Raw genomic sequence first — 72,089 nt, 5'->3', positions numbered from 1 at the left:
AACGTTTGCTCATGACTGTTAATACGATAACCTAAAATAATAAGTTTTTAAAAAATAATGTTTAAAAAAAGGTTATTTTTTAAATAAAATTTCCATTATTGGTTTAAAAGTTTTATCTTATTTATTCTATGAATATAAATGCTATGATAATGCTGATTATATTAGTGGTAAAACTTTTTTTCCTTGTTTAACCTTGAGACATGCCTATATCTGGGGCAATTATAAAATATTTCATAATTTTATATTGTTTTCTATAGAGTCAACATATAGAGCGCCATTTAAAAACTGTCTTGTCACATTTTATTTATTTGTTAATAATTTACATGTTTTTCGGTAAATATATTTTCGCTTTTCGTTTCAACAATGTTTACAATGGGAAATAGTCAGAATAATATTTTAAAAAATTTATTATGATTTTACCAGTAGCGACCAATGACATCATTTTTAATTTTGATAACAAATATCCGAAATGTCTGAATTTATATTATAAATAAATTCCGATTTATTGGCCAAACACGATAGTTGCGGTCAGAAACAAACGTTCTTCACGGTCGCTCAGTTCTTAAAGATGCTTTAACCGCTTCCATGCTTATCAAAATGGTAAAATGGTGGGGTAAAAAAAATTCCTAGAAAAACTTTTCGTAGAATAACACCGCGAACTCAAGTTTTTCGAGCTTTTGTATTGTTTTGAGGTTATCAGAGAATTTATTTTTATGCGCGATTATTATGGGAAATGAATTATTCATTATTTATTATATCATAATTGTATAATCTGGTAAACAGTCGTTTTAAATAATGAGTTTCAGGCGTATCACCTTCAGTAAATATAATAATATATCCATTTTTATTAAATGGTAAAGTTTGTCATATAACCCTATTTTGTAAGCATTAATCTTATATTTCCATTTTTGAATTTGTACTCTCAAAGAAGCCATTACCAGATCAAGAATAAATTGGTGAGTCAATACATTATTATCTCTATCAAGACAGTCGAGATATAGAGCGCTAAGATCTCTTTCCAATCCCGGTGCTTCCATGCCAACCATAAACTGATCGTAAACAAGATATCAAAGAGCTGCCAATTGTAATCTTATCTGCAAATTCAGTGATGGTTCCAATTGTTCTCCGCAGTCTAAACAAAAAGTTGTTGACAACTGTTTTAAATGATTTAAGACACATTATTGACTTAATATCCTTAAAAGATAATCTGTTTTAAATGATTTAAGACATATTATTGACATAATATCCTTAAAAGATAAGGTTTCCATCATATCAGGATAACAAAAACGGTCATCAAACTCAATACTCTTATTGAAAAAATGTTAAAAATATATTTATTATGACATTCAGTCCAAAAACTGGCTTCCCATTGAGAAAAATATCCATAAATCGAACTTTCGCAATCGAATTGAATCTAATAGTAGATAAATCCGCTAATTTTCTTTTAACCTCCAAATTTTCTAAATCTCCATTTAAGGAATTATTTTTTGGTGCTAATTATATACACAGCTTATGGTCGCTATATTTAATAGCGAATAGGGCACTCTAAAAAGTTTTCGTTTCCAATCAATTTAACGGATACGAACACTGGTCTCGATCAATTCAGACTCATTTTTAAAAAAAAAATTCCATTCATATCTGACTTATTTTACGTTGGTGAGAGTAAAATGAAATATAATTAAAATGATTGTTAATCTTTATTTAATAATAATAAAAATTTTTTAATTTTGTAATCATGACCTCTCTAAGAAATATGTAGGCTTAAACATTTAATAATTGGGGTACATAGATGCTTTATTAATCTAACGAAAAAGCCTTTTATCTTTGGAAGAAGGAAAAATGTTGATTATCAAATTATTTCGAAAATATTTTTTTAAATATATGTCTTTTTTCCTGAGGGCTTGTTTTTCTATGGATAATTTTATCCCTTATTAATTGTGCATTGTAATTGATAATTTATTTCTTAGGCTTTTTATTTTTCCTTGTCTTGATTTCTTCCTAATCATGAAAACGAATATTTCAACTTATAATAAAAAAAATTCAGACAATATCTGATATATGTTATAAGAATAAAATAACCTTTTAAAAAATGATTTTCATTAATTTATCATCATATTTAAACAAAAGTTACGAATGATGGTATTAGTCGTTTAAATTTTTTTAAAATATTATTCTGGCTATTTGCCTTGGAAACATTGTTGACACAAAAATTGAGATATATTTACCGAAAAACGTGTAAATTATTTAATAAAAATAAAATGCGAAAAGACCGTTTACGCTCTTTGTGTTAATACTATAGAAAACATTAAAAAAAAATTATGAAATAATTTATACTTCCAACAGATATAAGCAGTCTCAAGGTAAAGCAAGCCAAAGTTTAAAATTTTATCACTGATATAATAAGCGTAATAATAGCAGTTATATTCATAGAATAAATAAGATAAATCTTTATAAACCAATAACGAAAATTTTATTTAAAAAATAACCTTTTTTTAAACATTATTTTTTAAAAACTTATTATTTTAGGTTATCATATTAACAGTCATGAGCAAACGTTACTTAAAATTAAAAGCTTAATTATAATATTTTTGGAATTCAATTGTTTCCTGAACTTTTTGGATATAAATTAAACGATCTAATATTTTCTCTAATCAATTGAATCTATAACTAATTTAAATCAATTTTTCTATAATAATTCATGTTTTTACATAATAGCATATTCAAATATAACTTGCTTACATTATATTATTTTAGCTTAAAAATCTTGATTAATTTTGAAAAATCGATCTATCGGGCTTTTTAACAACAATAATAAATTACCGTATTCAATAAATTTAAAGTTTTGTAAATATCCCTTAAACATCGTACACTTATATTAAATTTTTTTGGCTATACTATTGGCTTTATATATGAATGATTTTTTGATGAATTGTAATATTGATTACAAAACTCATTCAAATTTGATACCATACGTTTATTTCTTACATTATTTATTTTTAATAGTTTTTTTTAAAACTTTATTTACAAAACTCATTCAAATTTGATACCATACGTTTATTTCTTACATTATTTATTTTTAATAGTTTTTTTTAAAACTTTATAATGAATATTTTAATCTACTGATTCATACTAATAATTTTATATTGAAAGGACATTTTAACTAATATCTTTTAAAGAATGATATATCCCATAGTTAGACAAGCAAACCCCTTGATTTAACTAATCGAAATCTTGTTTTTTATAATTTTTGTAGAAATAGTAACTATCTTTTAGAAAATGTGATATAATAGTTAGACAGGCCTAATGATTTGACTACTCAAAATCTTCCATTTACAATGAATATATAAATAATAAATACAAATATGAATAGAATCATAACATTAACTATTTTAATATTAATACATTATTATTATTATCATCCATGTATCATAAATATCAAACCCATTCTATCAATAAAATATTCATACGAGTACTAAGAGTTATATGTATAAAATAATAATTTAATGTGACATTTTAAAATTCCCTTGCAAAAAAAATCTTAAACTCCTTTCGTTCTGAAGCCTGTACCTCTAATCTAATTTGAATCCCCACACACGCCAGGGTTTGTTTCATTAACATGTAAGGGTCTATCATATTCTTAATTGCACATTTCTCGTATAATAATAATTTTACCTTAAAACCCAACAAACATAGACTGCCAAGTCAAACCCTCGTGATTTATTTATAAAGTTCATTATTCAAAAATATTTCTTCGATATTAGGACTTAAAAAACATGTAAATATAATCTTAAATAATTTTACTTAAAGGTATTATAATGGAAGAATTGTTAGACAAGAATATGATAATTATACTCGTATCTCACATATCAAAATCATTTGCTGCCTTTTCATAATTATAATAAACTTAAAATATTATTAAAAGTATCCCTAATTTTTTGACATTTTTAATCCACTCAGATTTTTATTTTACTTAATAATTCGCATATATAATATTACTGAATTATCCCAAAATATATATAAGTAAATGGCTTATTTTAAACACAAGAATTAATGATGCTGCCAAAGGATTTATTATATATAGATATAGATCACCCATTATCAAAAACATATAAAGTTAACTAAACAATAATAAATAATTACTTTTTAAAATAATTTTGTTGATATTTATATGATTTTAACATTATCATATATGAAAAACAATTCAACATATTATAAATTGTAAGATATTTATTTATAATAAAAAAAATCAATTCCACACATAGGCATATGATTAATTAATGTGAAAGATTAAACAAAGTTTTTCCCACATTATAAAATCATAAAAATATAAATATTATTGTTAAAAAAAAATATTTTTTTGATAAAATAATAAATTCCATTTAATTTCTATTGGTATATGATTAATTAGTGTGATTTTTTATTTAGAAGTTTTCCCTTTTAATTAATTTATTCTTCTTTAGTTTTTTTTTCGACATCTTCCATTGTCTAATCTTGTGTGTATATTAAATCTAGAGAAATTAGGGTTTTGGATATTACATTTTTATTTTTTTCGTAAAATATTAAGATAAACCCATATTAATGTTTTCAAATTTACACCAAAACTAATCTATTTCTAAACTGTGCATGCACAGGTTTATTCAATCTTTAATATATACATTCACAACGTTGTTAAACATATGAAATCGATTATAATAGATGCTATGCGTGTTAAATAATTAACCTCACAATATTATTTAAATAATATATATATATAATTATTATAACCAAATCTAATTGACAAATATGATAATTCATATAATGTATAAATAGTATATTACAATATATTCCTACATTACTACAGAAATACATTCTTAAGGTATGAATTGCTAATTACAGATTAATCACGTGTAACCTAACGACCTTATAAAAAAAGGAACCTATAGATTAATTGGCCAGAAAGTTAGAAGGCAACAGATGAGTGACAAAAAAAATGATCAAGCAAAATGAGAATAATTTAATTCGTATTATTTGAATTTTTAAAATGAGAGAAATTACAGTTTGACAAATTGTATAAATTTTTAAATACCGGATAAATTAAATAGGACAGATTCAAAACTTCCCAAATATTTAATAGAGAAAGTGGAGATGAAAATATTGGTTCGATCTACAAAACAAATCAAGGCTTTCGAGTAAGTTTAGCATATTTGATTACCACCGAACACTAAGTTTTTCTTGAATTCCGCATTAATGGATTAAAGGCTCTATCAGTCTCATATATATTATCTTATAATACGACTAAAATCTTCTAAATAAAATTATTCAAAAATAATGTGGAACATTATTTAAAATTAAGCGTACAAATGGTGTGAAAACTTATTAAAAGATTTAACACCTCCTAATTTTAAATTTTGAAGTAATTTGTATATTAAAATTAAGATGGCGTTGGCTTAGTTTGAACTTTTATTTTATGCTTCTATATATTTTTTTAAAATAAATCATTTTATTGTTAAAGATTTCAACCATACACTATTTGTTTAAAATTTTTACATAATCTTTAAAACTAGACGGTGTAGAATTGTAATTTTGTATTTTATATTATTAAATATATATGATTTTTATAATTTTCATAATTATTTTATATAAATTATTTAAAAAAATTATAGCAAGCTATATACCATATAACAATAGGAATATATAGGGCAAAAGTCTTACGACTTCTATTATTTTTAGCCTAAATATTGCTTTGATGCATTTATATAATTTATAAGTTTATGAATGCAATCTTTCCCTAAGAAAGATACATGTATATTTTATTCATATATTTCTTTTTATAAATTCATCATCATGGTTATTTTTTAATAATATCGGAACTCCATACTATCAATTTAGAGATTCGGTAAAACAAAATTAAAATTTATATACGTAAGTTTTAAGCAGACCATTATTTATTAAGGTTATTTAAACAGATAACAATATATATAGTGAAGAAAATGAATGTGTCAAAGAGTTGATCGGGTGTTGAATAAGGCTATATTTGTAATAATTCTGAATATTTTATAATATATATCTCGTAATTTTTAAAGGGATCATGACTATCCGGGATCTTCACAAAGAAATCCCTTTAAAAATTCAATTTTTTAAAGGATAAAGAACTATACGGTATTATCACGTTTTAATCGTGATAAAGAGGAATTTTATTTTAAAAGCGTTTTCCACGAGTTTCGTTGCGTTTTTTAATTTTTAATGTTTTGGCCTTATGATATAAGATATGTCTAGTATGGGTATCAATCGATAGCCAATCAAAAGATCTATTCAACTGGAGGTCAATCTCTGCTCCATAATGAGCGGTCTAGGGGGGTAAAGGTGGGGGTGTAAAAAATAATTATTTTTGATATGGGTATCAATCGATAGCTAATCAAAAGATCTTGGAGCTCAATCTCTGCCCATAATGGGGGGTCTAGGGGTGTGGGGTTGGAGAGGTGTAAAAAATAATTTTTTTTGATATGGGTATCAATCGATAGCTAATCAAAAGATCTATTCAACTGGAGGTCAATATCAGCCCCATATAAGGCGGCCGTGTAAAAAATATTTTTTTTTGATATGGGTTTCAAATAAAAGCTAATTTTAATATAGTTTGACTAAAAATCTTTATTCCTTGATGGATATGACTTTGGGGGGGGGGGTCAACATATTAACAAAATGTCTAGTTGGATAGAATTTACAGAAATAAAAGAGAATTAGATAAAACAATTTTTTAAAATCTTTTTTCGCTTACAATCCTGAACTTAAAATATATAATATGCAGTGTTCTATATTAGCACGATATTCCATATCTATTTTTTTTAGTATCGATATCTTTAGCGTGCAACATTTTTTTAAAAAGAGAGATAACTGTAGCTCGTTACTAAATAAATAGCAAAAATTATCATAACAATTTTATGATTAATTCTAAAATCATAATATATTAATTTTATTTTATTTTAAATTTACATTTAAAAATATGCAAAATATATTTTTCAAAAAAAAATTTTTTTTTTTAAATGTCGACAGTATAGAATGATAATGAAAATAATTTTGGTACAAATCATATCGACAAAGGAATAACCCTTGAAAATGATGATGATATGGAATTTTCTTTTCCTTAATTCACAAATTATTTTAATCTCGATAAAATTAACACAATATATAAATCTTGTTGTAAGATGTGGCCGAGGTTTTATCATCAAACAAAACTATTTGCTTCAACTTGAGAAAACATTTAAAGGTAATATATCATCCAAAAATTAATATCAATGTATAGCTCAATTCTTAATCTTTAAAAAAAATTAGAGCATCTATAATAGTTTTTGAGTTAGATGAGTTTAGGTGAAAGTTGATTTTCTGGCCTAGTCTAAACATACTATATTTCAACTGGCCATAAGATAGTGAATTTTTATGGGTATCTAATAAATAGTAATTAAAAAATCTTTTGATTATATTAATTTTATCAGGCTAAGCGGGCATCCTAAGATATAATGAATATTATTATTCACGCAGAACATAAACATGGGTATTAAATAAAAGTTAAATACATTTAGACTTCATTATTAAATACAATTATAAGCAGGGGTTAAATTTAGTCATTGCTATTTATAAACTCATTGTTAATGATAAAATTATTTGCTAGCAACTTAATCTAATTTGTAATATTCTTAAATCTCAAAATTTCGGCTATATTTGAAACCATTGATTCACAAATTTTAAAATGACATTATAAATTTTTCTTATTGCAGTTATAAATTATTGCACTTCTTTATAAGCAAATCATCTATATTATAATATTTTTTTTAAGCCATATAATCAACAACATATTTTATTGATTTCGATAATTAATTTAAAATATATGAACAATTATTTATTATTTACACAAATAATATTTAAGTGACATTTTTGGAACAATTAATGCCATTTTTAAAACATTGACACCTCTTATTGTTGCAACTTTTTTGGCAATTGCAAATTGATTTAAAACTACCATAAGAAGATGTACTTTGCTGTTATTATGGAGATCGTCTTATTAGGAATGGTAAAATTGGTAAATTTTATTGATTTATGTATGTTGAGAATCAATTTTTCCCAAATTAGTTCCAACCCATAATTTCTCGCCCTCCATTTGTATAATTTCGGCCTCAATATTTTTGGGGCATAGATTAGTTTTATCATTTTTATTTATTGGGATCAGTACGTGATCCTCAATGCAAAATTTTATCTTTTTAATTTTATTCTTATAAGCATTCTCTTGCTTCTTCCTATCTATTAAATATGAAATGAACAAAGGTAGTCTGGTTAAAATATTTTCGATGCTGTTGCCAATCGAGTTTGTAGTATAATTATCTTTCCATAATATTAAATTTCTAATTTTCAGATCAAGTCATACCCATCAAGACCAAGAATAAAGACTTTCAGTCAAACCATATTAAAATTGCTTTTATTTAATACCCATATCAAAAAAATTATTTTTTACATTCCCCACCACCCCTTAGACCAAGTCATACCCATCAAGAACAAGAATAAAGACTTTCAGTCAAACCATATTAAAATTAGCTTTTATTTAGTATCCATAACAAAAAAATTATTTTTACACCCCACCACCTCCACACCCCAAGACCACCCATTATGGGGCAGAGATTGACCTCCAGTTGAATACATCTTTTGATTAGCTATCGATTGATACCCTATACTAGACATATCTTATTTCAAAGGCCAAAAAAAACTAAATTGAAAATTAAAAAACGCAACGAAACTGGAAAACGCTTTTAAAATAAGATTCCTCTTTATCACGATTAAAACGTGATAATTCCGTATTATCTTTCCTTAATTTAAAACCCTAATTTTTCAGTTATCCCTTTAAATCCCGTGAAGATCCCGGATAATCATGACCCCTTTAAAAATTACGACATATATATAAATAATTAATTATGTTTTGGCCATTAATGTTTTGTACTAATAATTTAACTTTGTTATTTTTAATTTAAATATTTTTTTTCGACTTACAAAGATTTATTAGAATTTATAACACTGAACGTTTCAATGACGACACCGTTTCTCTTTTTTTTTACCAGATTAAACCAAATCAGGATATGTATTTCTTGCCCGATCCACCGAAAAGTCATTTGTCTTCCTGTCCGCAAAAATTTGCAATAGGTTTTAATAATTAACTACTAAATTGCCTTTACCTTTCCAAGAAACCGTAAAGCCACTGTTGATGGTAAGGATGTATCATATTCTATATCACGTAAATCGACTAACATTTAAACAAGATTTAAATCCAAAGCTTCTTACAATAACTATTCGCTTTCTAATAAAATGATCAAGACTCCATAGTCAAGAATAAGTGATTTTGATATCTATAGCAATCCGATCGATATTATAAGTAATAATATCATATGCTAGCAGAATTGGGATTTTAACAAAACTTTACTCTCAATTGTTTTCGCTTATTGATGATGAGATATTTAGCCAAAATAAATTTGTTTTGACTGAATTCTCTAGTCACATCTTTTTTTCGATGGTTCGTGCAAACCTTAAAAACAAATCATGAAATTGTTTTGTTCCGTTGTGCAATATTTGGTGGGAGTTTTTAACATATTCCATTCATTTGGCTTAAAAATATAAACATTTAAAAATTTTACAAATGAACTATCATTTTTTATCCATAATAAATATTTTTCAAATGGGCTAAATGTCGTGAAGGGTGGGTGAGACAAGAGCAGAATCTGTCCTCCCCCGATCCCCTTTTAAAATCTCTACACCTCCATATGAGAAAAAGTAAAAAAAATTTAAAATTAACTCTATTCTTGTAAAAATATATATATTAAATAGTTTAATATTATGCTTCCTTACAATAAAGTATCTTGATACATTTCTATTCTTTAATCATACTCTCATTATAAAAATACCATTAATTATAGTTATAGTAAGAAAAACGAATCAAATCGAATAAAATAAAATCAAATAGCGAAAAATTAAGTATTAAGCTTAAAGCTAGACGGTAGAATATAAAAATTGATTAATATTTATCTAGATGGTAATGATATTTTTTTAAATATATGGTCAAAGAAATCCGCTATATTACTCGTACCATCCTCTTTAACATCGCACAAATCTTTGAGAAGATAATAATAATTTGATAATTTTTTAAATCATGTTATATATTATTTTCAAAAAAAAATCCTTAAAGAATTAACATAACTAATATATGGATTAGAACCTATGGATTAGTGCAAACCCGTCTCGGCCCGAAATATTTTTTAGAAAAGTTTTGCCGGCTCGGCTCGAACCCAATTATTTTAACGGGCCGGGCCTAACTCTGCAGATCACTACTATGGATCATATTGATTCTAAAGATTGGGTAAGAAGGAACAGACTTTATGTTTAATAGGTATGACAAATATTTATTTAAAGTCAAATAAAAGTTGCTAAAAGCTATTTCTTATAAAATGAATGAATTTATTAATAAAGTTATATTTTGGCTATATTTGAAATATTTTATAGTTTGAATTGTCTACATTATTACTTTTATCTTTTGCAAAACGATATATTAATACTTTATTACTGTGGTTTTCAAATGCAAATTGAAATGTTAATACAAAACAATCGAACTCACGGAAAATGTGAGATGTTATTCCATTTAAAAACACTAATTTATGAATTAAATGATAAATATATTAAAATTTAAAGATTTTATTTAAAATATCATATTGCGAATGAAAGATATAAAAAATTTTAATAAAATTTTGTTTAACCCAGTATTTATAAAATTTTTATAATTTTATCTGTATTGAATTCTATTAAATTATGCCTTGTATCCTGATCATGAGGATAGGAAAGTAATGGGAGTTAAAAAGCTTATTAAAAAATTTTCAAAAGGGTATAAGATGAAAGAAAATTTAGCCGTTATAATTAATCTATATAATATTAAGATAAATGTATAAAATCTATATATTAAAGTGTTAATATAAACAAACATATTGCAGTTTATTTAGATATTTATCATATTTATTAATATTGTGAAAGAGAGAAAAAAATATTGCTTATTTAATGTTTCAATCATCAAAAGTAAGGTAAAAATTCAATTTATTAATATAAGCGCTAAATCATTCATATTTTGAATAAAATGTTTTCTTTCTTATTTAATAAAAATTAAACTTTGAATATTATTAATAGCTGATATATATTTTTTTATATAAAGATAGAATTAATATTTTAATATTTATATAATGGTTAACTTTAAAAGAGTATACCTATACATATCTTAAGAACATATTTGAATTTATGTGTGTTTCCAGACAGTTCTAAATCATTACTCATAGCAGATATAAAAGAGTTGTGATAATACATGCTGACCATACTTCCATCCTCATTAAATTCTTTTACAGCTATAGCATTACCTTCCTGTATTGCTTCTCTCTAAAACAATTTGAAACAATTTTAAAAGATGTTTTATTATTAGAAGAAAAAAATAAGAAAGAATAATAATTAATATTACGAATTTTATGTTGAGCGCAATATCGCAGACTTCATTGACTCTATCATGAACACTAAAATCAATTCTACATAGAATCCGGTTAAAAGATGATGAGATAAATTTTACTCTTACTAAAAAAAATAAATGTTATAATATAATAATAAGTATAATATAATTTTATTAAGAATATTCTTAATGGCGCTTCTCAATTTATAATTATATCAATCTATATTATATAAAATATCTGATGATTTAGGTCAGAGAGAATCAGCCGTTAAGGGTAGCAGTTAATGTTCGTTCCGGTTTAAATTTTATAAAGGTTTTGTTCCATTTTGGTTTTTATGACGATATTTATATCAATTCGGTTAAGAATTTGCAACGGTTTTTTTCGGTTCATTGAAGATTTTATAACGGTTTTTGGTTCATTTCTGATTTTATAAATTAAATTTTTTATTTAATATTTAACCAGATATATATATATATATATATATTAATCTTACAGAATAAATCATTTTAGTTGTATATTTTTATAATTCAATATTTAATTTAACCATGAAGATTATCTAGTGATTTGCCTAATCCCTAGTAAATTGAGTGCATGAAGTAAAAATGATAATCTTGGTATTGATTGATATGATCATAATGGCGATTTAATTATAAAAAAATTTTAATTTGAAAAGAAATCACAAATTTAAATTGTCTCCAAAAAAAAATTAAAATTTGAAAAGAAATAATTTAAAATTTATTATTCGAATATTTATAACACTTCTGTTCGCTCTTTTAAATCTCCGTTATAACGGTTCGTTCCAGTTTCAGGTTCGTTTCGAATCCCTAGATCTAACGTTAAATTTTTCCGGCCATTTAATTTCATTCTGATACGTCATAATTAATTATAATATTATTTTAAATGTTTAATAATAAAATTTTTATATTTACTTAATAAATTTATGTTAGAATTTTAAAAAATAAACTTTGTTTCTGCTCTAATCAATATTATAGTTAACGTTTATCAGTATAAAACTTAATTTGAGATTCTATTTTGATAGAGGAATAGAGGGATAACCCCAACCAGATTTTACTATGTTCGTATAGAGGTTCCAAACATATTATTATAAAAGAGTTTTTCGTGAAGATCTTATTTATGAAACCTTTCTCTGATTCACAGAAATCACCCTGTCGATTAAATATATATTATGTTTACATCGCTTTCAACGCTAAGGTATTTATCTTTTTCTTCTAGCCATTGAGTTATTAACAAATCGTCATTGGATAAATATTTATTCTTGAAAATGTCTTTACTATTCCATACAATTTTGTCTCCTTCTAAATTCAAGGAAACGGGATTATTTCTTTATAAAAAAATAAATATATTATTTTATATTAAATGATTTATGGAAATAAATTCGAATAAATTTTTTAAAATTATTACATTAATTCGATAGAATAATTAAAAATAAAAATTTATTTGACAGATAATACATTTTTCTTATACATATTAGAGATCCAAATTTTAGCGAATAATTTTGCTAATCGCGATTGTAAAATAAAAAACTAATCAAATCAAACCAAATAAAATGAAATAAAATAAACCAACAATAAGGTAAAAGGAGGCTATTTAAGTTTAAAGTTAGACTGATAGAAATATAAAAATAGATTAATATTTATCGATATGGTTTTGAAATGCATATATATAATTTTGAAAAAAAAAGTATCTGTATTACAGTTTGATGAGCTCTTTGGAAGCAAAGAAATCAGCTATATTACTCGTACCATCCTCTTTAACTTCGCACAAGTCTTTGAGAAGCACTTTATCTAAATATGATAATATATTTTTTTATTATATATTTTTTTGCAAAATAAATTTCCACAAAGAATTCACATAATGGCCGGGTTTAGGGCTAGGCCCACGGGTCTCTATTATATTTCCACTAAATTAATTTTCATTTTTATTCAATATTATTTAATTTTGTAAATAATCAACAATTCGTTTTATTAGAGACAAAGTTGAGATCTTTTTAGAGAAATTCGTTAGCTAACGTTATTTTTGACATAATAATTTATTTGTTTGTGAATTGTTTACATTTTTCAAATTTTAAAAAATTATAAAAAAATACAGGCAACGCCGTTTCTTAAATTGATATTTTTAAAGATAAACAATAAATGATTGCTGGGAAAATTTGTTAATAATCAATTTTCATCTCTCAGTTTCATAGACTCTTTGAGTTTCAAATGAAATACTTTATAAAATTCCTTCCTTTTCTTATTTTTAAGAAAAAATGGCCAATTATCTTTATATAATTCCTAATATATATGTATTTTTCTTTTATAATATGCCTTATTCTTATCATCACTTGTATCATCTCGATTATCAAATAATTTTATGATTTCAGGCTTCATATGCCCTACCGATCGTTTATTACATGACGCAATTGACAAAGGCAAATATACCCATTAACACTAACTTACCATCAATCATCACATAAAAAAATTTTTTTTGGCACCTCTAATTTAAAAAACCAAACAGATTTATCAGTCAATATACCTTTAGATTGCATTCAACTCCTTCAATTATCTAACGGACTTGGTGGCCATGAATGGTTATTATCAAGTCGTAACCATGGTAATCTCTTATCAGATGAACAACTGAGAGTAACCATTGGTTTATGTCTAGGTTGTGACATCGTACCGCCTCATGCTTGCATCAAATGTAAATCACCCATCGATTCAAAGGGTAGGCATGGACTTATTATATATTTAGTCAAGGGCGACACCAATGCCACACAGCAGTAAACCATATAATAAATAGAAGCCTAACAGCTGCCCTCATTCCGAATAATCTTGAACCAACAAACTTATCTCAAGTAGATGGCTTAAGACCTGATGGTATGACAACTATACCTTGGGCCCTAGGTATTTCGCCTATATGGAATTACACACGTCGTCATTCCCCTCAATAAATATCAATCTAATAATACAGGCAGAAAGACCAACAAATATATTTAAAAACTTCATATCCACTCGAACAGTGACATGAACGGGCATTTCCCGCAATCAACATTTAAGTTTTTAAAAAATCGGAAAATAAAATACGGCTTTTTAAAAAATAAACCTATTGAATTTTTTTTTATATTCGCCCAAAAAATTAAAATTAAAATTTTTAGACACAATTATGGTTCCTTTTTGTTAATTATAATAATAATTATGAATTTATAAATTATAATTTTTACATATTAAACAAATTATGAAGTAAAGGCATATTAAATTCCTAATATATTAGAAATGATATATCATGAATGATCAATTTATGTCCATCAACAGAGAATAGAAAACTGATTTAGATTAGATCGAATCTTGTTAACTAATGCTACTTTTATATAAAAAAACCCATAATATAATATAATAAAAACTTATTCTATATAACAAAAATTAATTTTCATGTTTCATTTATTTAAATATATATATATTATTAATATATATTTAATGGACAAAATTTTAATATAGAAATCTGAGGAGGAGCTAGAGAAATTAGAAAAATAATGTTAAAAACATCTCAACATATACTTAAATTTCCTAAAACAATTTTTTCTTCCTTTTTGTTTGCTTCTTTGTAATGTAATTTATACCAAATATTTTACAAAAACTATAATTCCATCTCTTTAAAGATACATTTATATAAGCCTTTTAAATGAATACAAAAAAAATGAATATTTTAAATATTAATGAATGTAGTGATTGTTGTGTTTACCGTGAGAATGAGAATCGCAGAAGATCAGAACCATCGGCATGAAGATGAAAAATATTGATAAAAAATTGTACATTATTTTTCAAAAAAATAAAATTAATTTGATTTTTTTTAAAATGTTTTTTTAAAAAAGTTATATTTTAATTAATTCGAACAAATTATTTTTTTTAGGAAGTTAAAAAAAAATATTAAAAGAGAAATATATTTAGGGGAAATTTTGTATTTACTAAATTGTTTATATTTCGCGTATTATTTTGTATTGTAATAGATATAATTTTATTTTTAAGGGAAATATGTTCAATTTTCCTAGAAATTTGCTACCCTATAGTATAATAACAATAATATTATTCTATATATAATTCAATTACAAAAAAAAGTAGCATATTTACGAGATAAAAAAAAATATCCTTTTTATTTGTACAGAGCTTTGCAAATAAAATAAAAATAAAATATTCTGATTAAAAATTTTACTTTCTTCCCCCCTTTTCCTGTTTTTGTTTCTTTTAAATTTTTCTAATGATTATGCCCTAAAATCTAGAAAATATAATAAAATATAGATACAATTTGGCTCAAAATACCAGAAAATGTGAAACAATAAATTCTCAGTTTTCTGAGCAAAGATTGTTCAAATTTTTCTATATTTTTTTTTTTACATTTTCGTAGCATTTTGAACTAGTGTTGTCTAAACGGCTCGATTTTAGCAAACGGCTAAACTCAATATTTAATTCGGAAAAAATATTACGCGAGCCTAAAGTTTTTACTCGTAATAGTTGACACAAAGGTTTGGACAACCTATTTAGCGAAATCTAGAAGGGTTAGACAATATTTTTCTGACTGCAATATCGAGTAAGCCGTTTTAAAAAATGGGCTTAAATCGCGTCGCTTAAACAACACTAACGTGGACACGATTTATAATATGTAATGTAAATTCTCAAAAAAAAAATTTAGTCAGGCGCATAGGCAATGGAGTCTTCCACCTCACCCCTATCCCCAACACCCCCAGGGTGCTAAATGTTTTGGGATACAATATATAATAGGGTTTCGTGAATTATGAATGTCAAAGTATATTTCTTAGTGTTGTTAAATAGGCGCATCTCATTTTGAGTCAATTTTTTAGAATGACTAACTCAATATTTTAGCCAGAAAAATTGTGCCTAAGCCTCGGAATTTCGTTAATATATGTCTAGGCCTATGTTACTTCTATGAGCAAAATCTTCAGACTTGCGTAATATTTTTCTGGATGGAATAATGAGTTATAGTGCGCACAAATTGAACTTTTCAACGTTGCGTTTCAAAACGCAAATAATGCATTTTAATTGCATTCGTTTAAAGAGTACGTTTGCGTTTTGTATATATTCGCAAAAAAAAAGTTAAAATTTATTTAAATATTTATTTCTTTGTATATATATATATATATGTATATTAATATTTTATTCTCACGAAAAACCTTAAACACTGATGAATATAAGAAAATTCTTATCTACCAAAAAAATAAATTCTATTTAATTTACTCCTACTAATAACTATGATTAAAAAATAATTTCTAAGATGGTATAAAATATTCGAATATCCAAATGGATAGAATTTGCCTAATATACTTATTTCTGAGACTTCTTGTGCAACAGGAAAAAAAAAACTGCAAAATTTCTGCGCGACAATATGGAGTCTCCGATATCTAGCTGTTACACCATTTTTTGGATCTAGAAGTGCCTATTTTGTATTCCCTTGGACAAATATTAGAATCTTTTGAAACAGATATTACATTTGAAAGTGATACATTATTAAATTTAATATGACTGCCGATTTTTTAAAAAAAATTTCGCGCAATATTTTTCAAAAAAAGAAATGGATTTGGTTGAATTTAAGAGTAGTGTTGTTAAACGGCTAGTTTTGAGCTGATTTTTTTAATATTTCATCCAGAAAATATTATGCAAACCTGAAGAATTTGCTCATATAAACAACAATGGTCAGCTAAATTATCGAAATCTCGAGGTTTAGACAATATTTTTCTGGCTAAAATATTGAGTTAGCCGTCATAAAAAATTGGCTCAAAATTAGCCGTTTAACAAAACTATTTATGAGAATCGCGAATATTATATTACAATTAGAAGACCACTTAGAAGACCACTTAGAAGACCACTTAGAAGACCACTTAGAAGACCACTTAGAAGACCAAGAGATAATATCTACCAGGAATTTATTGAGATTTATGTGATTGTAGAGGTGAAAACGAAATTACATGACTTTGAGATTCACAAGCTTCGACTTTCACCGACAAACAAATCTTTCCAATATTAACATGGGCTCAATTGAAGATTATTATCAAATAACTGCTTTCATTCCATTCCTGGATTTATTACTCAAATAAATAAATAATTTGTGATTTATCAAATGGTTCTAACTAATTTACAAATACTAAATCTTATAACTCCCTCTGATCTTAGATATCAAATCTTTATATTGAAAAAAAATAAATATTTAGCTAAATTTTAATCATCGGATACAAATGTATATGAAGGTCTATTAATTTCAGAATTTAAATGGTATGAAAGATTTATTCTATAGATAATCCTCCAAAAATTATAATGAAAGCATTGTTTACTTTAAAATATATATTATCAGTGGCGTATCCAGGATTTTCTTATAGGGGGGAAAAAATTTTTGGGGGCGAAGTCCCCAAACCCCTTTTACCTGGCCTTCGGCCAGCTTTCCCCGGCCTTCGGCCGGGTCTAATTTAGCTATTCTATAAAATTATTGATAATTTAATAATAATTATATTTCTATTTTTAATATTATTTACTAATTCGTGCTTATGGATAGGATATTACAAGCCTCTTTTTTATTATTTCAAGTTAGGTATATTATATTTAATAAAGTTTTTTTAAATGTAAAGTTGAAATAAAGTGTAATGTCATTTTTTTTATAAAATTTGCTTTAAAAACTAGCCTCAGCTTAAATTCTCATACAATATAAGTAGAATATAATTTTTTTATTGAAAATACTAATAGTAGTGTGTTTAAAATATTGACTAGAAAATAATTAAATTAACAAGTTTTTTTAACTTTTTATCAATACAAGATTTTTAATTATTTCGTTTGTCGTTGGAACCAAATCTTTGTGTATATTTAACAGAGCTAACCCATTTAGCCGAGATTCAGTACTTAGTAAATAAGTTTTCAACCTTCTCAAGTTGGAAGTAAATAAGTTTTCAACCCTCTCAAGTTGGAAATCCTTTCATTCGTACATGTTGTAATAGGCAAACATGCAAGAATATAAAACAACTTCGAAATATTAGGAAATTGAGCTAAGGTTTCTTTACACCGATTGAGCGCATCAATAGCATGCTCAGATAAAATAGCTAAACGTATAAATATTTATACCACAATTCGAATTCACTGATTAAATTTATTTCAGTATCAATCTCATAGGAATGAAATTTTTTTAAATATTTAATTATACCAATAGTGCCATTAGAAAATGAAGAAGGATCTTTGGGTAATAAAACTTGAAGATTGCTAAAGACTTATTTTTTATCTAAAACCCGTACTTTTATTTGCAATAAAAGAGTATCTAAGAATGGGATGAAAATGGATATTTTAATTCTTCAGTTGAGCCAATATTTATTTACATCTCAATAATGGCCTAGGTGCTAGACGAGGGTTAATTAGTGTTATATCATAAAATTTGCCTTCGATTCAACGTCTAGATAAATATTATGAAAATATTTATCTACATTCATTCTTATTGTATCTACCTGTTCATGTATATTTTCAGCCAAATCAATAACCTGAACCAAATCTAAATTTGGTTTTTGTAAATTTCTACAAAGTAGTGAGTTAAAAATAATTTATTGATGCAACTAGCAGCAATGATAAACTCTGATTGATCAATTGAATTTAATAATGATATCGCTTCTGACGACACATTACTTTTTTTCATGCTCAGCCTTATTTATAAATTATTGATTTCAATCTCATTGACTAAATATTTTTCCATTTTATTAAATTTTTGAATAATATGTTGGAAAATTGATATTCAAATATTTGTAAAATTTTGATTGGTAAGAGGGGGGGGGTGGGGGTAAAATTTTTATTAGCTTAAAATGATATTTATGAAAATAGTCAAATTTGCAATGGGGGGGAGAAATTTCCCCCTTTCCCCCCATTGGTCACGCGCCTGTATATTATAAGTCTTCCAAATATATTATAATTACTGTAAATTTTTGGCAATGATACCAGTTAGTACAAGCACAATACGGGCCTTTTCGTCAACAGAGAATAAAAATGTATATCAAAAGATCAAAAGTATGACATCTTAAAATTGATTGAATAGGCTAGCTTACTCATTTAGATCTAATCCCTCAACATAAAACAAATTATTAAAAACTGGCGCAATTGCAAAAAAAATTAAAATTTCATTTGTGAACGATATTTTGACTTACTTTGTGATTTACCGGTTTATATAGGTATGATTTTTTTAAACCGTATATTCGCTCTTAATATTTGTTTTCACTTTTTATTATTTGTGTTCGACATTAGCATATTATCAAAAATAAATTTTAGAAAATTACCCCTCCCCCCTTTCGTAAAAAATTCCTGGCTACGCGCCTGAATTTAATAATTATTATAATATGAACAAAATCATTATTTGGATTTGTTTAATTTGTAAATTATTTGATTTTTTATTGCCTATTCTTAGGGCTCAGCAGCGTCTACATGACAGGATTTTCACTGGATGCAAACCCCCTTCAAAAACCTTTGTCTACCCCTAAAAAATTTACACCGCCTTCGGCGGCGGTTTTATTATTATTTTCACCTATTTATTTATTGATACTCTTTTCAAAGAATTTATAAAGAATAACTTAAATTAATCTATCTCTACTACCAACTATCGTATTTTGTGAATATAAAGAATTTATTTTTTAGACAATAAATTCAAATAAAACCTACATTATTTACAATGAATTAATTATTATGGCATAATGAGCTTGCTGAAATATCTAAACCTTTTAAATTACATTTAAAAGGATAGTTTATTTGGAAAACAATGTGTATGATTGTTTGTAATATATAGATTTGGTCGATGAATTGTATTATAATAATATTATAATAAAAGTATTAATTTTTACAGCTATAAATTTTGTCTTATTTCATCACAAAATTTAATAGATAACCCCCAAAAAAATTTGTCCTACCCCCATTAAAGCAGCTTACCCTCTACCCCTTCATAAAAATAAGATGCAAACTGTTCCTACCCCTTCCGCTCATGTAGACGCTGGGGCTCAGTCAAATTGGGGATACTAAGTGTCTAAAATGTTAGCACGGCCTAAATTAGTATAGTTAAACGGCTCGATTTTTAATAATGGCTAACCAAATATTTTAGTCAATGCAATCTCTGGAGATTTTGCTCAGAGTGCATGATTTAGTAACAAAATCTCGAGAAAAATATTATTATAAACGAACCCTTTTGTAATTTTCAATAGAGTTATGATTTTGATGATTTGGAAGAAGAAAACAATTTGAAATTATAAAAAAAACCAATTAATAATAGCTTACGGTTTATTTAACATTGAGATTGAGGAATTAGGTGTACCTTTATTTAAATAATTTTAAATTATATTAATTAATCAGCTGGGAAAATAGATATCATCCAAGATTATAAGGCAAATAATTTTAAAAATTAAAATAATATTTTTTATAAAAAAATAGAATGACACCCGCAAGATGATAATAATTATGTATTCCAATACTGGAGAAATACTGTTTAATCTTAATAAAAACCGCTATATATCATTAAGCATTAAATTTATATTAGGCTTTTTTACTAGGTATATTGCTACATTGCAATTTAAGTTCCCATTTTAAAAAGGGCAATTACCCTTTAAACGATTATCTTTATCTTTTTTTCCTCACTCATATTAGTAAAATGGTATAAGGTTTATAAAAATAAGGTAAATACCTTATTTGTTCTTATATTTTAGCTTGACAATTTGTATGAACTGTGGAGTATACTTGTTTACCTTTTTTATACCTTTGCAAACATAATTTTTGTTGAATTGAAATCTAGAGTTTTATCGCCAGGCACAATATATAATATTTTATAAAAATTCAGAATTGATGTATTATTAGACTTAAGATTTTGACACTATATAACTTATTTTAAAAAAATTGATAATTCATTATGTAAATAAATTTATAATTTATCATCTTCATGTTCGGTTAAAATCAAACGGACATTCTGAAAAATCGATAAACTATTCTTTTTAATTTCTGTATATATTTTTTTTATTAACCATGGATACCTCAAAAGTACGTAAAAGATGATCATTTTTGTTATAATAATTAAATAACATTCCCTAATAATTTGAGTTTTACAAAATATATCTTTTATTATGGTTGACTAGGACAACCTTCAAATTAGAACTGTTGCATTATTAGAAATTGAAAGACAACCACGAACTGTTATGTCATTTTTTTTTGTTTTTATTTAAAAATTATTTTATTCACAATTAAAAAATTTAATCTTTTCATTTGTTTAAGTGACTTATGATTTAAAGATAGTTTTACTTTTTACATTATTTCATTTGACTGATTTTAAAAATATATTTTAGTTGGTGCAAGTTATGAATCAAAGGAATCTCACAAGTCTTAGAGAACCTAGGGGCTTTATAAAATTGATACAAATTGTAAGTTATAACACCTGTTTATATTTTAGTTATCTATTTATTTTCTATTATATGCATTGTGATTTAAACCTATAATCCCAAAGTTTATTTCTATATGTAACTGAATTTTTCTCATAAATTATTTATTCACCATTTTATAGAAATATAATATTTACTTATAACATTCATTTTGAAGTTCATATAAATTTAGTATACTTTTTAACAAAATAATATCAAAAATATAACTTTTTTATTATAACTTTGTATTAAAATATTTATATATGAACTTCAGCTTATATATGTTAATGATATAATATTAGAATTAAATGACTTATTATTTAAGGCTAAGGTGATATTAGAGTGCTTGTGCATTCAAATTAAATAATGAGCAAGCCAAAAATCAAGTGCTGCAAAATTCATTCCAAATATTTAGATAACATAAGCTTTTATGCATTGAAAAATTGATCGTCTGCCCATATTAATACTGAATTTCATATTTTAAAGTAATAAAGAAATATGATATATTTTATTAAATGTTTAATTTTTCAAATGCTAGAACACTGGTGCATTCTTAGTCTAATAGGGGAAAATAAAAAATTCAGTTTATTTATATCCAAATTAAATATTTTCCCATTACAAGTTAAGTCATCTTATTTGCAAATATGTTTAAAAAAATATAGAAATGTTTTTTATAAACTACATTGTATATTAAAAGAATTTTTATTTAGATTTGCTTAGAAAAATTTGCAATTAAATGTTTTATTTTAAACAAACTAATATCCTTTTTAAAATTTTTATAAATCATAATTAAACCCCATATAATCATATTAGTTATCTAATATCAACCAAATTATTGATTTCAAAAAAACAACATTTTTATATAAAAATTATACTCTGAGAAAATAAATACCCCCCCCCCCCCCATCCTCTCTTACATGTTAATCATTTATAAGCATTATGTTGATATTAAAGGGTGAGGTGTATGTTTTTAGGAATTAAATTTTTCTTTTATTATATATATAATTAGTTACAATTACAAATACTTGTTTATTTTTTCTCTTTTGCAGAAGATACTTTGCCATTTCATCTCCAAACTAAGTGATCCTGGCCTATGCACAATTCTCTGAGGTCTAAAACTTATTAATATGCACCTTTCCAGTTTCATTATGAGAGACACCTTATATGTAGATATTCATGCCATCACCTATTCACCTTTTAATCCAATAGGGCTTTAGTCTGACAATAACCCCATAACCATCATGGTAATCATGTGATAACTGTATTACCTTAAATAAAAACCCTAATTTTTTTCAAATCTAACAGCCATTACTACTTAACAATTGCAAGGGCAAAAACTTTAAAATGAAATAAATCTGATATCTTCTTAGAAAATATCTTACATAATTTGTTTCAAACACTTTAGAGTTTATGGAACATGTCGAACTTCTTAAAAACATTAGCAAAAACTCGCTCTCACAGTGGACCAATCTATCTAATGCTAGAAATTTTTGAGATTCACCGGACAATCGCATTCGTTTCAGGTCAATGACTTCATAACTATACCAATACCATTCTTCTATCCAATAGGCTCAAATAGGAGTTTATATTGTTACTCAAGGACTGAGTTACATTCTTCCTTTCTTTAATGCTTAAAATAAAAAGTTTTCATGAAGCTAAATTAACCAGGGTATTAATGAGTTTGTTGAGTATCGACAAATTTATTTCTTATTTTCAAGAAAAAGTTCTCCATTTTTTTTATAGTTTGGATGCATTTTATATTTTTTTATGATACCTTCCATTATTACTTTTAATATTATCTCAACCAAATTCAAATACTACATCTACCAATAAAATAATAATGTAGCATAAAAAATATGAATATCTGGTATCAGTTATGATTGAAAGTATTGGCCAATACCAAGACCGACTAATTCCATTTGTATCAGTGCATTTCCATTTTATCCTCCGTTTTTGATATTTTTGGTTTCTTATAAAGGCATCTCGAATTCTTTCCTTGGTGCATCACCACTTTTTATCCTCCATTTTGATACTTTTTTCTATTACTGCCATATGTGTGCAAAGAGTCTGCAGGAAACAAATTACTGCATTATAATAATTATTCACTAAGTTAAAAAAATTCCCGGCAAATGCATTGCGTCACAATGATTTAAAATTTCTTTTTTTCTCTACTCTAATCGATTCTTAAAGGGATAACTCTAATTGCTCATAATACTTATGCTTAATCATTTTGTAAGCGCTGAGGAGCATCCTTCTTTAATGCTATCCTGATTCTTAATTCCCTCCGATATAGTAAATATATTTACGAAATTTGTGAGAATTTTGTTCAAACTCACTCTAAATTTTTATCTTATTCCGGAATATAAATAATATACTTCTTAATCGTATGTCTGGTATAGGAAAACTGTCAACTTTGTTTTGATTATCATCAAACTTTCGGAGGAATCTTTAAGCGGCTGTGATGATAATATTCGGATAAAATAAATTCGATTTGGTGGTTTTTGTAATCGAGTAAAAAAAAGGGGGGAGACGATTACCTCTCCTCCACCCCATCGCATCTCGACAAAATTAAGAATTTTTTTTAAATCTAATATTTTACATCTGATAAAAATTTATCAAGACTTTCATGTCTCATCACACTCGCATAGTTTTTTTTAAAAATTTTTTTTAAAAATTTTTTTTAATATAAAATAATGTTATTTTTTGCCAAATCCATTCCATTAAAACGCGAATTATGCGAATATAAAAAGGTTAAAACAATCATTAATCATGATTATCTTTAATTTCTGAATTCTGAAAAGGCATTCGGCAAAATTAATTCATTTATTAATATTATTTATATATTTTTTTCGATGAAAATCAACTTCCCCATTTTTTCGTTTTTACTGGACAATTTTACTTGCTAATTATTTTTTTTAAAAAATTATAATAAACACGGGGTTGGTTCTCCCCCTCCCCCATTCCTTTTCCCAAAAATCGATTTTCCATTATAATTTGGGATATCTCTCATTTTTAAATATTGGATTTTTAAATTTCGAAATCGAAAGATTTTTTTTAGTTGTTGTTAAACTACCTAACACACTTAGTCAACTATAAAACAGCGTAGCCAAACTTTTATCCAAAAAATATTCGAATCAATCTCTAAGTTGATACTCATAGGCTTAATTCAAATTTTTTTTGGCTAAAAGTTTTAGTAAACCACGATAGAGATGGTCAAAGTTGTAGCTAGCACTCATTTTATTTTAGCGCGCACAAATTGAGCGTTTACGTTTTGCCGTAATTTTTAAATTAAAAAAAAACATAACGCGTCTCTTTGTTTCAATTGAGGTTGCCCTTTTTTTTATTCATATCCGTCGATTCAGAATTTTAAATAAGTATCTTTAAAATAAAAAGGATTTGTCTTTTGAAAAATTATATTATCGTCTGCGTTCTAATTCCTTTAATTTTCTAAAATATTCCCTTTTTTTTTAGGATTTTAAGTAAGTTATTTTATATTACATTTTATATATAATATTACAAAACGAAGAATAAAAAAAAAGTATTGAAAAAGCAAACCTGTTTTGCCTTTTTTTTAAAATGGTTGCTAACGCCAAACGGTAATTTTGCCAATTTGCACAAGGCCATTTGAGAGGCATTATTGGGGCTCGCAGCGCGGGGTTTGAAACGCACAATTTGTTCGCACTATTAGATTTTTTTTAAGAATCCTATTTGCGCCAGTCATAGCGTTTACTAGGCCCTGTCCGATCCGCTAAAAAAAATTGAAAAATATTGCCCAGCTACATCTATATTGTTTTTTTTTCAAAGATCCTAGCCCGTACCGTTGGGAAAAATGGTATACGATAATTTTTAAAGGAAGCGGGAAAATTTAGCCCTCAAGGAAATTAGGAAAGAAAGAAGGAATAAAAATAGTTGTGTTTAAATTCGTACGAGAGAAAGAATAATTATTTTATAACAACCCGGTCCGAATATTTTAAAACCGAGATCCGATCCTATCGGGTTCGACGGATTGCTTACCCGAGTTTACCCGCGCAGGGATCCGATATTTATCCTCGAGATAATATTCGAATCTGAACTCGCGAAAAAAAGTAAGATAATTTGAATGAAGGGATCCGAACCTTTCTACAACTAATTCTATAAAATGAATGCCTTCTCGCTTTAAAACTAAAAATTTTGCGGTTTTTTTGTACCATTTATTAGGCCTAAAACTTTTTTTTAAACTTTACGATCATCTATCTTTCCAGGTCCTGTTATTGAAATTTTTTATGTTTGCTAATCACCACATTGCGCGCCGTATTATCACTTCAATCTCAATTATTATTTTTTGTCAAAATATGATAAAAATTAAATAAACAATTCCTTCTCCCCCCCCCCCCCCCCCTTCCCCCACTTTAAAATATAATGATAATAAATTGAATGTGAAAGCATTATTTTCTATTTTCTAATACTCACACGTAGCACTTTATATTTTGACGATAATTATATATATTTTATATTATAATAACATTATTATTTATCATGCTTTTTAAATTTAATTTCGTTAAAAATAATTTATTTTTTATAAAATGTTATAAGTGGCCAATTCGATTTTCGCCAAAATAGTTTAACAGGGTACTAGGGGTGGTTGAAAATGGAACCAGTTAAGATTTTTTTTAGCCGGAATAATATTATGGTGCCTGAAGATTTTGCTCATAGACGACAGAATGGTTCTCTTTCTTTCTTTCTTTCTTTCTTTCTTTCTTTCTTTCTTTCTTTCAAATATACACTTGAATAAAATTTGGTTAGAGGAGGGGGGGGGGACAAGTGGTAAAATTTACTGGGGGGGGGTGTATAAATTCCTGGTCGTTTTATAGTAGTAATGAGTTAAAATCATGTATAGTAGTATATTATACTTTATTTATGACTGACACAAAAATAAATCGCCAATAGGATTGATTAATTAAAATCCGCGATTTAAATCACCTCGATTTATTTTTTTTAGAAAAATTGGCGAAACGAATGATTTTAAAAAGGTAATCATATGGGAAATATTGTGACACTCTTTAAAATAAATTTTAATCTTTGTAAAATTATTTTATTTTTTAAAAAAAAAGATAATTTAATATTTTTTTTAATTTCTTTTCCTGGCGGATAAATAGTTTTTTTTTCGTGTTATAGATATTAGCCATATTCGCTTTCGCCACCACCACCGGACATCGATCGTATTTCACTTTCCAAGTCACCTGTAATAACAGTGTAGTCAAAATCATGAAAGGAATTTTCCATTATCCATACAAGTTTAAATAAATCAATAATATATATATATATTTTTATTTTTTAATTTTTTTTTGTTAAAATCGCCGCTTGGTGTATTTTTTAAATCTTTCTTTATCAATTATTCGGTTAATTTGCTATATTCTTCGGTTCCCTTTCTAAGAATCTAGGTTGCAAATAAAGCTCTAAATCTTCACCTATGACAAAAATTCCAGGCTTACTTAATTATTTTGGTTAAATTCTTTAATCTAGTCCTTTTCTAAAAATAGACCCGAATCGGGCTTTTGTCAAACTTAGCTAAGCGACCTGCTACTAAGAGGAGATAATTTTTTTTTAAAAAGTTATTTAGATGGCGTTTATAAATGATTAAATAAAGGTTAATCTGTTTAAACCCTTTGATAGGTTGGGTCAGGACTAGTGTTGCCTTAAAAAAATCCGACTATTATAATAACTAAAATAATAATATGTAGGGATGTACCGATATTTTATATCGGATCGAATAATTCACCCATTTTAAAATATCGGTTATCGGCAAATATTATAAAATTTTCCTCAAAAAATCTTTCGACGGGTATCAGATAAAAAAAATCTTAGCCGTTATAATTAACCTATATTTTATAAAGATAAATGAAAAAAACATTTGTATATTATATAGTGTGACTAAAAATTAAATATAATGCAGTTTATTTAGCAAAATATCTTTATTATATTAATATTGAGAAAGAGAAATAGAAAATATTGTTGTTTCTATAAAAATGTTTTAATCATCAAAAGAATGGAAATTATTATATTAACATATGCAGGAAAACTTTCATATTTTGAATTAATTGTTTACAATATTTTTGTATCTTTAAATAATTTTAATAGAGAGTATAGTTTTTTTTATATATCGTATGTCTAGTGGAATGCTCCACTCGACATTTTTAAAATTTTTGAGTTATAAGTGGATAATAACTTAATTTTAAATATATAGACAAATAAAAATTATCAATAAATTTTTCCTATATTTTATTTTAAACTTTAATGTTGATTTCTCATTTTATAAAGTAGAGCACTACAATTCTAGGCCAACGATATATAAAACTAGAATTAATATTAATATATAATGGTAAAGTTATATAATTAATATATTTTAATATACCTTTACATGTCTTGAGAACATATTTGAATTTATGAGTTTTTCCAGACAGTTTATAATTATTACTCACAGCATATATAAGTGAATTTGGATACCTAGTGATGTTGACTATTTTTCCATCCTTGTCATATTTTTTTAAAACCATATCTTTACCATCCTGTACTACTTCATCCTAAAATTGTGCAGCAACAAATAAATATTAATTAATAATAATAATATTTTATTCCGCAAAAAATAGGTTAATTTTCTTTTCATAATTTTTTTATTATAAAATAATACCAATAAACTAGCTCCCTTATCCTATATATATATCTGTTTCTAATCAATTGATTCTATTTAATCAGAGAAGCTTTTTCATAAAAACTACAGAGCGATGTCTGACAACATCTACTTTTTAAATATGCGAAATTTTCAGGATTATCAGATGATATAATATTAGTTTAAATATATAACCATTTGTCCAAAATTAGTTTTTCCACAATAAATATTAAGTTATCTAAATTTCCATTGCCTTAAAGATAAAAACAACGAGAATAAATATGGTTGGATGAAACTGAATATGTTAGAATTATTCATTTTCAACAATTTTAAAATATGTTTTAGTATTAGTAAAAAAAAAAAAATAGTAATAATTAATATTACGTATTTTATGTTATTTGGAAGGTCGAATGCTTCACTGATTCTGTCAGGATTACTAAAATCGATTCTCCATATATATCCACTAGAAGATGATATAGCAAGATTTACCCTTAACTAAAAAAATAAATGTAATCGTAGAATCATTAAAATATACTCAATAACGTTTCCCACTTTATATTTATATCAATCTATATTATATAAGATATATCTTTCAACCTAATCTAACCTGGGTTCGAATAGTTAAGTATAGCAGTTCGTTAGTTTCGGGTTTTAGTTTAAAATTTTATAAAGGTTTTGGTCCATTTCGGTTTTCATGAAGACATTCATATCGGTTCGGTTCGGAATTTGTACTCTTTTCGGTTCATTTCGGTTTATATAAATTTTATTTGTTATAAAAATTAATCATAAACCATATATACATATATACATATATATAGTGTTGTTAATTGGTTGGTTCTGTAAAACCCATACCCTGGGTTTGGGTCTAAAATATTGACCAAACCAGCTCTGAGCACGAACCTCGAGCACAGACCCGGACTCCAGACTTAGGGTCCAGATCCGGGGTTCAGAGGCGGGTCGTATTATTGTGAATAATTTATTTTTAATATTTACATGCATGACGTAACACCTCACTAGAAAATTATATAATATTATGCTTATGTATTATATTGTTTTGTTTAATATTGTTTTGTTTTATATTCAGTTTTAATATGATTAAATATACTATTGAAGCGATGATGATGATATTACGAATATTTTTTTGATATTACGAAACGATACAAGTTTTTAACATTATAATTGAAAACAAATTTTTACTTTATTCATTAAAATTAAAATAAGATAATTTTCATCCAATTTATAATTATAACTGTACAATTGAGATCTGCAAAATTCCAAGCTTCGGGCCGGGCCTATAAAATTAGGTTCAGGATGAGTTGGGCCAAATTTTAAAAAAAAATTTTTGCCAGGTCGGTTCGGGCCTTGGAAATTTTATTAAATATATATCTCTAAATATATAACAATTTTATGTTGAATTTTTTAAGATTGAGCTTGATTGGAATATTTCGAATACTTTTAGATATTCGTTTTTATTTATAAAGAGGGGGGGGGATTATAAAAAAAGTATCTTTTTCTCCTGTCCAAAATATATAAAATTAATTTACACTTTTTATAAGTTAAATTATCTCGAGTTTTTATTTTCCATTTTTTTAAAACTTCTAGTTTTTTAAAGTAAATAACGTGTTATTTTAATTAATTTTTAAAAACAAAATATTTTTATCTTAAAAATGGGTGTTATTTTTAATTTAATCAATATGTTTAATAAATCGTCACCCGAGTCTGGACCCCTGGTCTGAATCCCGGGTCTGGACTTTGGGTCAACCTGAGCACATAAAAAGGTCGTAAATTTTACGACCAAGCAAATTAACAACACTACACACATATTATATATATATTAAGTCTTAGAGAAAAATCATTATAATTTATAGTTATAATTCCTTATTTAATTTAACCATGAAGATTATTTCTTATCTGATTAAGCAGTAATTTGCCTAATCTCAATTACAATTGAGTGCATAAAGTTTAAATAATAAATTTGTATTGGTATTGATTGATATGAAGAGAGTGGCAATTTAATCGTTAAATATTATAATTTAAGAAATCACGAATTAAAATGGCCACCAAAGAAAATTAAAATTTCAAACGTAGACCAATAATTTAAATTTCATTATTTTAAAAAAACTGTTTTGAACCTTTTAAAACCGGTTCAAACAATTCGGTTCGCTCTTTCTATATTTCCTTTATAACGGTTTAAGTTTCGCGATTCGGTTCTGTTTAAAGCCCTGGATCTAACTTTAAATTTTTCGGGAAAATTTAACTTCATTATGATTTGCGTATAATTGACTTGAATATATTTTTTTTGAATCTTTTATTAATTAAATATTTTAATACGTAATAAATTCGTGTTAGAATTTAATATAAACATGTGTTTCGAGTAATCTTATTATAGTTACTATCAGTGTTAAACTAAATATGAGGTTCTATTTTGTTAGAGGTTAACTCTAATTAGATTTTACTACTTTCATGTAAAGGTTCTTTCAGGGCTTTCCGTGAAGATTTTAAAAAAACCTTTCTCTGATTAACAGAAAACACCCTAAAGATTATAAATCAATTATGTTTACATCGCTTTCAACGCTAAGGTATTCAGGTTTTATAGGTAGCCAAAGAATTATTAAATAATATTCGCGTAAGAATATTCCATTCTTGAAAATGTCCTTAAAATTAGCATTCCAAACAATCTTGTCCCATTCTCTTCTCAAGTAAATCTGGTTTTTACTTTATAAAAAAAAATATTTTATATTAAATGAGTATTTTCTTTTAAATAATTAAAGGTTAATCGATAAGAAATAAATAACTTTACACATTTTATGGCTCAAATTTTGTCAACCCAAAACAAATATTTGTGTAAGCAGTTTTAACTTAATTTTTGTCAATTGAATATAATTGCGTTAATTTAATATTATATCATAATTCCTTATAATAAAATATTTTGATATATTTTATGTATCTATTCTTTAATCATACTTTCATCTTTAAAATACCATAAACTTTTAATATCAAATTCTTTAATATATTTTCAAAAAATGAAATAAATGCAATGTTAAAATTTTAAAAAAAGTGATTTGTGGATGATGGAATAATGATAGAGTAAAAAATAAAAAATTACTAACCAAGGACATATTAAATAATTAATATCTTACATTTTGTAATATAAAATACTATTTACACAAATATATTTATCATAAATATCAAAAAAATAAAATAATAATAATTTCGAATATTTACAAATTATTTCGAGAAATTTAAATAATTAAAAATAATTACAATAATTCGATAGAATAATTAGGTAAAAAAATTATTCGACCGATAATATATTCTTCCTATTCATATTCGAGATTTTTTAGAATCGAATAATTTTGCTAATCGCAATAGTAAATAAAAAACTAATCAAATGAAATAAAGAACAATTAGGTAAATGGAGGCTAATTAAGTCTAAAGTTATAGGCTGGATTATATAAATAGATCAATATTTATCTAGAAGTTAATGATGATTTTTTTTTAACTACATGGTCTAAAAAATATACACATAAATTTTGAAAAACAATTCTAAGTATATTTTTGAAAAAAAAATTTCTATTATTCTATAAATATATTACAGTTTGGTAAGCTTTCTAGAAGCAAAGAAGTCCTTTATATTACTCGTTCCATCCTTTTTAACTTCGCACAAATCTTTGAGAAGCTCTTTACCTAAATATGATAATAATAATATGATATTTTTTATAAATCATGCTATATATTATTTGCAAAATAAATTTCCTTAAATAATTACAATTTATCGTTGGATATATAAGCTAACAAGGAATTGAATACATTATATAAATTTTAAAATCTCAGGATGACTGATATTTATTTAAAGACAATAAAGGTATGCCAAAAATTATTCTTTACATAAAAAATCTATGATATTGTTAATAAAGACATATTTGACACTATATTTGAGATATTTTTAGCTATAATGTTTATAAAGTATTTATTTATTACCCATTAATCTGACCTGTCTAGTTTGACAATTTGTCGACCACATGTAAAACAGTATTAACCCATAAAATGGGAGATGCTTATTCATTTAAGAAATAAACAATCTAATTTTTATAATAATTAAAGGACATTATTTAAAATATCGATTAGAAAGATATTAAAATTTTTAATAATTGTTTAGCCCAGTATTTATATGACTTTGAAATTTAGGCATTTTTGATGAGTTTTGGACTTTGGAATAATTTTGAAAAAGTGAGTTTTTATTTCAAAGAAAGGTTGTATGGAAATTTTTTTAAATTTTGTCAGAATATTAATTAAATTTATCAGCGCTCTATGTCCTTGGATCCAGATCATGAGGATAGGGAAGTAATGGGAGTTATAAAAAAAATATGTTCAAAAATTTTCGACAGGATATCAGATGAAAGAAAATTTAATATATTATAAAGATAAATTTTAAAAAAAAAGATTGTAATAATAAAGTGTGACTAAAAAGTAAATATAACGCAGTTTATAGCAAAGTATCCTTATTTATTAATAATGAGAAAGAGAGACAGTATATTTTTTTTATTCTTATGAAAATGTTTCAATCATCAATAGAATGGTGGATATTATTTTATTAATAAATGCAGGAAAACATTCAGATTTTATATAATTTTAATAGGTGGTATAGTTTTTTTTTTTTATATATGTTAGCATCAATGTGTTTTTTTCAACTTCAAGTCATTTTTTGAGCATGTATTTTTTTAAATTGAAAAATCTGTTTGAACCGGAAAGATAGCCATCATATTTGGAATACCTATCTTATGAATTGTAGACAATTTTGCTAATAACCTTTGTGTCATTTGTAATTTATATTTAAAAAAATATGGAAAATATAATATAAATTATATTAAATTTAAAGGTTCATAGGAAAATGGTCTAAAATTTATACAGGCGATTCAATATTTGTATCGTTCCATCTACCGCACATGGAGATTGAACTAGCAATTGATGATCAAGACCTAGAGAAAATAAAAGTGGCCTTTAAGGTCCCTCTCGTTGAATGCCTTCAGCGGATAAGATACAGTTTGATCCCAAAATTGTTGATGGAAAGAATCTTGGTAGTAACATACGTAATAGCATAGTTTCTAATAAATTCGATAAGAAAATGTTTCCTATGGAGTGCAATGTAGGGCATTGCGAAAGTCTATTTTCATAAGGTATGCATTTGAAAGTTCATTTTGAAGATATATTCTGGCAGCGTTTCGTAACCATTTTAGCTGTGTAGATGCAAGAAAAACTGAAGCAACACAGGAGATTATTTTGTTGGTGTGCACAGTTGCATAATTAGTATATTTTTTAGCCGTTAGAGTCCATTTTTAGCTGGCTCAAAAATTGGCTAACCCAAGTGGTTATCCGAAAACTATCACTTATAACAGCTCAAATTATGAGTTAATTTATAATAATTTGAATCGCCAATATTTTAATATACTTATTTTAATTTGAAATTACCTTCCATTTCTTATTTTTAAAAAATTACTAATTATACGATATAAATAAGTAAATGAATAATTAATTTTTATCCATCAATAGAGAATAGGAAATTTTTATTTATATTTAACATTTATAAATAAACTATAATATAATAAAATCTCATTTCTATAAAGATAAAATAATATAAATTTCATTAAAATATACATATATTATTAATTATTAATATATATTTAATGGCCAGAATTTTTAATCCAGAAATTCAGGAGCTAGAAAAATTTGAGTAATAATGTTGAAAAATAACTCCATAAACTGTATTTTCTATAAAACATTGGTTAAATTTTTTGCTTCTTCATAATGTAATTAATATCTAATATTTCGCAAAATCATTCCATCTCTTAATTTAAATATAAAAGAATATAATTGATTTTTTACCGTGATAATCGCAGAAGATCACAACCATCGGCATGAAGAATATTAAAAGCAATTTACACATTATATTTCTAAATAAAATTAATTTGATTGTTTTTAAAAAAAAAAGTATATTAATAATTCAAACAAATTTTTTTATTAGGAAGTTTTAGAAAAATATTTAATGAAATTTTGTTATAAAATCATTTCCCAAAATTTAATTTATAATGTATAAATTATTTTTATTTTGTAATAAAAATTTTATTTTTAAGTTACAAAAATAATAATATTTTTTATGAACTTTTTACAAATTGTGTTTACAAGGTTAAACCTTTTTTTTACAGAGCTTTGCAAAAAAATAAAAATATTCTAACAAAACTACCCACCCCCCTTTCCCTCTTTTTGTTTCTTTAAATTTATAATGATTATGCCCTAAAAATCAAGAAAAAAAATATATAGACACAATTTATCTAAAATCGCGAAAATGATAATTTTCCAGTTTCTGAGCAAAGAATGCAATCAGATAATTGAGCATCTTTAATTAACTTAATAAATATAAATATATTTGCACTTAGAATCCTTTATCGATATATTTTATTTACTTAATTAAAAATATTTAAATATATTAAGAATCGCCATCAAATTTGTAGTTTATGATGTAATATATAATAGTGGCTCTTACACTTTTACACTTTCTGAGCGATGGATGTTAATTATTTTTTTGACACCCATTAAATTTCCAAAATAAATTTTATTGCATCAATCTTTAATGTATTATAATATAAATATAATATATACTTTAAAAATATTATTTTTGAATTAATGATGTAGACATAGTAGGGGAAGAGAAAGCGAAAGAAAAATATAATTTCTTCAATATTTAAATGTTTAAATAAAAAAAATTTGCCGTTGATAAAATGGTAATTATTAAGAATTGGATCTTTCGTGGTGCTACGAAGTCACGTTTTAATTAATTTAATTTTACGATCCTTAAGGCAGTACATGAGATAATAAGGAATGGGTAATAAATATTTATACAAAATTATTAAATTAGGGAAAGCAGAAGTATTTAAAAGTAGACGATAAGGTAAAATAAATGTATAGTTTTTCCAGTCTGAATCATAAGTTTCAGAATTATCATCATTAAAAGAAGTAGAATTTAAATTATGTAATTTGTAAAAATATTTTAATTAAATAAATTTAGAATTCTTAGAATCAGACAAATCTTTAGATTCTTTAACCTCTAGATCATGTGTAATAATTGCATCCCCGTTTTAGCTATCTTATAAATATTTCGAAACTAACTTTTCTTCAAAAATTTGATTCTAATTTAATGAAAATATATATTCTTCTAACTTGGAACTTTTAAAATCAAAAGGTAGATTTCTCTCCTTTATAAAATCTTGTGCCTTACCCAAATATTCAGTGTTATTATCTATTAGGATTAAAAAAATAAAAGACAATAATTTAAATTATACATCTCAATTAATCAGGCAATTAATTGTCAGTTGAATTTGTTTCATTAGAAACCCTAAATCCTTCAAAATGTTTGCACTTTTGTAACAGCCAAGCTTGTTATCAACACAAAGTAATAAAATAAAATCAGTTTATTCTATCCGAAGACTATCATTGCCTTATTAGTAGGGTTAAAGGGCTCGATTTTTAATAATTGAACAAATATTTTATTCAGGAAATATTATGCAGGTGAAAGACACGAATTAAGGTAATCAAAGAAGTTTTTCACAATGGTAAATCCAAATCCTTCTGTTTTACAGTGATCGGAAATAGGGTTATGGTTGTGACGGGTGCCCATTCCGTCATAGCTGTTCAAGAAATGATCGTCGTGAATTAACAGATGTTGGTCAATTAATCTTTGTGCCTGGAGATGGCTAGCAATGATTTCACATATTGAGATCGACAGTGGAGATCTTATACCAAGACCACCATGTTTGGAATTAAGTGTGGCTTAATGCCAAGCAATGTCTCTAGACTTAATATTTAAGCAATCACTAAGAATTACTTACTCTGGTTTTGGATCTTATTAGAAGCACTCTCTCTAAAAATAATGGGCTCGATAGGAGGGCGTTAAGATTTTAGGGATGTTGAAGGAATTAATAATTAAAAAAAGGCCTTGTGAGCCGAGAAACAGAAAACAATGCGTTTTAAATTTTCTAAAATATCGTCCATATCACTAACAAAAAGAATTAACTGACTCCACCAATGGGAGAGATAATGCGATAAAAATTTTAAGGGTACATATTTAAAGCCATAAACATTAAATGGAATTGTATTGATTTCACAATATTCGGTTTTGGTTTGGTTGATAATAAGTCCGAGGCTATCAGTGGAAGCCTTAGTAATGTTAGCATTTTCCACCTCCACTGAATAACCTGAGATGTCCCCATCATCTATATACTAAATGTATTTTAATCAAATGATGAAATCTTAGACAAAATAATATGGAGCCTAGGGGATCACCTTGCTGAATACCTTCAGAGGAAGTTAAGATATAATGGCTAAATACCAAATGGGATGGTTTCTTATAGGGTGAATGGATATAGTTTGTACAAACTGGGTTATGATATGTGAAAGGATTACTTTCCCGTGAATACTTAAGCATTTTTAAAGTTGATTTTAATAAGATATTAGCGATTGTAGCATTCTGAACATAAATACTATTTATATGTGCAGCCACTTCACATCCTGAGCTCGTTCCAACACCTAATTGAGGTGAAAGAAGTATGTTAGAAACCTGTGCAGAAATCCTACTTGCTATAATCTTGGAACATAATCAGGGCGACAAGTTTGGCTCCAAAAAAGAGGGCCCTTGCCAAATCTGGGAATTCACCATTGATGACCTGCATAATTGTGTTATTTTATTCAATAAATAGGTTAGAATTGAGGATGGGTGTAGTTAAATCTTGAAGAATAAAGGTTCGATGCCTTCAAATCCAGGGGCCACGTCTTTCTTAAAAGATATCACAGATTTATATACTTCTTCCGAAGTGAAAATTGTAAGGGTTCTTGGTTTTACAAATCATCATAGCTTCCGATTTTTGGGGATATTTATCTAGTAGTCTTTGATATAATTGCGCGTTTTCTGGAGTAAGTGTGTCAGAGGAGCTGAATAGTCAAAGAGCAGCATTTATGTTCAGATTGTGTATTTTATTGTCGATTAGCTTACCTTGAATTTTAAATCATCCTGTTTTTTGTTGCAGGTGTGAGTTATGATATCATGGGGTTCATAATTGATATTAAGATGCTAGTCTAATATTCCTAATGAATGAATTGCCATTCCCAGCAGAAATTTGGAAAGATTTGTGACCGAAGAAAGGCTGACCATGGAAGAGAGGTTTAATAGCCTATCAATACATTGAGAATAATCGGTAGAAACAACTTTCTCTTGGCTGGAAACCAAACGTTTGGGTAGTCCAAGGAATTGATCAATAAAGGAAGTGGTGAAATGAATATCAGGGATATTAGACTCAAAAATGTTTGATGTTGCAATATTATCATGATTTGATGTAGATGGAACAGACAACTGTGCCACAGGATTCAAGAAGGAACTGGGAGGGATTGCCTGGGAGAGGGGAATAGAGGGGATAGAGGAAAGGGGACTCTTTGTCCATTCTCACTATGAGTCCTTAAACGGCCATTCACAACTATAGAGTTTCTGAATTGAGAACAGAAATATCCATATAACTTAATAAGCGGGTCTACTATTGGGTATCACAAGCTGATGATCATCCATTAATATTTTTATTATATCATCTGAAAATAACATTTGTTCACCATCTTCTTTTTCAATCCTTTAACAATATAATGAATTTATAAATTCAATCTTTTAAATTAACAGCTATCAATTTTACAATAAAAATATCATGCTGATTACCACTTTGAATGCAGGAATTTAACAATATAATGATTATATATATTCAATCTTTCTAATTAGCAGCTATCAATTTTACATTATGGACATAAAGCTTTTATAATATGTGATGGAGTTAGATTATTATGAATGCTATTGGGCCCTGAGGGTAATTTACTGCCAAACAGTATATGCAAATTCACTGCATTGGAGACACACTTTATAGGCCGGCGGGGTGCTCACTTAATTGTGGGATGTCTCCCAAGTGTATGTTACGATACGATTTTAAATTCTATCAAATCTCTTATAGTTGAATCATAATATGTATTCTAGAAATTTGATATTGTTATATTATATTAAACTCTATAAATATATTTAGAATATTATAAAACATCATATTCAAAATTCAAAGTGTTGTGTTTTAATGAAGTTCTGTTCATATATAACTATTCTTTTCGGAAAATGTAAACTAAATGTATAACTTTTTTGACAAATCTCTATGCTTACACAATATTATTGAAAAATTGACCCAAATCGGGCTTTTAAACAACAATAATTATTACCATATTTAAAAGTTAGTAAATATCCTTCAAAAATCGTAATTCATTTATATTAATTTTTCTTTGGCTATACTAATGGGTTTTCATGAATGATTTCTAATTTATCAATGAAATGAAATATTGATTACAAAACTCATTCAAATTTAATACCAAATATTTATTTTTATAATATTTATTTTTATTAGTTTTTTGTAAACTTTATAAATGTATAATATTTTATCTACTGCTTCATACTATTAATTATATATAAAAAGAACATTTAAACATTTTAATATTATCTTTTAAAGAATGAGATATCCAATAGTTTGACAAGCATCATAATTTAACTAGAATCTTCTTTTTATAATTTTTGTAGAAATAATAATTATCTATTAAAAAATTAGATCCACCAATAGTTTTACAAACCTAATGATTTGCCAAGTCTGAATCAATTTTTGTATAAATTATTAATAATAGAATCCATAACATTAACTATTTTGATATTAATACACTATTATTTTATCATCAATACACCATAAATATCAAACCATTCTAACAAGAAAATATTCATAAGAGTACTAATATGTATGAAATAATAATTTAATACGACATTTTAAAATTCCCTTGCAAAAGAAATCTTTTGATGTTCTGAGACTTATATCTGTAAAAAGTTGATTTGAGTCCCCCTCGCCATGGGGTTGTTACATTAACATATATGGGTCCATCATATTATTCATTGCTTTTTTCTCTAATAATAAGAATTTTACTTTAAAACCCAGCAATCATAGATTGCCAAAGCCATATCATCGAGATATATTTAAATATTTCTTCGACATCACTACTTAAAAAAACAAATAAATATAATCTTAAATAATTTTACTTAGAGGTATAGTAATTAATGCTGTTAAACGGCTCGTTTTGAGCAGAAAACGGCTAACTCAATATTTCTTCCACGAAAATATTAAGCAAGCCTGAATATTTTGCTCATAGAAGGAACAAAGGTCTAGACATATGTTATCGAAATCACGAGGCCTAGGGCAATATTTTTTTGTCTACAATATTGAGCTAGTAGCCGTTAAACGGCTCAAAACGAGTCTTTTAACCAGCGTCTACATGACAGGATTTTCACTGGACGCAAACCCCTTTCAAAAACCTTTGCCTACCCCCCTAAAAAAATCCTGCCGTCTTTGGCGGCGGTGTTTGTCTATTATTGTTTTCACCTTTTTAATTTATTGATTCTCTTTTCAGAGAATTTATCTAGGATAACTTAAATTAATCTATCTTTACTAACAACTATCGATATTTTGTGAATATAAAGAATTTATTTTTTAGATAATAAATTCAATTAAAACCTCAATTATTTACAATGTATTAATTATTATGGCAATATGAGCTTGATGAAATATCCAAACCTTTTAAATAATTTAAAAGGTTAGCAGAAAGATTTATTTGGAAAACAATGTGTATGATTATTTGCAATATATGAATTGTATTATAATAATTCTATAATAAAAGCATTAATTTTTACAGCAATAAATTTTGTCCTATTTCATCTCAAAATTTAATAGATAACGCCCCAAAAAATTTATTCTACCCCCATTAAAGCAGCTTATCCCCTACCCCCCCCCCTCAAAAAATAGGATGCAAACTGTTCCTACCTATCCCGCTCATGTAGATTCTGCTTTTAACAACACTAATAATAATGGAAGAATTGTTAGACAAGCAAACCTCTTGATTTAACTAATCGAAATCTTGTTTTTTATAAGTTTTGTAATTATCTTTTAGAAAATGTGATCCAATAGTTAGACAGGCCTAATGATTTGACTACTCAAAATCTTCCATTTACAATGAATATATAAATAATAAATACAAATATGAATAGAATCCATAACATTAACTATTTTAATTTTAATACTTTTTATCATCCATGTATCATAAATATCAAACCCATTCTAACAATAAAATATTCATACGAGTACTAAGAGTTATATGTATGAAATAATAATTTAATGTGACATTTTAAAATTCACTTGCAAAAAAATCTTAAACTCCTTTCGTTCTGAGGCCTGTACCTCTAAAAATCTAATTTGAATCCCCACACACGCCAGGGTTTGTTTCATTAAAATGTAAGGGTCTATCATATTCGTAATTGCACATTTCTCGTATAATAATTTTACCTTAAAACCCAACAAACATAGACTGCCAAGTCAAACCCTCGTGATTAATTTATAAAGTTCATTATTCAAAAATATTTCTTCGATATTAGGACTTAAAGAACATATAAATATAATCTTAAATAATTTTACTTATAGGTATTATAATGGAAGAATTGTTAGACAAGAATATGATAATTTAACTCGTATCTCACATATCAAAATCATTTGCTGCCTTTTTATAATTATAAAAAACTTAGAATATTGTTAAAATATTCCTAATTTTTTGACATTAAAATCCACTCAGATTTTTATTTTACTTAATAATTCGCATATATAATATTACTGAATTATCCCAAAATATATATAAGTAAATGCCTTATTTTAAATACAAGAATTAATGATGCTGCCAAAGGATTTATTATATATAGATATAGATCACCCATTATCAAATACATATAAAGTTAACTAAACAATAATGTATAATTACTTTTTAAAATAATTTTGTTGATATTTATATGATTTTAACATTATTATACATGAAAAATAATTCAAAATATTATAAATTGTAAAATATTTATTTATAATAAAAAAAATTAATTCCACACATAGGCATATGATTAATTAATGTAAAAGATTAAACAAAATTTTTCCCACATTATAAAATCATAAAAATAATAATATTATTGAAAAAAAAATAATATTTTTTTGATAAAATAATAAATTCCATTTAATTTCTATTGGTTAGTTTTTTTTTCGACATCTTCCATTGTCTAATCTTGTGTGTATATTAAATCTAGAGAAATTAGGGTTTGGAATATTATATTTTTATTTTTTTGGTAAAATATTAAGATAAACCCATATTAATGTTTTCAAATTTACACCAAAACTAATCTATTTCTAAACTGTGCATGCACAGGTTTATTCAATCTTTAATATATACATTCACAACGTTGTTAAACATATGAAATCGATTATAATAGATGCTATGCGTGTTAAATAATTAACCTCACAATATTATTTAAATAATATATATATATAATTATTATAACCAAATCTAATTGACAAATATGATAATTCATATAATGTATCAATAGTATATTACAATATATTCCTACATTACTACAGAAATACATTCTTAAGGTATGAATTGCTAATTACAGATTAATCACGTGTAACCTAACGACCTTATAAAAATAAAAATCTGTAGATTAATTGGTTAGCAAGTTAGAAGGCAACAGAAGAGTAACAAAAAAAAATGATCAAACAAAAATTCGTATTAAACTTTGAATGTTTAAAATAAGGGAAATTACATTTTGACAAATTGTATAAATTTTTGAAAAATATTTAAATCCCGGATAAATTAAATCGGACAGAGTCAAAACATTCCAAAAAATTTAATAGAGGAAGTGGCTAAATGGGCATTAATATTATAAAAGAAGAAAATATTAGGCTCGGTCTATGGCAAAACAAACCAAGGATTTTAAGTAAGCTAAGCTTTTTCTAGCACTAAATAAAGATTTGAGAGCCTCATCCAAAAATAAAATATCACTTTTGGGAAAAATTCTATGTTTTATATATATAATCTTATAATACGACTAAAATCTTCTAAATAAAATTATTCAAAAATAATGTGAAACATTATTTAAAATTAAGCGTACAAATGGTGTGAAAACTTATTAAAAGATTTAACACCTCCTAATTTTAAATTTTGAAGTAATTTGTATATTAAAATTAAGATGGCGTTGGCTTAGTTTGAACTTTTATTTTATGCTTCTATATATTTTTTTAAAATAAATCATTTTATTGTTAAAGATTTCAACCATACACTATTTGTCTCAAATTTTTACATAATCTTTAAAACTAGACGGTGTAGAATTGTAATTTTGTATTTTATATTATTAATTTTAAATGATTTTTATAATTTTCATAATTATTTTATATAAATTATTTAAAAAATTATAGCAAGCTATATTCCATATAACAATAGGAATATATAGGGAAAAGTCTTACGACTTCTATTATTTTTAGCCTAAATATTGCTTTGATGCATTTATATAATTTATAAGTTTATGAATGCAATCTTTCCCTAAGAAAGATACATGTATATTTTATTCATATATTTCATTTTATAAATTCATCATCATGGTTATTTTTTAATAATATCGGAACTCCATAATATCAATTTAGAGATTCGGTAAAACAAAATTAAAATTTATATACGTAAGTTTAAGGCAGACCATTATTTATTAAGTTTATTTAAACAGATAACAATATATAGTGAAGAAAATGAATGTATCAAAGATTTGATCGGGTGAACTTTGAATAAGGCTATATTTGTAATAATTCTGAATATTTTATAATATATATATATATAATTAATTATGTTTTGGCCATTAATGTTTTGTACTAATAATTTAACTTTGTTATTTTTAATTTAAATATTTATTTTCGACTTTCAAAATTTTATTAGAATTTACAGCACTGAACGTTTCAATTACGGCACAGTCTCTCTTCTTTTTTTATCAGATTTAACTAAATCAGGATGTGTATTTCTTGCCCGATCCACCGAAAACTATTTTTCTTCCTGTCCGCAAAATATTTGCAGTGGGTTTTATTAATTAACTACTAAATTCATTTTCCTTACCTTTCCAAAAAACCGTAAAGCCACTGTTGATGGCAAGGATGTATCATATTCTAAATCACTTAAATAAGCTAACATTTAAATAAGATTTTAATCCAAAGCTATCTTACAATAACTATTCGCTTTCTAATAAAATGATCAAGAATCCTTATTCAAGAATAAGTGAATTATCTATGATTTATACAATCCGATCGATATAATAAATAAATATATTGTTCATGTGCTAGCAGAATTGGGGTTTTGACAAAATTTTACTCTCATCGTTGTTTATTGATGATGAGATGTTTAACCAAAATAAATTTATTTTGACTGAATTCTCTAATCACATTTTATTTTCGATGGTTTGTGCAAATCTTAGAAACAAATCATGAAATAATTTTGTTCCGTTGTCCAATATTTGGTGGGATTTTTTACATATTCCATTTATTTGGCCTAAAAATTTATCATTTGGCTTCCAGCATCTAAATCTAGGTATTCAGAACTTCGGTTTATAACATAAAATTCTTCTATCAACAACTTAATTGTCGTTAAAATAAAATCCTCAATATCTTTTGGTAATGAATGACTCAGCAACAAGAAAAATTTCGGTTTTTTTTATATATAAATTGTTCCATCTACATAATTCTGTTCCGATAGAGATTTTCCTGATATAAATAAGTGCCACGATAGGTTTGCTTTGTTCGTTTCGACATCCTCTGTTTGTGTAGAAAAATTGAATAGATGCGAGAGATCATTTAAAAAACTTCGCATTTTCAAGAGATTAAGTCTCTAATCTCTATAAGATATGGAGCATTCCTCAAAATGTCTTAATTTTTTAAACAGACTTTTAATTATCGTAACTCCAAAGAGTTGGGTGGGTTAGGTAACTTTAAGGAAACAATCCTATTTTGTATCTGTTGAGATGTCCAAATTGATCGCTTAATCGTTATCTATTAACTAAAAGATTGATTTTTTTATTCTTTATATATTAACTTTAACCTCGCGGAATCGTTTTATAAAATTAACTCAATAATTCAATATAAATTACTTGATAGATTTGGTAAACTATATAAGCGTGGAAATTTATTGTACTTTCCAGTTAAAATATTATATATATATTTTTATAAATAAAAATTTTAAATTTTTTAGTTAAATCTTGTCTAACTCCCTGCCAACCTTAACAGTATCTTTAAGAAGTTATTTTTCCTTAAATGTCTATGGAGGAATGTTGATTAATTTGGGCTTTTATTAATAAAATTTAAATTGGCAATATTATTTGCTTAGATCCTTTAAAAGCAAATTAAGATCCATAAGATTCCATTCGACAATTGGATATTTTATTCTCACAAATTCTAAGGCTTTCTTTCATTATTAGGACTATATATTATAGTTAATTTATGTGTTTTCCCATTTCTACAATTGTTTAATAAATTCAATAGACATATTTATATATCCTCCCGTCCACGTAATGGTCCCTGTTTGAAATTAAAATATCAATTAGGGAAAGAAATATATAATATATTTCCTAATAAAAATTTTGTTTATATCAATGGAAATTTTTAATGATTTTATGGGCTCTATTAAATTTATCAGCTCTCTATGTCCTTGGATCCAGATCATCAGGATAGGGAAGTAATAGGAGTTAAAAAAAACCTGTTCAAAAAATCTTTCGACGGGTATCAGATAAAAAAAATCTTAGCCGTTATAATTAACCTATATTTTATAAAGATAAATGAAAAAAACATTTGTATATTATATAGTGTGACTAAAAATTAAATATAATGCAGTTTATTTAGCAAAATATCTTTATTATATTAATATTGAGAAAGAGAAATAGAAAATATTGTTGTTTCTATAAAAATGTTTTAATCATCTAAAGAATGAAAATTATTATATTAACATATGCAGGAAAACTTTCATATTTTGAATTAATTGTTTACAATATTTTTGTATCTTTAAATAATTTTAATAGAGAGTATAGTTTTTTTTATATATCGTATGTCTAGTGGAATGCTCCACTCGACATTTTTAAAATTTTTGAGTTATAAGTGGATAATAACTTAATTTTAAATATATAGACAAATAAAAATTATCAATAAATTTTTCCTATATTTTATTTTAAACTTTAATGTTGATTTCTCATTTTATAAAGTAGAGCACTACAATTCTAGGCCAACGATATATAAAACTAGAATTAATATTAATATATAATGGTAAAGTTATATAATTAATATATTTTAATATACCTTTACATGTCTTGAGAACATATATGAATTTATGAGTTTTTCCAGACAGTTTATAATTATTACTCACAGCATATATAAGTGAATTTGGATACCTAGTGATGTTGACTATTTTTCCATCCTTGTCATATTTTTTTAAAACCATATCTTTACCATCCTGTACTACTTCATCCTAAAATTGTGCAGCAACAAATAAATATTAATTAATAATAATAATATTTTATTCCGCAAAAAATAGGTTAATTTTCTTTTCATAATTTTTTTATTATAAAATAATACCAATAAACTAGCTCCCTTATCCTATATATATATCTGTTTCTAATCAATTGATTCTATTTAATCAGAGAAGCTTTTTCATAAAAACTACAGAGCGATGTCTGACAACATCTACTTTTTAAATATGCGAAATTTTCAGGATTATCAGATGATATAATATTAGTTTAAATATATAACCATTTGTCCAAAATTAGTTTTTCCACAATAAATATTAAGTTATCTTAAATTTCCATTGCCTTAAAGATAAAAACAACGAGAATAAATATGGTTGGATGAAACTGAATATGTTAGAATTATTCATTTTCAACAATTTTAATATATGTTTTAGTATTAGTAAAAAAAAATAAATAGTAATAATTAATATTACGTATTTTATGTTATTTGGAAGGTCGAATGCTTCACTGATTCTGTCAGGATTACTAAAATCGATTCTCCATATATATCCTCTAGAAGATGATATAGCAAGATTTACCCTTAACTAAAAAAATAAATGTAATAATTATAATATAATATCGTAGAATCATTAAAATATACTCAATAACGTTTCCCACTTTATATTTATATCAATCTATATTATATAAGATATATCTTTCAACCTAATCTAACCTGGGTTCGAATAGTTAAGTATAGCAATTCGTTAGTTTCGGGTTTTAGTTTAAAATTTTATAAAGGTTTTGGTCCATTTCGGTTTTCATGAAGACATTCATATCGGTTCGGTTCGGAATTTGTACTCTTTTCGGTTCATTTCGGTTTATATAAATTTTATTTGTTATAAAAATTAATCATAAACCATATATACATATATACATATATATAGTGTTGTTAATTGGTTGGTTCTGTAAAACCCATACCCTGGGTTTGGGTCTAAAAAATTGACCAAACCAGCTCTGAGCACGAACCTAGAGCACAGACCCGGAGTCCAGACTTAGGGTCCAGATCCGGGGTTCAGAGGCGGGTCGTATTATTGTGAATAATTTATTTTTAATATTTACATGCATGACGTAACACCTCACTAGAAAATTATATAATATTATGTTTATGTATTATATTGTTTTGTTTAATATTGTTTTGTTTTATATTCAGTTTTAATATGATTAAATATACTATTGAAGCGATGATGATGATATTACGAATATTTTTTTGATATTACGAAACGATACAAGTTTTTAACATTATAATTGAAAACAAATTTTTACTTTATTCATTAAAATTAAAATAAGATAATTTTCATCCAATTTATAATTATAACTGTACAATTGAGATCTGCAAAATTCCAAGCTTCGGGCCGGGCCTATAAAATTAGGTTCAGGATGAGTTGGGCCAAATTTTAAAAAAAAATTTTTGCCAGGTCGGTTCGGGCCTTGGAAATTTTATTAAATATATCTAAATATAACAATTTTATGTTGAATTTTTTAAGATTGAGCTTGATTGGAATATTTCGAATACTTTTAGATATTCGTTTTTATTTATAAAGAGGGGGGGGGATTATAAAAAAGTATCTTTTTCTCCTGTCCAAAATATATAAAATTAATTTACACTTTTTATAAGTTAAATTATCTCGAGTTTTTATTTTCCATTTTTTTAAAACTTCTAGTTTTTTAAAGTAAATAACGTGTTATTTTAATTAATTTTTAAAAACAAAATATTTTTATCTTAAAAATGGGTGTTATTTTTAATTTAATCAATATGTTTAATAAATCGTCACCCGAGTCTGGACCCCTGGTCTGAATCCCGGGTCTGGACTTTGGGTCAACCTGAGCACATAAAAAGGTCGTAAATTTTACGACCAAGCAAATTAACAACACTACACACATATTATATATATATTAAGTCTTAGAGAAAAATCATTATAATTTATAGTTATAATTCCTTATTTAATTTAACCATGAAGATTATTTCTTATCTGATTAAGCAGTAATTTGCCTAATCTCAATTACAATTGAGTGCATAAAGTTTAAATAATAAATTTGTATTGGTATTGATTGATATGAAGAGAGTGGCAATTTAATCGTTAAATATTATAATTTAAGAAATCACGAATTAAAATGGCCACCAAAGAAAATTAAAATTTCAAACGTAGACCAATAATTTAAATTTCATTATTTTAAAAAAACTGTTTTGAACCTTTTAAAACCGGTTCAAACAATTCGGTTCGCTCTTTCTATATTTCCTTTATAACGGTTTAAGTTTCGCGATTCGGTTCTGTTTAAAGCCCTGGATCTAACTTTAAATTTTTCGGGAAAATTTAACTTCATTATGATTTGCGTATAATTGACTTGAATATATTTTTTTTGAATCTTTTATTAATTAAATATTTTAATACGTAATAAATTCGTGTTAGAATTTAATATAAACATGTGTTTCGAGTAATCTTATTATAGTTACTATCAGTGTTAAACTAAATATGAGGTTCTATTTTGTTAGAGGTTAACTCTAATTAGATTTTACTACTTTCATGTAAAGGTTCTTTCAGGGCTTTCCGTGAAGATTTTAAAAAAACCTTTCTCTGATTAACAGAAAACACCCTAAAGATTATAAATCAATTATGTTTACATCGCTTTCAACGCTAAGGTATTCAGGTTTTATAGGTAGCCAAAGAATTAATAAATAATATTCGTGTAAGAATATTCCATTCTTGAAAATGTCCTTAAAATTAGCATTCCAAACAATCTTGTCCCATTCTCTTCTCAAGTAAATCTGGTTTTTACTTTATAAAAAAAAAATATTTTATATTAAATGAGTATTTTCTTTTAAATAATTAAAGGTTAATCGATAAGAAATAAATAACTTTACACATTTTATGGCTCAAATTTTGTCAACCCAAAACAAATATTTGTGTAAGCAGTTTTAACTTAATTTTTGTCAATTGAATATAATTGCGTTAATTTAATATTATATCATAATTCCTTATAATAAAATATTTTTATATATTTTATGTATCTATTCTTTAATCATACTTTCATCTTTAAAATACCATAAACTTTTAATATCAAATTCTTTAATATATTTTCAAAAAATTAAATAAATGCAATGTTAAAATTTTAAAAAAAGTGATTTGTGGATGATGGAATAATGATAGAGTAAAAAATAAAAAATTACTAACCAAGGACATATTAAATAATTAATATCTTACATTTTGTAATATAAAATACTATTTACACAAATATATTTATCATAAATATCAAAAAAATAAAATAATAATAATTTCGAATATTTACAAATTATTTCGAGAAATTTAAATAATTAAAAATAATTACAATAATTCGATAGAATAATTAGGTAAAAAAATTATTCGACCGATAATATATTCTTCCTATTCATATTCGAGATTTTTTAGAATCGAATAATTTTGCTAATCGCAATAGTAAATAAAAAACTAATCAAATGAAATAAAGAACAATTAGGTAAATGGAGGCTAATTAAGTCTAAAGTTATAGGCTGGATTATATAAATAGATCAATATTTATCTAGAAGTTAATGATGATTTTTTTTTAACTACATGGTCTAAAAAATATACACATAAATTTTGAAAAACAATTCTAAGTATATTTTTGAAAAAAAAATTTCTATTATTCTATAAATATATTACAGTTTGGTAAGCTTTCTAGAAGCAAAGAAGTCCTTTATATTACTCGTTCCATCCTTTTTAACTTCGCACAAATCTTTGAGAAGCTCTTTACCTAAATATGATAATAATAATATGATATTTTTTATAAATCATGCTATATATTATTTGCAAAATAAATTTCCTTAAATAATTACAATTTATCGTTGGATATATAAGCTAACAAGGAATTGAATACATTATATAAATTTTAAAATCTCAGGATGACTGATATTTATTTAAAGACAATAAAGGTATGCCAAAAATTATTCTTTACATAAAAAATCTATGATATTGTTAATAAAGACATATTTGACACTATATTTGAGATATTTTTAGCTATAATGTTTATAAAGTATTTATTTATTACCCATTAATCTGACCTGTCTAGTTTGACAATTTGTCGACCACATGTGAAACAGTATTAACCCATAAAATGGGAGATGCTTATTCATTTAAGAAATAAACAATCTAATTTTTATAATAATTAAAGGACATTATTTAAAATATCGATTAGAAAGATATTAAAATTTTTAATAATTGTTTAGCCCAGTATTTATATGACTTTGAAATTTAGGCATTTTTGATGAGTTTTGGACTTTGGAATAATTTTGAAAAAGTGAGTTTTTATTTCAAAGAAAGGTTGTATGGAAATTTTTTTAAATTTTGTCAGAATATTAATTAAATTTATCAGCGCTCTATGTCCTTGGATCCAGATCATGAGGATAGGGAAGTAATGGGAGTTATAAAAAAAATATGTTCAAAAATTTTCGACAGGATATCAGATGAAAGAAAATTTAATATATTATAAAGATAAATTTTAAAAAAAAAGATTGTAATAATAAAGTGTGACTAAAAAGTAAATATAACGCAGTTTATAGCAAAGTATCCTTATTTATTAATAATGAGAAAGAGAGACAGTATATTTTTTTATTCTTATGAAAATGTTTCAATCATCAATAGAATGGTGGATATTATTTTATTAATAAATGCAGGAAAACATTCAGATTTTATATAATTTTAATAGGTGGTATAGTTTTTTTTTTTTATATATGTTAGCGTCAATGTGTTTTTTTCAACTTCAAGTCATTTTTTGAGCATGTATTTTTTTAAATTGAAAAATCTGTTTGAACCGGAAAGATAGCCATCATGTTTGGAATACCTATCTTATGAATTGTAAACAATTTTGCTAATAATTGTAATTTATATTTAAAAAAATATGGATAATATAATATAAATTATATTAAATTTAAAGTTTCATAGGAAAATGGTCTAAAATTTATAGGGTACGCATTCCAAATATGACGGCATATATTTCCGATAAAATCAGGATTTTTTTAATTTAAAAAAAAAAGGATCACAAATAATGTCTTAAAGGTTGTAAAAATAACAATGCAGAAAAAAACACATTGACGCTGACATATATAAAATTAGAATTAATATTAATATACATATAATGATAAACTTATATATAAATTATAATATAATATACCTTTACATGTCTTGAGAACATAATTTATTACATGAGTGTCTCCAGTCACTTCTAAATTATTACTTATATAATATAAAAATGAGTTGGGATATCTTGCGACGTTGACCATAATTCCATCCTTGCCAACATTTTTTAAAACTACATCGTTACCATCCTGTACTATTTCACTCTAAAAAGTGTTGCAACAAATAAATATTAATTAATAATGTATTGTATTGAAAAAATATATAATTATTTGTTTAAAAATAGTACTAACAAACTAAGCTCCCTTATCTAATAAATATATATCTGTTTCCAACTCATTTTCATAAAAACTATAGAGCTATGTCTGATAATATCTACTTTTTAAATAAGCCAAAATTTTAAGATTATCAGATGATGGATTATTAATTCAAATATATATACATTTGTCCAAAATTTGTTTCCCATAATAAATATTAAGTCTTAAATTTCTATTGCCTTAAAGATAAAAAAGATTAAAGAGGGGTATAAGAAATTGAAAAATATCTTAGAATTTATCATTTGCAACAATATTATAATATGTTTGTTTTAGTATTAGTAAAAAAATAAAATAATTAATATTACAAATGTTATGTTGTTTGAAAAGTCGCAATCGTCACTGACTATGTTATCATTACTAAAATCAATAATACATAGAGTCAAGTCAGAAGATGATGATAAAGTATTTTTTATGCTTATCTAAAATTAAATAAGTGTAATAATTAATTAAATATTCTGAATAGCGCTTTTCAATTTGTATTTATATCAATATATATTATATAAAATATTTCATTCTATCTTCTCTCTGATATAACCAGGGCTTCGAACCGTTAAGGATATTAGATTTGTTTCGTTTTTAGGTTAAAATTTAATAAAGGTTTTGCTCCATTTCAGTTTTCGTGAAGATATTCATATCGGTTCAGTTCTGTTCGAAGCCCGAGATCTAACGTTAAATTTTTCGGTAATATTTTATCTCATTATGATTTGGTATAATTTACTTGAATATATTTTTTAAATGTTTTATTAATTAAATATTTTAATACATAATAAATTCGTGATAGAATTTAATATAAACATGTGTTTCGGCTAATCGTATTATAGTTAATGTAAATAAGTGTTAAACTAAATTTGAGGGTATATTTTGTTAGAGGTTAACTCTTACTAGATTTTACTATGTTCGTGTAAAGGTTCTTTCAGGGTTTTCCGTGAAGATTTTATATAATAAAACCTTTTTCTGATTCACAGAAAACACCATATCGATTAAAAATCTATTATGTTTACATCGCTTTTAACGCTAAGGTCTTTAGTTTTTATAGATAGCCAATGAATTAGGAATTTATAGTCGTAAAAGAAATTTTCATTCTTGAAAACATCTTCTCGATCAAATTTCAATACAACACTGTCTCCTTCTTTATACAAGTAAACCGGTTCACTTTATATAAAAAAAAAATTTATTTTATATTAAATGGAGTTATTTTCTTTATAAAAACAAATAGTTAATCGAGATAAGAAATAAATAACTTTCACAATTTAAGGCTCAAAAATTGTAATCCAGAAACAAATTTAGCAGTTTTATAATTTAGATATAAATTATCGACCGATAATATATTTCTCCTATTTATATTCGAGATTCAAATTTTAGAATCAAATAATTTTGCAAATCGCAATAAAAAAAAACTAATCTAACAAACAATTAGGTAAATGGAGGCTAATTAAGTTTAAAGTTATACGCTGGATTTATGGTGATATTTTTTAACTACATGGTTTTAAAAAAACATATAGATAATTTTGAAAAACAATCTAAGTATATTTAAAAACTCTTTTTTTTCTATTATTCTATAAATATATTACAGTTCATCAAGCTTTTTAGAAGCAAAGAATTCCTTTATATTACTCTTGCCATCCTCTTTAACATAGCACAAATCTTTGATAAGCTCTTTACCTAAATATGATAATAATTATATGATAATTTTTTAAATCATGCTATATATTATTTGTAAAATAAATTTTCTTAAAGAATTATCACAACTTATAATTGGACTGCAACCTTATTCTATATATGAGGTAACAAAGAATAGACTATATCATATAAATTTTAAAATCTCAGGATGTCTAATATTTATTGAAAGAAAGGCATTATTTTGACTATATTTGAGATATTTTTCGCGTTTAAAAAGTAACAATTTGCCAATTAATATGACCTGTCTATTTAAAAAAATTTGTATAATCCAATTTTAAAAGTTAATATAAAAATATCACTATCGACCATATGGTAAACTGTATTAACCCATAAAATGGGAAAGGCTTCTTCATATAAACAAAACTAATTTTTTAAATAAATGATAATTATACTATAATATAAAGACGATAGGCGTAGCCAGGGGGGAGAGAGGGATAAAGGCAAATTCCCCCTCCCTTCAGAAATTTATCACTTTTTGTGAATATCATTTTAAGCTAACAAAAAATATCCCCCATAGTCCTCGCCCCCACTTGCTGACCCTCTAGTATGCATATATCTTAAACAATAATTTGAAAGAAAGAATGGAAAGTTGATATTTTTTTATAAAACTAGTCATCATAATTTATACATTTTTGGAAAAAAGCATTTGTATATAAAAAAAGTGAACTAAAATGTTTTTTAAAAAATGGAATATAAGCCAAAGATAAGTCTTAAAACAAAAGTGAAATTAATGATAAATTAATAATAGATCCATAGAATTACTAAGTAATATAATATATCAAATATAATTTTTTATAAAGTGTGTAATTTTAATTTATTTATCTTAATAAAATTAAAATATAATTACAAAACGATAAAATTAATTCATAAATCAAATAAAAAAAATTAAAGCACAATACAAACAGTGGAATATTGTATGTCGTAGATTTACAGTATATCTAATTTTATATCATATGACAATCAAGTAATTTTTACCAATATAGCGAATTATATATTTTACAGAAAATTATAAAATATTGATAAGGACATCAGAAAATATCATTTAAAGACATTGTGAAATAAATAATATGAAGATTAATTTTAATATCATTTTTAATCAAAATAAATAGATGGCGTTAAATACTTGAATTAAAATTGTTGCTATATTTATGATCAAGAGCATTGATTAGTAAAATTTGTTAATATTAACTGTAATATATTCTCTATCTGTCAAATATGTCTGCAAAAGTTTACCCAGTATTTTGTAACCATCTATATAATAAAGGAATATAAACTATATATCTACTTACTTTTTATAATTAAATTTCTTATACTTGTTTGGAATAAATTATTGCCATGCTTTTATTTTAATGTATATACAAGTAATTTATTATATTTTATATAAACTATTAAAAATATATTCCACATTTGTTACAGGCTTATTTTTTTTAATAAAATTAACCTCCTATCTTGTAAAAGTATTTTATGACTATATAGAGTAAGGTAACTTGGCCGAATGCCGGGCAAAAGCATGCTGAAGGCCCGCCCAAAATAAGGTCTGGGGGCGAAGCCCCCAAAATTTTTTAATTTACCCCCCCCCCCCCCTTAGGAAAATCCTTGGCTACGCCTATGTTTCCCAGAATTTAATTTATAATATCTAAATTATTTTATATTTTATTTTGTAATAGATGTTTTATTTTTTAATAAAAATGAGTAATTTTCCCAGAAATTTGTTAACTAGTGTATAAAAATAAGGTTATTGTACTTTTTAAAAATTATGAAAAAATATTACGAGATAAAAAAAAATACAGCCTTTTATTTTTTTTACAGATTGCAAATAAAATAAAAATCAGAAACTTGCAGAGGTATTATTTGCATAGATCGGCCCTGATTTTTTTTAAATAAAATTTCAAACCCGGCCCGGATTTTTTTTAAATTTTTTGATTTTTATAGCTAATAATGGCGATTTCAGATATTTGGTAAATATTAAATATATATATATAATTAAATTGCAAATTTTAATGAAGGATTTTAAGGTATTAATATTTATTTATTATCAATCTTTGTTCAGAAACTGATATCAGCAACTTATTGACATTTTCGAGATTTTAGCTAAAATGGACAAATTAAATTCTTTGAAACTTTCTATATTTTTTTTTACATTTTTTCGTGATTTTGAGGCAACATGATTTATAATTTTTAATTCATAGCTAAATTTTATGTAAATAAATATAAAAGGTCTACACGAATTATATGCTATAATTCCAAGGAATTATAAAAAATTTAAAAAAATTAATCAAATTTATTAGAATGTGCAATCATATTATATTATATTCTTTACTTTAACACTTACTTATATTGATTTTATACCTCCCATTATTCGATTTTATGTCTTAATTTATTTGCTCTAATAAATATATCAATATAAAGAGATGAGCTCTTGAAACAAAATATCTCCGGCATAGCATTGCAATCATTACTTTAAAACATATATATGAATTACTAATATGTTAAATTATATCTCAGAATGGCATTTATAGACCTATCACATCTTGAATTAAATAATAAATTGAATAAAAGAAATATTATAAACATCGTATGGGCCATTCATTCCATGTCAAATAGATCAAAAAAGGTACTTTTTCGGCCGGTCCCTTTTAAAATTGTTAAAATTTTTTGAAACTATTTAGATAAATAAAAGAATGAGAAAGCCGTTTATTTTAGCTCGCTAGCACATCTGGTTCTCGAGATATAGGGGCTCAAAGGTACAAAAAAGAGCCACTTTGGAATCTGTAAAATGTTTAAAATGCTTCTATTTCAAAAACTATTTATAGTAAAAAATATTATAATATATCATTTTGTAGGTAAAAAAATTCTCTAATAGGCTAACAAAAAATATTAAGTATTGGCGCCATTATATGCTTTAACATCCAGTTTACCTAAATTGCTTTACCTGTATTTTTAAACAAAATAGTGAGTTTGTTTTCGAATTTTTTTTTGTTTTTTATTTAGACACCTATTACAAATATATATAAGATGTCAAAACCTTGGCGACGCTATCAACTTTTCCATAATATACATTTTTACCAAAAATTGTAGAAAAAAGTAGATGGCGCTAATGGTTGAAAAATTATATTTTTAAGGAAAATAAAAATATTGATACGTTTATAAGAATTGTGATAAAATTTTCCAGTTCTGCCCCCCCCCTCCCACTATCCTAAAAATGTTTTACATTTTTTAGATCTCTACTTTGCTATTATAGCGAGCGAATGACTTATTAGCTTGATAATATATAACAGCTGCAGTAAACGAATATTTTATTAAGCATATATTCGATTATATTTTACAAAAAAAATTGTTTAAAACGATTTTTAACCTGTCCGTTCAGATTAATTTTATCGTCTGTCTACCAATAACAATCTGGATTTGGAGAGTGCAAAAACATGTATTCTAGGTGTAGATCAATTAAAATTTTATTCTACATCACAGGTTGACTTACCAAATATTAAAATGTTACACCCATTTAATCTACAGAGACATGCTTATTATCGCGAGAATCTAAGAAAGATTCTATCCGGGATGACGCAAAAAAATTTACCATTCAATTTAGATATGTTAATATGCTCATCATGGCAACAAAAATTAGCAAACATTCCTTATAATTCAAATAACAATGTAGATGTTGATTCTCCCCTTCTTATAAATCAAGAGACTATTGATAACATTAATATATACCTACAATCAAATGGGGTATCTCTCATTAAAATAAAACGCTTATTTGAAAAGAGATATTCGAAAGTAAAAAAATGTTTTAACGACTAAAATTATACCATTAACTTCATCAAATGATAAAAAATTCGATAAAATTGTAGGCACCTTAAAAATTAAAAAAATTATATGAAAGATATTTATTATTGGAAATTTGTTAATTAAGGTCTAATGGGCATATGCCCACTCTGCTCCTCAGTTAATTAGTATATTTAATAAAAAATCAAAATTTTTAGTATAAAAGTGAAAATATCTGGTTATTAATGAGTTAGCATCAAAATTTTAACCATAATCCGTAATTTCATAAAGCGCCATCTATTTTTTCATCAATTTTTGGAGTCGTCGCCAAGGTTTTGATATTGTATATATATTTAGCAAATAAAAAGCAATAAAAAAAAATCGAAAACAAACTCACTATTTTGCTTAAAAAAACAGGTAAAGCAATTTAGGTAAACCGGATGATAAAAGCCTATAATGGCGCCAATATTTATTATTCTTTGTTAGCTCATTAGAGAATTTTTACAAATGATACATTATAATTTTTTTTACTATAAATAGTTTTTGAGATATAAGCATTTTACAAATTTTACAAGTTCCAAAGTGGCTCTTATTTGTACCTTTGAGCCCCTATATCTCGAGAACCAGGTGTGCTAGCTAGCTAAAATAAACGGTTTTCTCACTCTTTTACCTATCTAAATAATTTCAGAAATTTTTAACAATTTTAAAAGGGGTCGGCCGAATCGTGATCGATTTGACGTGGAATGTATTCAAAAAGTCCAAGTGTCGAATTACAATTAAGCTGTTCTCTTCATATATAATTATTTTTTTCCGAAAAAGCAAATTAAATAGTGAATGACATTTAGGCATAGGACCGAATTATTGTGATAGCGATATTTAGTTTAAATGTTTATAAAATGGGGAGTAAGTTTTTCTTCTTTATGGACAACCAATTTAGAAAGATTCAAGCCTTGCCCCAAAGGAGTAGAATTACATGGTAACGATGAGGACAAAGTAGTTATAACCTGTCGGATAGGAATATTTTTGACATTTTAATGATTCAGATCTGAGAAAAGTCATGTAAATAATTAGAAGGGGCAAGGGGATCTATGCAGGTAATATCCCAGAACAAAGGTTTGCTGATACAAATGGGGAATAAAGTTAATTAAATTTGAAAATAATGTTAACTACCATGATTCAAAATTTTTATACATAACTCCCTCTCCCTCCCTGAACATAGAAAAAACCTGGATATGCTTATGGTTCTCCGATAAATTGGAAGATAACTATGGATCTTAAGGCATAGAGATTTTTAGGAATGTTGGGAAAGTTTTTTTTAATTATGAAATCGCCTTGTGAGCAGAAAGCGAATATAAGAGTTTCCGAATGTTTTTGACGGCTCGAGAAGGTCTTCTTAAAAAAATGTTTATTCGCACACGTATTATAAAGATACCATACCCGAATTGGAGAAGATAATCCGCTTGGGTATCCCCCTCATCTCTTATAATGTTGCATGCTTTTGCGATCTTTTCAGGCGATTCAATATTTGTATCATTCCATCTACCGCACATGGAGATTGAACTAGCAATTGATGATCAAGACCTAGAGAAAATAAAAGTGGCCTTTAAGGTCCCTCTCGCAGTTTGATCCCAAAATTGTTGATGGGAAGAATCTTGGTAGTAACATATTACGTAATAGCATAGTTTCTAATAAATTCGATAAGAAAATGTTTCCTATGGAGTGCAATGTAGGGCATTGCGAAAGTCTATTTTCATAAGATATGCATTTGAAAGTTCATTTTGAAGATATATTCCGGCAGCATGAGCCGTTGTTTCGTAACCATTTTAGCTGTGTAGATGCAGAAAAACTGAAGCAACACAGGAGATTATTTTTGTGCACAGTTGCATAATTAGTATATTTTTTAGCCGTTAGAGTCCATTTTTAGCTGGCTCAAAAATTGGCTAACCCAAGTTGTTATCCGAAAACTATCACTTTTAACAGCTCAAATTATGAGTTACTTTATAATAATTTGAATCGCCAATATTTTAATATACTTATTTTAATTTGAAATTACCTTCCATTTCTTATTTTTAAAAAATTACTAATTATACGATATAAATAAGTAAATGAATAATTAATTTTTATCCATCAACATAGGAAACTTTTCTTTTGTATTAAAAATAACATTTATAAATAAACAATTATATAATAAAATCTCATTTCTATAATGATAAAATAATATAAATTTCAATAAAAAATACATATATTATTAATTATTAATATATATTTAATGGCCAGAATTTTTAATCCAGAAATTCGAGGAGCTAGAAAAATTTGAGTAATAATGTTGAAAAATAACTCAGCATAAACTGTATTTTCTATAAAACATTGGTTAAATTTTTTGCTTCTTCATAATGTAATTAATATCAAATATTTCGCAAAAATTATCATTCCATCTCTTAATTTAAATATAAAAGAATATAATTGATTTTTTACCGTGATAATCGCAGAAGATCACAACCATCGGCATGAAGAATATTAAAAGCAATTTACACATTATATTTCTAAATAAAATTAATTTGATTGTTTTTTAAAAAAAAAGTATATTAATAATTCAAACAAATTTTTTTATTATGAAGTTTTAGAAAAATATTTAATGAAATTTTGTTATAAAATCATTTCCCAAAATTTAATTTATTAATAATATTTTTTATGAACTTTTTACAAATTGTGTTTACAAGGTTAAACCTTTTTTTTACAGAGCTTTGCAAAAAAATAAAAATATTCTAACAAAACTACCCACCCCCCTTTCCAGGCGCGTAACCAATGGGGGGAAAGGGGGAAATTTCCCCCCCCCATTGTAAATTTGACTGTTTTCATAAATATCATTTTAAGCTAATAAAAATTTTACTCACCCCCCCCCCGCCCCCCCCCCTATAAATCAAAATTTTACAAATATTTGAATATCAATTTTCCAACATAAAACTTTATAAATAAATTTTTTTAAAATTTCCTTTCCTTGTGAGTACATTAACATTATTCAAAAAAAAATATAAAAAATGGAGAAATTTTTAGTCAAAGACAAAGATATTGAAAACAAACGGTATATAATTTAATTAATATATCTAATTTTATATTTTTCATTTTTCTTTAGAACAGAAGATATACAAAATAAATAGGTCTGAGCATGAAAAAAATGTACAAATAGAAATTGAAGGAAATAATGATAAAGGTAGGTAGCAAGCACTAGCATATATTTTATAAAAATTAAGTTAGGCAGTTGGTGAATATTATAAGAATATTAAATTTGATAGATATTAATAGTGTGGAATTTTTATTTGATCATAACAATTGCTTATTAAATAATATGTTCATTTCAGTAAGAATAAGCATTTTAATTTTAATGATAGATTTGATAGATATTAATAGTGTGGAATTTTTATTTGATCATAACAATTGCTTATTAAATAATATGTTCATTTTCATTTCAGTAAGAATAAGCATTTTAATTTTAATGATAGATTTGATAATTATAATAATTTTTTTAATGTTAATTTTGGCCAGATAACCTGTCTATTATCATTAAATGCTTTTATATGTACATTAATGAATGTTGGTAATAATAATGTCTTTTAGGGCAACCGTGGGATATATATAATTTCCTAAAGAATGATTTAATTCCTCAAAAAAAACTGGAGATTTTGGAAAATATATATCAACCAGATATAACTTTCCCATTTATTAGGGACACGACAACAAAAAAATTAAAGTTCCAATATGTTTGGTTATCAAGGTGGATATGTGCATTTTCACCTACCATTAATGGTGCATTTTGCAAGAATTGTGTTTTATTTGGTCCCAAATTTGCTGGAAGGGCTCAGCAAAAATTACAGAGCTTAGTATTAACATCATTTACTAAATGGAAAGATGCTACTGAAACTTTTAACAACCATCAAAATAATAAGTATCATATTAATGCAGAACAAACAATATATTCCTTGCGATCTATCAAAAATGGAGAATCTATGGATATTATTAGAATAATAGATACTGGAAAGCAAGAACTAGCTTTGCAAAATAGATCAAGACTAACGCCAATAATTGACGCTATCCTGGTATGTGGCATCCAAGGTATCGCTCTTAGAGGTCATAGAGATAGCGGTGCGATATTTGATAATGATAATAACAATAATGATGGTAACCTAAGAGCTATTCTTCGAAATAGATCTCTTGGAGATCCCATACTTAGAGACAATTTGTTAAATTGTTCTAAAAATGCGACCTGAGCCCAATAAAATAGAATGAAATCATCGATGCCTGCAATGAATTAATATTGAAGAAAGTTATTACAAATATCAACAAATCACCCTACTTTTCGGTCTTGGCTGATGAGACAACAGATGTCTCTGGAGTAGAACAAATGTCTTTATGTGTGCGCTATATAAGCCTGGATGGTAAGCTTATAATTTTATTAATAATAAAAAAAATTATACATCATAGGTGATATACAAATATTAGAAGAATTTTTACAATTTATACCAGTTGTGGATATGAGAGGGGAGGCCCTCGCCAAAACTATTTTGTTAAATTTAGAGAAATATAAGTTAAATTTAAATTTGATACGAGGACAAGGTTATGATGGTGCTCCGGCTATGAGTGCCCATTTAAATGGTGTCAAAGCACATATTTTAAAAAAATATTCCTCCGCTATATATGTTTATTGTGCATCTCATTCGTTGAATTTGGCAATATCCGATTCATGTGCTCTACCTTCTATACGCAATTCCATGTATATTTTAACTTATAAATAAAATAAATTAAATATATTTTTAGCCATTATATCCAAAATTTATGATTTTTTTAAATATCCCAAACGGTCAGATGTTTTGAATCGAACTATATCAAAGAATGCACCAGAAACACATCATCAAAAATTAAAAAAAATGTGCCCTACACGATGGGTTTTACGTGATTCAGTTTCGGCATTTATAGAACTCGAAGAGATGATAAGAATATCTTTACATGAAATTACCAAATGGCAAGATAGTAATGTGTCGTCAGAAGCGATATCATTATTGAATTCAATTGATCAATCAGAGTTTATCATTGCTGCTAGTTGCATCAATAAATTATTTTCTTATAGTTCAATACTTTGTAGAAATCTACAAAAACCAAATTTAGATTTGGTTCAGGTAATTGATTTGGCAGAAAATATATATGAACAGGTGGATGAAATAAGAACGAATGTCGATGAATATTTTCATAATATTTATGTAGATATTGAATCGAAGGCTCAAATTTATGATATATCAATAATTAAACCTCGTCTAGCACCAAGGCAATTAATGAGATGCAATGTAAATATTGGATCAACTGAAGATTATTATAAAATATCTATTTTTATCCCATTCTTGGACACTTTTTTATCACAAATAAAAGTACGATTTTTAGATAAAAAAGAAGTCTTTGCAAATCTTCAAGTTTTATTGCCCAAAGATCCCTCCTCGTTTTCTCATGGCACGATTAATAAAATAAAATATTTAGCCAAATTTTATTCGTACGATATTGATTCGGAGATAAATTTAATCAGCGAATTTGAATTATGGTATAGATATTTATTACGTTTACCTATTTTACCTGAGCATGCCAATGATGCGCTAAATCGTTGTAAAGATATCTTGGCTCAATTTCCCAATATTTTGAAGTTATTTTATATTCTTGCATGTTTGCCTATTACAACATGCACGAATGAAAGGACATTTTCAAACTTGAGAAGGTTGAAAACATATTTACGAAGTAATACTTCCGAATCTCGGCTAAATGGGTTAGCTCTGTTAAATATCCACAGAGATTTGGTTCCCAGACAAACGAAATTCTTGATACATTGGCAACATTCCCACGAAAATTAAAAATCACATTATAATTATAGTATTTAATAAAATATTCTGTATAATATTGTATTTGATAAGAAGTTAAAAAAAACTTGTTTTTTTAAATTATTTTTTAGTCAATGTTTTACTGTGGTATTTTCAATAAAAAAAAATTTATGCTACTTATATTGTATGAGAATTTAAGCAGAGGCTAGTTTTTAAAAAAATGTTAAATGACATTTTATTTCAACTTTACATTTAAAAAAACTTTATTAAATATAACATACCTAACTTAAAATAATAAAAAATAGGCTTGTAATATCATTAGGCACAAATTAGTAAATAAAAGTTAAAAAAAGATATATAATTATATGAAAAATTTAATAGAATAGTAAAACATAAGACCCGGCCAAAGGCCGGGCAAAAGCTGGCCGAAGGCCAGCTAAGAGGGTTTGGGGGCGAAGCCCCCAAAAAATTTCCCCCCCCCCCCATAGGAAAATCCTGGATACGCCACTGCCCCTTTCCCTCTGTTTGTTTCTTTAAATTTATAATGATTATGCCCTAAAAATCAAGAAAAAAAATATATAGACACAATATATCTAAAATCGCGAAAATGATAATTTTCCAGTTTCTGAGCAAAGAATGCAATCAGATAATTGAGCATCTTTAATTAACTTAATAAATATAAATATATTTGCACTTAGAATCCTTTATCGATATATTTTATTTACTTAATTAAAAATATTTAAATATATTAAGAATCGCCATCAAATTTGTAGTTTATGATGTAATAAATAATAGTGGCTCTTACACTTTTACACTTTCTGAGCGATGGATGTTAATTATTTTTTTGACACCCATTAAATTTCCAAAATAAATTTTATTGCATCAATCCTTAATGTATTATAATATAAACATAATATATACTTTAAAAATATTATTTTTGAATTAATGATGTAGACATAGTAGGGGAAGAGAAAGCGAAAGAAAAATATAATTTCTTCAATATTTAAATGTTTAAATAAAAAAAATTTGCCGTTGATTAAATGGTAATTATTAAGAATTGGATCTTTCGTGGTGCTACGAAGTCTCGTTTTAATTAATTTAATTTTACTCTTAAGGCAGTACATGAGATAATAAGGAATGGGTAATAAATATTTACAAAATTGTTAAATTAGGGAAAGCAGAAGTATTTATAGACGATAAGGTAAAATAAATGTATAGTTTTTCCAGTCTGAATCATAAGTTTCAGAATTATCATCATTAAAAGAAGTAGAATTTAAATTATGTAATTTGTAAAAATATTTTAATTAAATAAATTTAGAATTCTTAGAATCAGACAAATCTTTAGATTCTTTAACCTCTAGATCATGTGTAATTTTTGCATCCCTTGTTTTAGCTATCTTATAAATATTTCGAAACTAACTTTTCTTCAAAAATTTGATTCTAGTTTATTGAAAATATATATATTTCTAACTTGGAACTTTTAAAATCAAAAGGTAGATTTCTCTCCTTTATAAAATCTTGTGCCTTACCCAAATATTCAGTGTTATTATCTATTAGGATTAAAAAAATAAAAGACAATAATTTAAATTATACATCTCAATTAATCAGGCAATTAATTGTCAGTTGAATTTGATTCCTTGCAAACCCTAAATCCTTCGAAATGTTTTCAATTTTGTAACAGCCAAGCTTGTTATCAACGATATTTTATCCAAAACACAAAGTAATAAAATAAAATCAGTTTATTCTATCTAAAGACTGTCATTGCCTTAATTAGTATGGTTAGAGGGCTCGATTTTTAATAATTGATCCAAAATTTTAGTCCGGAAATATGCAGGTGAAAGACTCGAAATTAGGTAATCAAAGAAGTTTTTCACAATGGTAAATCCAAATCCTTCTGTTTTAAAGAGATCGGAAATAGAGTTATGGTTGTGACGGGTGCCCACTCCGTCATAGCTGTTCAAGAAATGATTGTCGTGAATTAACAGATGTTGGTCAATTAATCTTTGTACCTGGAGATGGCTAGCAATGATTTCACATATTGAGATCGACAGTGGAGATCTTATACCAAGACCACCATGTTTGGAATTAAGTGTGGCTTAATGCCAAGCAATGTCTCTAGACTTGATATTTAAGCAATCACTAAGAATTACTTACTCTGGTTTTGGATCTTATTAGAAGCACTCTCTCTAAAAATAATGGGCTCGATAGGAGGGCGTTAAGATTTTAGGGATGTTGAAGGAATTAATAATTAAAAAAAGGCCTTGTGAGCCGAGAAACAGAAAACAATGCGTTTTAAATTTTCTAAAATATCGTCCATATCACTAACAAAGAATTAACTGACTCCACCAATGGGAGAGATAATGCGATAAAAATTTTAAGGGTACATGTTTAAAGCCATAAACATTAAATGGAATTGTATTGATTTCACAATATTCGGTTTTGGTTTGGTTGATTATAAGTCCGAGGCTGTCAGTGGAAGCCTTAGTAATGTTAGCATTTTCCACCTCCACTGAATAACCTGAGATGTCCCCATCATCTATATACTAAATGTATTTTAATCAAATGATGAAATCTTAGACAAAATAATATGGAGCCTAGGGGATCACCTTGCTGAATACCTTCAGAGGAAGTTAAGATATAATGGCTAAATACCAAATGGGATGGTTTCTTATAGGGTGAAAGGATATAGTTTGTACAAACTGGGTTATGATATGTGAAAGGATTACTTTCCCGTGAATACTTAAGCATTTTTAAAGTTGATTTTAATAAGATATTAGCGATTGTAGCATTCTGAACATAAATACTATTTATATGTGCAGCCACTTCACATCCTGAGCTCGTTCCAACACCTAATTGAGGTGAAAGAAGTATGTTAGAAACCTGTGCAGAAATCCTACTTGCTATAATCTTGGAACATAATCAGGGCGACAAGTTTGGCTCCAAAAAAGAGGGCCCTTGCCAAATCTGGGAATTCATCATTGATGACCTGCATAATTGAGTTATTTTATTCAATAAATAGGTTAGAGTTGAGAATGGAGTAGTTAAATCTTGAAGAAATAAAGGTTCGATGCCTTCAAATCCAGGGGCCACGTCTTTCTTAAAAGATATCACTGATTTAAATACTTCTTCCGAAGTGAAAATTGTAAGGGTTCTTGGTTTTACAAATCATTATAGCTTCCGATTTTTTGGGATACTTATCTAGTAGTCTTTGATATAATTGCGCGTTTTCTGGAGTAAGTGTGTCAGAGGAGCTGAATAGTCAAAGAGCAGCATTTATGTTCAGATTGTGTATTTTATTGTCGTTTAGCTTACCTTGAATTTTAAATGATCCTGTTTTTTGTTGCAGGTGTGAGTTATGATATCATGGAGTTCATAATTGATATTAAGATGCTAGTCTAATATTCCTAATGAATGAATTGCCATTCCCAGCAGAAATTTGGAAAGATTTGTGACCGAAGAAAGGCTGACCATGGAGTTTAATAGCCTATCAATACATTGAGAATAATCGGTAGAAACAACTTTCTCTTGGCTGGAAACCAAACGTTGTTTGGGTAGTCCAAGGAATTGATCAATAAAGGAATTGGTGAAATGAATATCAGTGATATTAGATTCAAAAATGTTTGTTGTTACAATATTAGCATGATTTGATGTAGATGGAACAGACAACTGTGCCACAGGATTCAAGAGGGAACTGGGAGGGATTGCCTGGGAGAGGGGAATAGAGGGGACTGAGGAAAGGGGGCTCTTTGTCCATTCTCACTATGAGTCCTTAAACGGCCATTCCCAACTATAGAGTTTCTGAATTGAGAACAGAAACATCCATCCATTTCGAAATACAAGTATATATATAATCGATCAGGAAATATATCGTGTTTTTAACATTTAGACATTATTACTTCGAATAATTTTTCGTAAGTATTTTGTGTTTTTTTTGGAGTTTAATAGCTGTTAATGATTGTGGCATTCACTTGTAAAATTATTTATCAATATTAATTATTGCTAGGTTATACTAAAAAAAAATTAAGTGAAAATGAGAAGAAAAAAATTGAGAAAAGATCAGAAAAATAAAGATCAACAATGACTTAAAGCAAAAATGGGAAGAAAAATCTAAATTGAGAAAAAAATTTAAAAAAAATTGACAAAAATTTTTTTTTTTAAATTAACGATTTTAAAAAAAAAAAATTTTCCTTGAGGTTTTATCCAGGGGGTTTTTTTTCCTATTACCGAATTAATTACTCTTTTTTATCACTTGTAATTCTTTAGACGCAATTTTTTTTTTTTATATCAGCTATCGAATGTATTTTATACTGTAATAAATAGATTTTGTATTAAAAAATATTATTTTTAGTTATCTTGTATTGTTTTAATTATTTAAATGCCAGTTTATTTTGTGGGAATAAAATACGAAATATGAAATTCAGAATAATTGTTCAGAGCTAGCAAATTTTAAAAGTAAAATATATAGGCCGAAGGCCCGCAAATGAGGGTATGGGGGCGAAGACTCCCATAAATTTTTTTTTAGTTGAGCCCCCTGAGATTTTAAAGGCTAGTGACGTCCCTGATCTAAGAACTGGGAAATATTAAGTAAGATAGTTATCTGAGTGGATCAAAATGTCAAAAAATTGGAGATACTTTTAATAATATTTTATGTTTATAATTATAAAATTGAAGCAACAATTTATTTTAATTAATGGTTACGAGTTAAATTATAATATTCTTGTCCAACAATTCTTCCATTATTATACCTTTAAGTAAAATTATTTAAGATTATATTTATTTGTTTTTTTTAGTATTGGTGTCGAAGAAATATTTGTTTATAATCTAATCATATTGAATAATAAACTATAAATAAATCTCCATATGGTATACCTTTGGCAGTCTATGTTTGTTGGGTTTTAGGGTAAAATTCTTATTATGCGAGAAAAACACAATAATATTATGATAAACCCGTTAATGTAACAAACTCATGGCGTGTATGGGGACTCAAATCAAATTTTTACAGCACAGGCCTCAGAACATCGAAAATAGTTTAAGATTTTTTTGCAAGGGAATTTTAAAATATCAGACTTACATATAACTCTCAATACTCATATCAATATTTCTTGTTAAAAAGTTTGATATCTATGATACGTCGATGATAAAATAATAATGGTGTATTAATTTTTAAATAGTTGCTTTTATTGATTCTATCCATATTTTTATTAATTATTTATATAAAAATTGTAAATGAACAGACTGGTCAAATCATTAGGCCTGTCAAAAGATTGGTGGATCTCATTTTTTTATAAAGATAATTATCAATTTTACAAATATTATAAATAGAAAATTACGGATAGTTAAATCAAGAGGCTTGTCAAACTATTGGAGATTTCATTGTTTAAAAGATAATACTGAAATGTTTAAATGCTTTTTTTATATACAATTATTAATTAGTATGAATCAGTAGATAAAATATTATATATTTATAGAGTTTAAAAAAAAACTTTGTAGCTTTGCAATCAATAATAACATTTTATTAAATTATAAATTGTTCGTAAAAAGCCATTAGTCTAACCAAAAACAGTTAGTATAAATGAATTACGATTTTTAGATATTTTTACTAAACTTTAAATTTATTGAAAGTGGTTTTAATGCCCTAATAATAAATTAAATAGTAATTTATGGACTGACATAATTGTAAGTGTGAATCTAGTTTTATATAATAACAACGAATTTAAAACACTTATTAAGATCGAATACTTTTATTACGTTATACATTAATTTGCGATTACGTAAAAAAAAGCATGAATTAATTATTAGAAAAATTAATTTTAATTCAATTATAGATTTAATTTAATTGACTAGAGAAAATATTGGATCGTTTGTTCAAAGCAGGGTTAGGTAATGAAGAAGTATATTACCTAGAAAGATGTATCAAAAAAACAGCCCATAGCAAATACCAATTCATATATAACCAAAAATTTCAAGGAAAAAATTGAATTCCAAAAATATTATAATTAAGTTTTTCTCTTATGTAGGCATTATGGCTGATCCGATGGTTCAAATCCTATATTTATTTTTTTTACATTGATTTTAAAGAAAACCGCCTAAAAAATACTATCCATATCTTACTTATTTTACGTTGGTAAGATTCACGAAATATAATTAAAATGATTGTTAATATCTCTTTGATTAAAAAAAAAATGATAAATTAAATCATAAATATAGAAATCAAGACCTTTAAGAAATATGGTATAGGCTTAAACATTAATTGGGGGTACATAGATGCATTATTAATCTCACGAAAAAGCCTTTATATATTTGGAAGAATGAAAAATGGTTTAATCAAATCATTTTCAATAATATTTTTTTTAAATATGCTTTTTCTGGCAATAAAAAATTAAGAATAAAAAACTTTTAAAAAAATTTAATTGAATCTCGTCATTCATTTCTAATTATCAGGCGCGTAAGCAGCGGGGGGGGACAAATCCCCCCCCCCTTCAAAGCCAAAAAATGCAGATGCCGGATATATTTTTCAAAAATATTATTTTCTATATATTAATATTATTTTTATAATCTTTATTCATATATCTTTCATTCAAATATATATTTAATTACATTTATTTATCACAATCATTTACTAAGTTATTTTATCAATTAATTTCAATTTCAAGTTTTTTTTGGTAATATTTATCTTTTTCAAATTTTTAACGGCAAATTCTACCATTTTTTTCTAGTCAAATAACAATTATGGACATAAGAAATTTTTAAAAACACGAATGATGATAAAGATTCTAGTCAAAGTCATCTTATAAAAAAGCAAAAAGGTATGAATAATTTAACATATTTTTATTATTTTCTTTTTTTAGTAATTAAAACCCCTCCCATAAATAATGAAATAATTGTTGGAATTGGAAGAATAATTGAGAGTCAGGATATAGAGCCAAAGCCATCAAAAGGTTATTCTAAATAAAGATTTTGGCTTTTTTAAAATAATTTTAATCTCAATATTATACTCATATAAAATCCTTATACAAAACTCTAGAGTACAATGATCATCCATATGATATAGCCAATTTTTTGGATAAAGATAATATTAGCCTAGAAGAAAGACATTTACTTCTTAAAAAAGTAATAAATATAAGATACCTATGATAAATAATTTATTTAATTTAATAATAGATTTATATTCCACCCCTCAATTTTCAATATCCACAAACTGTATGTGCTAATCGAAAGCTAAAATTTCAAAACAGCTATTTTACTAGATGGTTATGGCTAGCATACTCTATCCGTGACAATGGAGCTTATTGTAAGATATGTGTCCTGTTTGGTCCAAGATATGCTGGAAGAAATTTGGTTAAGCTTAACACTCTTGTTAAGACTCCATTTAACAGATACAAAGATGCTGGAGAAATTTTTGATAATCATCAAAAAACAAATTATCACAAAAGTTGTGAACTGATGATTTCCTCAAAAGAATCAATTCAAAGTGGGGATATGATTCCCATTACATCACATATTGATAAAAGTAGGCGTACAATTGCAAAAGAAAATAGATGCAAGATAAGACTAACTATTGAGGCTATTCTATATTGTGGGTTGCAGGGATTAACTTTACGTGGCCATTTTGATTCAGGAAGCCTGAATTTCAATAATAATGATAACGAAGGGAATTTTCGTGGCCTTATAAAATTTAAAGCATTAGGAGATTTTGCATTAATGGAGAGCATTAATAGTAGTAATAAAAATGCTACATATCTTAGCCCTAGGATCCAAAATGAAATAAGTGATGTTTGCAATAATATCATTCTAGAAAAATTGATTACTGAAATCAATTCTGCCCCATGCTACTCAATTTTGGCAGATGAGACCACAGACATTGCTGGCATTGAGCAGGTGTCACTTTGTGCACGATATATAGATACTCAAAATAACATTATAAAAGAGATGTTTCTACAATTTATCCCAGTTTCAAGCATGACTGGGTCTGCCTTAGCTGATGTAATATTTGACAATCTTGAAAAATTCAAAGTAATAATTAATCACATTATAAAATTATTTTTTTCAAAAATATAGCTTAATATAAATTTGATACGTGGGCAAGGGTATGATGGAGCTCGTGCAATGAGTGGGCAATTCAATGGGCTTCAAGCATTTATAAAAAAAAATGCCCAACAGCTATATATGTCCATTGTGCTGCTCATTCCCTCAACCTGGCAATATCTAATGCATGTTCTTTGCCATTGATATCAAATTGCTTAGGTATAATTTTATTTATTTCAATTAAATTTCTTATATTTATATCAGGCAAAATATCTAGCATCTATGAAATGTTTAGATATCCCAAGAGACAAAATATTTTGAACAGAATTATTTCTGAAACTCCTTGTCCAACAAGGAGGAAAAAATTGCAAAAAGCTTGTCCAACAAGATGGAGCCTTCGCCATCAAGCTGTGACATCTTTTATGGAGTTAGAAGAACCAATTATTAACGCTCTTACCGAAATATCACAATGGTCTGAGAGAGATATTTCTACAGAGGCTAGCAAATTATTAGATTCCATACTTATACCAAATTTTTTTTTCTCATTACAATGTATTAATAAATTATTTAATTATACTACAATTTTATGCAATACTTTTCAAAAACTCGATATTGACTATTGAGATGATGAGAATAGCAGAGAGTATTTTAATAGAACTCAATGAAATTAGAGCTAATGTTGATGACGAATTTCATATTTTATATGTTATTGTTGAGTCAAAAGCACAACAATATGAGTTTAATATTTGTCTCCCTCGACTTGCAGCAAGGCAAGCTCATCGTCCAAACATTAATATGGGGTCAGTCGAAGAATATTATGAAATAAATCTCTTTATCCCTCTTTTAGATACATTTATAACACAAATAAACGAACGGTTTTTAATTCATAGAGCAGTACTTAGCAATCTGCAGATATTATTACCACAAAAACCCTCCCAACCTTTTTCAGATGGTGATAGAAATAAAATAAAATATTTGGCAAATTTTTATCATGAAGATATTAAAGTATCTTATGATGCCTTATTGGCTGAATGCCAACTATGATATAAAAGATTAACCATGGTTGATATAGTCCCAAAAAATGCTATGGATGCTTTGCATCAATTCAAACATATTTTAGATTATTTTCCTAATATATTAAAATTATTATATATATTAGCAACTATTCCCATTAGTACTGCAACTAATGAGAAAACCTTCTCTTCTTTGAGAAGAATAAAAACCTACCTAAGAAGTACAACTTTTGAAAGTAGATTGAATGGTTTGGCCCTA

The 72,089-nt window shown here is 26.0% G+C and overlaps 2 protein-coding genes and 3 long non-coding RNA genes across 5 annotated transcripts; 3 read left to right on the top strand and 2 right to left on the bottom strand.

Annotated features, from left to right (window-relative positions):
* The first annotated feature begins 21,434 nt into the window (after nt 1–21,434).
* LOC135922648 (uncharacterized) lies at nt 21,435–27,188 on the top strand. The gene is made up of 3 exons (XR_010570983.1): nt 21,435–21,535; nt 21,838–21,912; nt 27,064–27,188. It is a non-coding gene; the product is annotated as an uncharacterized LOC135922648 (long non-coding RNA).
* A 574-nt stretch (nt 27,189–27,762) lies between these two features.
* LOC135922781 (uncharacterized) lies at nt 27,763–34,544 on the bottom strand. Its single transcript, XM_065457251.1, has 6 exons — nt 34,439–34,544; nt 32,152–32,242; nt 31,117–31,270; nt 28,940–29,050; nt 28,301–28,469; nt 27,763–27,767 (listed from the first exon to the last, which is right to left on the bottom strand). Exons 1-6 carry the CDS (start codon nt 34,497–34,499, stop codon nt 27,763–27,765), a joined length of 591 nt encoding a protein of 196 aa, XP_065313323.1. The 5' UTR covers nt 34,500–34,544.
* Nucleotides 34,545–48,746: 14,202 nt separating this feature from the next.
* LOC135922986 (uncharacterized) lies at nt 48,747–50,262 on the bottom strand. Its single transcript, XR_010571088.1, has 3 exons — nt 50,091–50,262; nt 49,706–49,796; nt 48,747–48,823 (listed from the first exon to the last, which is right to left on the bottom strand). It is a non-coding gene; the product is annotated as an uncharacterized LOC135922986 (long non-coding RNA).
* A 10,250-nt stretch (nt 50,263–60,512) lies between these two features.
* LOC135922779 (zinc finger MYM-type protein 1-like) lies at nt 60,513–62,825 on the top strand. Its single transcript, XM_065457247.1, has 4 exons — nt 60,513–60,532; nt 60,710–61,182; nt 61,417–61,695; nt 61,750–62,825. Exons 1-4 carry the CDS (start codon nt 60,513–60,515, stop codon nt 62,823–62,825), a joined length of 1,848 nt encoding a protein of 615 aa, XP_065313319.1.
* A 7,847-nt stretch (nt 62,826–70,672) lies between these two features.
* On the top strand, nt 70,673–71,388 carry LOC135922304 (uncharacterized). Its single transcript, XR_010570837.1, has 3 exons — nt 70,673–70,805; nt 70,851–71,036; nt 71,082–71,388. It is a non-coding gene; the product is annotated as an uncharacterized LOC135922304 (long non-coding RNA).
* The last annotated feature ends 701 nt before the right edge of the window (nt 71,389–72,089 follow it).

The sequence above is a fragment of the Gordionus sp. m RMFG-2023 genome, chromosome 1 (assembly GCF_954871325.1).
Source record: "Gordionus sp. m RMFG-2023 chromosome 1, tfGorSpeb1-WG-v2, whole genome shotgun sequence".
Lineage (NCBI taxonomy): Eukaryota > Metazoa > Nematomorpha > Gordioida > Chordodea > Parachordodidae > Gordionus > Gordionus sp. m RMFG-2023.
Note: the sequence above shows the minus strand (reverse complement) of the source record. Positions and strands in the feature narration are given on the sequence as shown.

Excerpts from the sequence above, each read along its gene's own strand:
- LOC135922781 (XM_065457251.1), bottom strand. The coding sequence starts at position 34,499 with ATGTGTAAATTGCTTTTAATATTCTTCATGCCGATGGTTGTGATCTTC. Across the intron at positions 32,243-34,438 it reads GATCTTCTGCGATTATCACG|GTAAAGAGCTTCTCAAAGAT; the intron begins GTAAAAAATCAA and ends TATCATATTTAG. Across the intron at positions 29,051-31,116 it reads ACCTTAGCGTTGAAAGCGAT|TTAAGGGTAAATCTTGCTAT; the intron begins GTAAACATAATT and ends TTATTTTTTTAG.
- LOC135922779 (XM_065457247.1), top strand. The coding sequence starts at position 60,513 with ATGTACATTAATGAATGTTG. Across the intron at positions 60,533-60,709 it reads ATGTACATTAATGAATGTTG|GTGGATATGTGCATTTTCAC; the intron begins GTAATAATAATG and ends TTGGTTATCAAG. Across the intron at positions 61,696-61,749 it reads ATGTGCTCTACCTTCTATAC|CCATTATATCCAAAATTTAT; the intron begins GCAATTCCATGT and ends ATATATTTTTAG.